Source organism: Neolamprologus brichardi, chromosome 12 (genome assembly GCF_056152115.1).
Source record: "Neolamprologus brichardi isolate AB-2024 chromosome 12, ASM5615211v1, whole genome shotgun sequence".
Classification (NCBI taxonomy): domain Eukaryota; kingdom Metazoa; phylum Chordata; class Actinopteri; order Cichliformes; family Cichlidae; genus Neolamprologus; species Neolamprologus brichardi.
In genome coordinates, this window is record NC_142115.1 from 37,332,667 (window position 1) to 37,386,037 (window position 53,371).

Below are 53,371 nucleotides of genomic sequence, written 5' to 3' on the forward strand. Positions count from 1 at the left end.
TCACCACAAGTTTTATCAGAATGTTTAAATGACATTAAAGCCTGGAGCACCTTATTTGTTTTATGAGAGGGAGGCTGAGGTCCTGATACTCAGACTCAGTTGTTCCCACAATGCAACAAAATTGGACCTGTGGCCAATCACATCCTTCTGTTAAGCCCAGTGTAAAAATCAAAAAATAATTATCATGACGTAACACTGGACAAAGGGATTATTTTTGTTTTAAAGGTTTGAGGTTTGTATCAAATGAGGCTTTTTTAAAGGTTAAACCCTTCTTATATTTTACTTTTTTAATTAATGTTTTTAATCACAACTTGACTATTGTACTGCCCTTTAGGTTGGTGTAAATCAGGCCTCCCTTTCACATCTTCATTGTTGTCGTTTTAATTATTAATTTTCTGGTTTTACCAGTATTACTGTGAACTGGGTTCAAGCGACACGTTACCCCAACGTTAGAGAAAAGAGCCCCACCTAGTGGTGAAGCCCGAAAACTGAGTGCCTGTGCCACAGTGAGGGTCATGAAAGTAAAGATGTTAATGATGCCGCAATCCTCCGTGCTAGTCCCATGGGGAAAGAAGAAAGATACCCCTCCAAACTTGATTCATTTAAACAATACAGGAGATGCATGGATCTGGCTTTTATGCATAGTCAACACTGAAGTTCATATCACTGCAGAGGGTACATAAAGCTGGATGCACATAGATTTCCTGCAAAAGACAACTACATGTAACTGACATGCAGTTTTTATACTCCACCATTAGGTGGCAGTCTCTGCTATATTTTCGGGGGCACTGTGTAAGTTCCACCAAATTCACAGCAATACTGGTAACAATGATAATTAATGATAACAATAATTATATAAAAAACATCTACCTAAGGAGCTAAACTGGCTTTCAAGCAGTGGAATAAATGAACACATACATTTATGACTAACACAAGACTCGAGTGCTGCACTCTGTGCAGGACGGGTATTTTCTTCTTCCTCGGTCCTTTAATGAAAGGATTCGTTTGATCATATATACGTGTTTCTGTTTGTTCCCAAACTCTCTCACATGATTGGTTCAGTCTTGATTAAGTACCAAGAATCATAACATATATGAGGTGATTGACTGAAGTATTTACTTCAAATAAAAAGTACTCTTTCTTTTCTGAGTAACGATATTTATAAACTGTGTGATCGCGGCAACAGACACGAGAACTGTTGATCGAGTGCTGATATTGTTTCAAAGCCTGTGGTCAAATGATCATAAATAACCACGTGGAGGACACTGGGTGCAGACGTGTATATGACTGATACTTTCAGCCAATTTAACAAAAAGAAAGAAATGAATCAGGATTTGTGGAAGTAATCAATGACAAAAGACACAGTGTTGATGGAGGTGAATGTGTGAAGATCATGTCACTGAATCCTAAGGAGGAGGAGATCCTCAACATGTGAAGCTGTCAGTTGTTCTCATGTTCCTTTGTTTCTCATGAGTGAATATTCTCTGTGTTAATTTCTTCTGAAGAAAAACTTTGTACAAGAAAATCTACAGCTGATCAAAAGAGTTGAAAAAAGCACTGAAAATGTTTCTTAGGCCTCAAATTAGACTGTAACTGTAAACTCATGATATTAACGATGATACTTTGAAAGGTACCGTTTGAAACTGCAGTACAATCAAAGAAAAAGAGAGCAAATGTGTATTTTTTATTCATGCCTCCAGCTTTATTAGAGAGTAGAAAAAGATGTTTGTTTTTTTGGTTTTACAGTAACAGTAATGCGAAATGAAGAAAAGAAGATTTTTTTGTGTCTTTTTCAACAAACCACAAGCCTCATTTTCAGTTTCAGTTGGTTGTATGTGAGCTGTTGAATCTGTCTGTTTGACAGTCTGAATAATCTTTCTGTTTCATATTACAATCATGGCTTTTGTGTGTACATAAAAATTGCTTCTCCCTGGTTTTACAGCAGCCGCACTCATCTGCAACAACCAGGAGCACTCATGTCTGGGAGTTCTTAAAATTATTTGGAAAAATTAAGATTAAATATAACCATGTTTCTGTCTGTTTGTGTGGTGAAAGATGTTAACATTTCTAACAGTGTTTCCAATTTTTTTTTACAGTAGGTCTAAAATGTGGTGTTGGAGCCCGTAACGCGGCGGGTTATGGGCGAAATCCAGTGCAATGACGTTCCCGCGGTAATAGACGTTTCAGCCCTGAACCTAACCTTATCCCTAGCCCTAACCATAACCTTTTTCCTGAGGTTAACCAGGACTTTAATGATGTTAAATAGCGTGTTTCTAAGCGACTTGAAGAAAAAGAGCGAACATGTGTAGATTGAGTCCATATGGTTCTCATATGTCCTCATTTTTCCGAGGTCGTCATTTAGGAACGTGGTGGGTAGCCGAAAACGTAATATGTTGACGATTTGTCACCTAGCGTAAAATGTTACGCTTTGGGAGTGAGAACGTGTTGGGTTAAGAGGTCATCCCAACTTCTCTGCCATAAGATCATGTGGTGGACTAACCAAGTGCAGAATCTATAAAAAAAAGTATAGCGCGCTGGCAGAAACTAAACTATCATAAGCTGTAAGAGGAACAATGAAATGATAAACTGAATAATGGTCTACAGAGACAACACTGATGCTGGTGGTTTCACACATTTAGAATAACTTCATCGTAGTTTTGATCCAGTACAGTTGTTTCTCTGAGATAAACGAGTAGATTCCAGGTTTTGTAACGATACCACAACCCCGTCCAAAAGAAGTGACTCCAACCAGCGCTCCATCGCACAGCAGCGGGCCTCCTGAATCCCCCTGCAGCAACAACAAACACATGACAGTGTTTCAGGTGTTGAGCTGAATGAACATTTACCTCAAACAAGGAAACATACATGGATTCTTCATACGTACCTGACAGGTATCAGCGACGTTTGTACCATCTGAACCAGCACATATCATGTGTTTGGTGATCTCAGGTCTGTGGTTGTAATAATCACGAGAGTTGCACGTCTGTCTGTCCACCACAGTCACATTGACAGACATGAGGACGTCTGATGTTTGGTTGTTTTCAGTTTACTCCCCATCCAGCCACCAGACACCTGCTGCCAGCTGCCGGGTCTCTCACAGTGTTGCCAACCTCGAGCCACTGCACTTCCCTGGTTTTCCTCACCGGTTTTTTAAGCTGAAAAAAAGTTAAAAATGAATGAATCTCTCTACATTAACTACATTAAATAAACAGATATTTATAAAGAGTTGTAGCACCACTCATTTATTTCTAATATTTTTCTTGGAAAAAATGCAATATGTGCAGTGATGAGTTGAAACGTGTCTATAAAGACATGGAAATACATTTTATATTTTAAAGAATGAAAATGTTTTAGTTAAGTTGTCATGTATCGCTGTGCGGCAGGCAGGAGTTGGACCCAAAATGCAGACACTCAGGCACGAGGTTTAAACACAAAGAACTCAGCTTTATTTGCTGGCGGGAGAAAGGCGTACAAAGTAAACTAAACTGGAAACTCAAACTAAACTCACAAGGGAGACACAGGGACATCCACACAGCAAGAGGGACGACGCGACACTGACTCAGAGAAACACGGGGTTTAAATACACTGGGAAGTAACGAGGGGAATGAGACACAGAAGGAGAGCACAGCTGGGGGAAATCAGAACTGACGAGACAAGGAAGCAAAGTAGGATACACTCACATGAGACACAGACCTTCAAAGTAAAACAGGAAGATGCAAACTAGACTAGGGGAGACAGAGCAACTAAGAAACACAGACAATACCAACAACAAAGAGACACAGAGGGGAGCTACTAAATACTCAGAGAACTAAACAGAATACAAGAAAACCAAACAAAGACACTACACTAAAGAATAAGCTGGGACAACAAAGTGAACTAAGAACATAATACAAAAAACTCAGAGGCACAAGAAACTCAAAACACTGGGTCACTGACCCAGGACCGTGACATAAGTAAGCAAAACCTGAGTTGGCTGTAGGAGGTACAGCAGGTTATCTACTAATCGAATGGTTTGGTGTTTGATCCCTGGTCTCTCCAGTCTGCATGTCAAGATACTGAACCCCACGATGCTCTCTGACGTTAGAGTGTGAGTGTGTGAGTGTTAGAAAGCACGTAAGCACAGAAAGATGTGTTTGGGTGAATAACCATGTTGTGTAACGCTCTGAGTGCTCAGGTAGAGTAGAAAGGTGCTAAATAAGAAGCAGTCCAGTTACGATTTACATCATTTGTATCAGACCCTGATATATCACCTTACCTTCAGCAACATGAGGTCATTGTCGTGCTTTGCACAACAGTAGTCAGGATGAGGAAAACTTTTCTCGACGACTCTTTGATGCTTGGAAGTTTCGTTTTTCGTTCTGGAGTGGGCTCCCAGGATCACCCAATAACTCCTGTAACAGAAAAAACAATCTGGTGATGAAGGTTTACATATTTAAAAGGTTAACAGGTCAGCGGCTTCTAAAACAGTCATCATAGTTCTTTATTATTGTGTATTACTACATATGGCTGGGTTATAGCTGTTACTGAGCTTTAGGTGAATCTGTGTTATTTTTTCTTCAAGCTGAATAAAGAAATTAAAATGTACATAAAATGTTTTAGATGAAGAAATGTATCAAATGTTTGATGTGTATGTAGCTGTGACTTCTGTGTTATTTTAAATGAGTGCAACACTTATATTTTGCTTGTTATTCCATCTTAAATGAAATTTCTTGAACACCTCTGTACAGATATTGTGCTTACAAGAGAGTGAAAAATCAGCTTTAAATATTCTATATTCATCCTCTTCATTCAATGTAATTAGCTTTGCATGTATAATTATAGCAGTGTTTACAGAAAGCACGTTTCTGCTGCTCTGGCCCTGATCTAATTATTTCACTAACTACTCAGAGCTCGTGACCTCTGGGTAGTTACTGAAGGAATAATAGTCTGTTGAAAATAAATACTACATTATTTTTCAAATTGAGGAAAATAAGACCTCAGATTCTTACCCAGTGCAGTGGGCAGCTGTCAGCACCCACTGTGGATGGATTAATGTCCCTCCACACCAAGAATTAGTCACAGTTCTAAGATAGGCCATGTAAGGCAGTGAGTGCGGCTTGACTTCTTTCCCATTAATAATCTCAGACCCACGACCTGAAACAGAAACAAAATATCCAGACACATAAATCAGCTGATGATCAAGGGAAGAACAGATGAGTGAAACAAACACCTGAAGGAGATCAGCAGTGTGACTTTGCATTACGCTTATTTACATGAAGATTAAAAATTAAAAATTACAGTGGAAAACATCTCTCACCTGGCTGGATGATGAAGAGGAGCACACATGAGATGAGAAGACTGAAATTCTTCAGGCAGGACATTTCTTCTTCCCTCTCTTTGATCAGATGCTGAACGCACTGAAACCCTGGGGCGCACTGACAGGGCAGCTGTGGATCTAGGTGTTCCACAAAAAGCTTGAAAAAATAAAAGAGCATTTGTGGAAGTAAATAATGACAAAAGACAAAATGTCCTAACATTTACAAACGACAGTTTCTGATACGGTTTCACCAAAGTTTGCAAAACGATATCGTTGACAGTCTTTCCCAATTTGTTCCGACTTGCCGTTTTATTTTCTTTGCCTAACTTGAGACAGTTGCTGTCTTGTTTGCTTCACTGGTTTCTTAAGCTCAGAAACAGCTAAAAGAAAGAAACATGTTGTTAATGTGAGCAGCAGCTGCAGCGATGTACTGAAACGTACAAATCATCAAACAAATATTAATATTTGACACAGATAACCTGAATATATAAATGTTTTGTTATAGCAATGGTTCAGGGCAATAACTATTAAAACATTGGAAAGCCTGTTTCCGCTTAAATGGCGCCACATTTGTAAGGAAAGTTCATTTGTGGGTTGAGCAGCAGAATATTGTTGGGTTGTGCCAATGAAAAACCTGTCAAATCTTCTCTGCCAATGGCAGACAGCTTATTCTGCTACCGACTCTGGTTTTGAGCCTGTGGTATGCATCCTGCTCCAGTTTGTGTCCGCTTTAAGCATGCAATGTTTCACTAATGGGCCAGTAGCGGTTTTTGATACGGGCGACACGGGCGGTTGCCCGGGGCGGCATCACGGGCATCGGCAAAAAAGAAAAGAAAAATAGCTCGTACTCATACCGACGTCAGCCAGCGCATATTGGAATGTCACAGGCACCGATCGGTTTTCTATCGCCCATTTGCTGGGAGTAAGGGCGCCTCCGTTTGCGAGGTGCGCCTGCTGCTTGCTGCTAGTGATGGGTCGTTCGCGAACGAAATGGCTCTTAGAGCCGATTCTTTGAAGTGAACGACGCGAGCCGGCTCCTTATTGGGAGCCGTGAGTTTTTTTTCCCTTTCTCTCACCCTCTCTCTCGCTCTTTTTTCCGCTAAACTCCGCACGCGCGGCCTGTACTTTGTGCTGGGCAGAGGGGGGAGGGGCGTTAGTTACACTTGCAGTAGCACAGGAACAGAGCCAGAGAGAAAGAGAGCGAGGGACAACAACGTCACATGAGAAAGGTATAGTAATCATCCACTATTTTTAGTTGCAGATGATAAAGGATTCAGAAATCATACAGGCCCATATGACAGAGAATGTGCATCTTCTTTTTGTTTTAATATTTTAATATATATTTAATTGTGTTGTGGTTTGCAGTGTTTTGTGTTGTTTCACGTTAAATTTGTTTAAAAGGAAAAAGCTGAAAATTTAAATAGTTAAAAGTTTAAAATGTAAATAGTTGTTCTTTGTATTATATGATTTATTTATTACATTTTATGTGGAGTGAATAAATAAAGTATATTTATGGTGGCCCTTAGAGACAAAGGAGTACAAACTCCAAAACGCGTAAAAACTCCAAAACACGTAAAAACTCCAAAACGCGTAAAAACTCAGACGCACTTACAAACCCCGAAGCATGTACAAACTCCAAAACACGTAAAAACTCAGAAGCACGTACAAACTCCAAAACACGTAAAAACTAAGAAGCACGTACAAACTCAGAATCACGTACAAAAGACAACAGAAGTGCTCCAGGATGCTAGGGCGCAGTGTTGAGCGTTTGTTACCTGGTGGCTACACAAGCCAGGAAGTATCAACAACCGGATTTGGTGTGTGGTAATAAAAGGTAAATGAATTTTTTTTTAATTATTTGAATAAATATGAGTGCTTGTCTATAAATACACAAACAATACGCACATGTTTTCAATTGTGTAATTTAAGTGATCTGGGTAGCTCTGTTTTGGAAGTTCAGTTAACACTAGAAATGTGTTTTGGAGTTTGTATGTGCTTTGTCTCTAGGGGCCATATATAAACATATAAATAAAACCACTTTTTTTACATTAGTAATTCCTTTTCTGCATAATTTTATATTATTGTTAATGATTAAATAATTAAAGCAACAAAACAACCTGAAGAGCCGGTTCGGAGCCGAAAGAGCCGGCTCTTTTTAGTGAGTCGAGCCGAAAGAGCCGGATCTCTAAAAAGAGCCGGAAATCCCATCACTACTTGCTGCACAGGGAGGAGAGGGCGGGGCTACGGGGAGTCTCTGGTGGCTGTAGCAGCGTCTAATAACCAACCAAAATAAAACTAAATAAAAACAAACACGAAAACACCAGACATCATGATACAGACTTATAATTTGCACCGATGTTTTTTCGAAATTCTATACGCGAAAAGTGAGCGCGAGAGCCCTCGGTGCGCATGCTCGCTGTTGAAGTCAAAATAAACAATATTGACTATGTGCACGTTAGCATATGCTACTTCCGGTGCGGAAACTCCTATGGGGAGCTTTGTTTCCGGTGTCCTATTCGCGCCTTGGTTACGGTCCAAAACAAGTTAAGCAAATGAATGAATGAAGCGGCGATTTACATTTCTATAGATGTCTCGGGCATTTACCCAATATATCTGTAAATGATGTTCATCGACTTGTCGATATTTATCCCCGCGCCTCAGAGAAAAAGAGAAAATGGATTCAAATGTTATATTTCTCAGCTGTCCCTCGTTTATCGCGGGTGTTATGTTCTAAAAATAACCAGCGATAGGTGAAATCAAGTAGCCAATTTTATTTTTTGACGGTGCAAAACGTTTCGTGGACATCGTGGACATACAGCACTGCACTTCAGAGTCACACTGCTAGCGTCGATGCAGCGATTCTGTACAGGAGAGACGTCACGGAGGAGATCGTCTGCAGCGATCAGGACGCAGGACGTAAATAAGCATGCAAACTTGCACTAAAAAATCTGCGAAACAGCGAGGTGAAAGGTGAACCGCGTTATAGCGAGGGACCGCTGTCATTTTGAAGGTAAGTCACAACGTACCCTTCGTACATACTAATGTATAGAAACCGTTACCAGCAATCATTCACTTTTTGTGTGGCTTTTTTCACGGTGTGTTAACATGCTGTGTAGGTGTGTACTTGACTAGCTGATCTGACATAACGGAAACATCTGGTTTGACTATTGTTCACCTGTAGTTTGAATGCTGAACATTTGCCTGTTTAAATCATAAGACCAGTCACTATACAGAGATGTGCTTCTGAATGTGGACGATGTGTCTTCTGCTGCAGTTCTGCTTGTGTTGAGTGATGTAAACAACTGATCGATCTAAACTCTTTAAAGGTCAAAATTGATCATTAGATTTTTATGACACAACAGTGGTGAGTGTTGAGAGTATACTATGCATACTCTCTCTCTTCATATGTGTGTGTGTCTGTTTCTCTGGTGAAATCCAGTATGGTTCCGACAACAGTTTTTTGTTAATGTACAATCCTTAATATGGGGTGTGTGTGTGTGTGTGTTTGTGGTGGTGTTTGGGGGGGGGGGGGGGGGGGGGGGGGGGCGCCAGAGGGAGTGTTCACCCAGGGTGGCAAACAGTCTAGGACCGCTACTGAATGTGCCACCTCCAAACTGAAGGCCAGGTTCTAGATAACAGGACATGTAGGACTGGGAAGTGGGCATCCCAGAAACAAAGCATACATTTCATGCACAGCATTTCTAGGCAAAGCCAAGACTGTGGTAGCTTCAGAATCTAATCTCGTGGTGGCTGACAGGACAGTGAAAGTTTCAGGTTTTTATTGTTAATAGTTTTTGAGACATTCAAGTTCAAACATTGCCTCCGACAGTCAGGCACACACTATAAATACGCACAAGGTAACGAGGGAATGACACACCAGAGGCTGAACCCAATTACACACAACGAGACACAAACCTTCAAAGTAAAACAGGAAACTCACAGACGGTTTAACAACACAAACTCAGGGACACGAACAGGAGAGACACAGGTAGGAATAATAAAACACAACAACCAAACCCTAACAACTGATACAAAATAAGAGTGAACACAAAACAAAAGATGACACCAAAATGAAACACAAAACGCTGGCTCTAACGACCGATTTTGATTATTGATATATGAAGATAAAGTTGTTTCCAAACTTTGAACCAAAAATGTTTATGGTTTAAAGTTGGTGATTTGAGCCAGAATGACCCTTGATCAGCACAACACTTTCATTTTTTGAACACTTTCATTTTCTTTCAGTGTTTTTCAAAAGCGAATCATTTAATTTGTAATTCAAGTGTGCACTGGCAGTCATTTAATTAACAATCACATGCAGTTTCCATATTTACACATGGAAGATGAAATCCCACAAAAGCTTTTCCGTATCAACTCTGTAAAACGTCTTCAGTCGAATTCTGCATATTTAAAATATTCATAATACAAAACTGAAATGAAAATAATTTACGTTTTGCACTTGAGAAGAAAAGTGTAAACCTGTTATGTCAGAATCATAGAAAGCAAGTAAACACTGAGGTGCACAGCTGTATCTGCTGAGCTGAAGAAATGCAGTCTGAGCAAAATGGACTCATCCACCCAAAACCTTCACAGCCGATGGCTGAAACTGAGCTTTAATATCTAACACACACATGCACATACATGCTATGTAATGCTGCACTACATGTCTGCACCCAGTGATGGGCGGGTACAGTCTGGATACAGACTTACAGGCTATCATCTCCCAGCCCATGCAGGAGACTCTGACAGCGCTCAGCAGCTCCTTCAGTGGCCACGATGTGGGACGGAGAGATTCGGCGGGTCTTTCCTTCTAACTGCTGTCAGACTCCACAACAAATCCACACAAACGTGCACACACATCCACACATGTGAAACACTACTAAGTTATAATCTAGAAATGAAAAAGAAGACAGGTTGAAAAATCAAAAGAACATTTTGTGTAAGTAAATGTTGATGAAACACACAATGTCCTAACATTGGTACAAAGAAAGGTTTTGAAACAGTATTTTCCCCAAAAGGTTTCCAAACGATTTTCCCTGTCAGGTTGCCACATCTTTGCTGACAGTTTTTAGCCCATCATGACTCAGTTTCATTATCTTGGTTTGCTCTTTGATATCGACCAACATAAATCATTTTTATCAGGATGTTTTAAAAACTCAATGAAGTTCATCCAAAATGCTGCAGTAATGCTGCAGTAAGAGTCCTGACAGGGACTAGAAAGAGAGAGCAGATTTAAACCATATGTCTTAATGACCTTGTAGTACCATATCACCCTATTAGAGCACTTCGCTCTCGCTCTGCAGGCTAACTTGTTGTTCCTAGAGTATTTAAAAGTAGAATGGGAGGCAGAGCCTGTCACGGTTCTGATTCCTTTCGACGCAGTATTTTTAGTTCTTGTGTTTTGTTTTATTTTTGAATGTTGGATCGTTTTGTTTCCCTGGTGCTTTGTTGATTATTATTGTTATTATTATTATCAATAATGTGTTTTCAGTGATTCTGGTTTAGGGTTTTGTGTCTCATGTTTGCATAGTGTGAGTTTCATGTGTTATGTTCTGTCTGCCTCTCTGTGTCGAGTCTGCATCCTTGTGTGATGTTTTCTTGTTTCCTGTTTTATTTTGATAGTCACAGTCTGATGTCAGTGGTTGTGTCCAAATTCATGGCTGCTTCCTCCTGAGGCTGCATTTGTAGACCGATTACGTCACAGCGACGAAGGCTGTCCAAATTCGTAGACTCCTCCGAATGCAGCCAACAAATGCGTCCTCCTTTTCCCCAGATTTGAAGGATGGGTCGGGTGTGTCCTTCGTGGCCTACCATATCCCAGAATTCATAGCGCGGCCCAGCCAAACTCCAGTTTCCAACAATGGCGGCCGCTACTAAGTTTTAAAATTACTCTTATTAATCTTTCTGGATCACAAAATAAACTTTTAACATATTTTCAGGCGAGAAAGTAGCTGTGTAAACATCAAATATCTGCTCAGTTTATCAAGATATCGCATATTTGCAAAAGTGCTTTGACGTTTTCGGAGACGTCTGTTACCCACCAGCTCGATAGCTCGCCGGGAGCTCGAGGGTCACTGATGCGGCCGAGAACAACACAACTCCCGGCACATCATGTTCAGATCACCGCGGAGTTTCACTACTCAGGTTAAACGTGATATATAAGTCACTTAGACAACCTAAAAATGTTATTGTTGGGCTTTTTTCAGTGTTTTATTTGTTTGTTCGTGAGTAAATCGGTTTGGCTGAGATTAAAGTTATTAGATTAGATAAAATAAAACTTTATTAATCCCCCGGGTGGGTTCCTCCTTGGTTTTCACACAGCTGAATAAACGTCAAACAGAAAACTGATTAAACAGAAGTATGAGACGGTCGAGAGTTTCCTCCAGTGTCCTGTTATATTTTAGACAGCAAGGAACAGACGGCCGAGTTTATTAAACTCCACCGAGACAGCGGTGACGCTAATCAGAAGGCTAGACCGTCCAATTTCACAGCCGTTTACTTCCAGCCTACCCGACCTTCTGAGGACCCGGCCCACGTAGACCGCGAAGGTCCTCAGGAGGATGCAGCCCATGAATTTGGACACGACCAGTGTGTTCAGTTTTACTTCTCCTGTCTCGTTAGTCTAACTTCTTCCAGCTGTGTCTCCCTCCTGTTTCCCATTCCCTGATTACTCCCCTGTGAATATGAGCCCTGAGTTTTGCTGTGCTCTCTGTCGTGTCGTACCCTCAACTTGCTGTATGTGGTTGTTGATCAATGGTCATAAGAATTTGAATATTAATGATCAAGGAACTGACCTCCCAGCCCACTGTGGTTTCTTATTTTATCTTATCTCCTGTATTTTGAAGGATAGATTTGGAAACAGAGGGATTGAGCTTCCTCAGCCAAAGCCTCCAAACTCTGGAATGAGTTACCTCCACATGTTACGCTCAAACCCTCCAGATTTTCAGAGTGTGCTTTAAGACTCATTTTTATTCTTTGGTTTTCAACTCGGTGAGAGAGCTTAGGAATTTACACTGTCATATTTTGTCGTGTACTTGTACTAAGAATATATTTATTTATTTGAATATCTGTGTGTGTAACTGCTAAAACTGTAGGATCCAAACCTCCACCAGAAGTCCGTTCACATGCAAGAAGAAGGGGAGCAAGTGGGTCAGCATTCAGGGCACAGAAACTCAGTCGTCCTTAAACACGCCATTTATTCCAATGAATTAATTAACGAAATAAAAACAGCAATAATTACCCGAAAGCAGCCAGGAAGAGAAAAGTGTGAGAGGTTTCAGAACAAAGACACAGACGACAGGTGACCTCAGTCAGGACGATGGTGAGGGCGGGAAGAGGCAGACGTAAAATCATAGAAACAACAAGAGGAAGTAACATTAAACCATGAAGTGAAGAAGAGTTTGAGAGAGAGGCAAAGACTATCTCATGCAGACACGAGGACATGGGAGGAAGAGGAGGAAACAGTCAAACTAAGAAGGAGAAGAAGGAACTAAACCAGAAATCAGACGTGCAGACCTTCATCATCATCATCATTCCTCAGTATTTATTTCACTGTCACTTCCTGTATATATTGTACTTATTTATTGTCTGAGTACTACAGTTGTTTTATTGTACTTTATATATTTTACATTTATATTTATTTTGCATTTTGCACCAAGGGAGTGGCACTCCAATTTCGTTGTACTTTGTACAATGACAATAAAGGCTATTCTATTCTATTCTATTCTATTCTATTCTATTCTATTCTATTCTATTCTAAAGCAGCATTGGTACAGCTGCAGAACAGCAATTACAGTAAATATCAGTGATCTGAAGTCAGCTGGCAGGATACCAAGCTTAAATTAAAACACAAGCTGTGTGTGTGTGTGTGCGTGCATGCGCCCAGGCTCGATTCTTGGAAAGGTGTGTAAATAACACTCCAGTTTCCTGAAGTTATGTAATTTCGAGTAAGGACAATGTAACCCGTCCCTCATCCCGAACATCCTCACACCTCAGGATAAAAGGCTCAGTTCACACGATCATTTTCACTCCACTCAGAAGGAAAATATTTCGTGTGAACTGAGAAACACATCAGAGCTGCTGAGAAACAGACGAGAGAAAGGTGAAAGGTAAGAGAGAGATGTTCATGTCAGTGTGAACAGCTGCTGCTGTGATCTCAGGACTGTCTGACCTGTTTCATGTTTGTCTTTCTGGACTCATTCTTAATATCATCACACAATCATTATGTGTTTGATCTTATTTTAACTGCACTGAACGTGATTATTAATAATACATAACAACCATTCACTGATAATCCCACTGAAACAGAAGAGGAAAGACTGAAGCTGTTTTATTTCCAGTCAGCTGAAAGAAATCTGAATCTTTCTGTCTCCTACTGCTGATGTCATTTTAACTGTTATTATTTCTTTTCATAGATTTATGAAGTAATTTCAGCTAATGTCTCTGTGCTTTCGTCATTAGTGGCTCATGTATTTTTAGTGCATTTTTTTATATTAATAGTAACTGCAGAATAAAACAACAACACAGTGTCAAAGCAAAGCTGTTTGTCTCATGTTTAAAGCTGAGGTGTGCGTCTCACAGTCCGTACACACAGTGTGATGAAGCAGTGATCTCATGGACGGGTATTTCACAGGAAATGAAAATTAAGATTAACACATGTGGTCATAAACTATCATCAGATAATAATCTGTACTTTGTTTAAACATGAACTTTTAATAGAAAGTCCACTTGATATTATGTCACTCGTGAATATTTGATGAATTAGAAAATGGTGAGATAATAATTTAAATGTGTTCCCCAAATGAATATTCTGTAATTCAAACCATGCACTCTTAGATACACAAAAACTTTAATGTGTATTTTATGTCACATTAACAAATGTTAAGAGTACAAACACTGAAGTCTGATCAGCTGATGACATGATTCAGTTTCATAGGAACGTAAATGTTTGAACATTCCTGCATTAAAGTAAAAGTTTCAAACAGACTTTTAATTTCGGTTGTTTCATTTGGGAGGTTCAGAGCAGAGACAGGATGAAGCTGTTTAACCGGCTCAGCTGGGATTATTTTTATTTTTAGTCTCTCCTTTGTTTGTAATTACTTTAATTACACGGCTTCAGGTTTTCAGTAAACTGGATATAATTAACTGACTTCCTTGATTTCCTGAATTCCTTGATAAGAGTCCACAAAGTTCTCAAAGCTGAACATCAGGTATGATTGATCAGCGATCGTGTGAACACTGTACTGCTGTGAAACCAACAGTCCAGCAAACTGAGAAACTGCGGCCTGAGCCACACCTCAGGGTTTCTCCATGATGTAAAACAAACAAAGCAAATCCTGTTTCCACACATACAAATTCATCTCAGTTAAAAGTCTGAAAGTTTAAGCAGGAAATGTCCAACAGAAATGATCAACACAGCTTTTCTCCATCAGTTCAGTCAGTTTTGTTAATGTAGCAATAATTCATCACCGCAGTCATCTGAGGGCGCTTCACACTGTAAATATTTTATCATAATATGGACAGAAAATCAAAGCAAGAGCTTGTTTGAAAGAAACACATGATGTCTGAGCCTACAGCTATTGGAGGGTCCGGGGTCACCTGACCCTTCTAGCCCCTGTCAGTTCATCCACTGCAGTATTTTACAGGGAGCCTTTAATAATATACGGAAGCAACAGAGATGTTCACTCTGATTCACTCTGAGACAGATGTTGCTAACTTTGGCAATACTCCCTGTTTTTTTAATTGTTTATTGATTGCTGAATAAAGTCAGACTTAGTTATAAAATGTATAAATAGGCGATCTAGTTAATCTGTTCAGATGAAAGTTTTCTTTCTAAAGAGTGTCAACGTTTGGTTCATCTGTTTGGTGAAAACGACCCAAATAAAGAAGAAGAGAGGAAGTAACAACAGACAAGGACTTTATTGAGATGATGCTATATAAGAACTAGGGGTGGAGGCACAAATAGCGTGTTTTTTCCGAATACTTATTTCGAACAAATACTTTAAAAAATATTTGTATTCGGGAACAAAAAAACTTTATATCAAAAAGCTGAGTTTCCTTATGAGACCCAGTGCATGAGTGAGTGACTCCGGCTGCTCCACACAGCAACAGAGAGGCTTGGCTGAGCGAAAAAAGAAGATCGGGAGGTTATTCAATTATGCTGCATTACTGACGTCTGCAGTTATGTAACTCTGTTAGCTCAGTAATTTAGACAACAGACTGTTGACAGAGTAAAGTTAACGTTCGGTTTAAAAGGTTAAAACAATGCTTGTGTAGTTGTGTCGAATTGTATGCACTTGTGGGAGTTATATGGTACGTTTAAGTTACTCTGTCTTTGCAGACAGGAAGATGTAGACTATAGGCCACTTAACCTTAGCATAGCTTCCCTTCACTCATTAACTTCACTGTAAAAACAAATCCTAATATAAAAGCATTTTACAGTTTTGTACTGTTCTTCTAGAATATCATTAAATTCACATAAATAGACTGATTTTACATTTCAAATGTAAATTAACGTAAAATCACTGTAAATGTAATAAAACATAATTTTCTTGTTTTTTAAATGTATCTGTCTGTACATGAGCATATTTAGATTGTTAAAATACTTTCACAAATATTTGTCTGTTATTTGAAAGATTGAACTGTTAAATTCAAATGTAATGCTGTGGAAAAGTATATAAAATGATTCGTAGAAACTTTTGTTACATCGAATAATAATTATCATTATTTATTTTATTTATTATTATTACAAACAAACATGAAACACGTAAAAATTCCACTATCTTGTTGTTTCTTAGGTTCCTAATTTAATGGCAGCAGGTCCACAGCTGAATGACGTAATGGAGACCGCAGCGCCTGGTAAGTAACGAGTATTTACTGTGTGCACAAACTTATTCAGGGATGTTGTGTGAAGAAGAAATTAAAAACAAAACGCAATAAGAGGCAAATCTCACGAATGCTTATTTTATTTACAATTAAAAATAAAAACCACATCGAGTGTTTAAAGTGAGAGAATTTACTTTTTTAACATAAATATTACCTGGAAAAATATCCAACTACGGTCTTTAAACCTTCCCTTTCACTCTTGCTCACAAATCTCTCGACACGCTCCACCCACTCCACCCTTCCTCCTTCACCTGCCCTTTTTGATCATTCTCAGAATGAAACTTCAAAAAATGCATTTTGGTTAAAGTTCAACAAGTCCCAGCATGAGACTTACACCCCAGAGTTTCAATAACTCTGATATTTACTTTCTGTGCTGGCAGTTTGTCCCATTAGTTGTTTGGAGGTTATTGAAACCCTGCTGTGCTTAACTCTTGTTACGACTCAATGAACAGACACAGCAGAGATCACTGTGGATTAGGAGAGTTTCAGGTAAACGATCTGTGCCACAGAGCGAAGAAGGGAGAATTGGTGCAGGGCAGAAACTCAGTTTCTTTCATCTGTAAATGTACATCATTATATTATTTTGTGATATTTATCTTGTGGTATTTTATTTTGTGTCCTGATTTTTTTTGTCAGTGTCTGAACTTAGGGTGGTTCTCCTGTGGAATAACTGGAGTGAGAGGACAGTGGCGGAGAGCTTCATACTGGGAGTACCTGGGTTAAAAGCTGAAAGAGCAGACTGCTATTTTCGAATCAGAGAACAGCTGGGAGAGAATGAAATTCTTCTCATCAACAGCCCAGACGTGATGTCTTCCAACATCTCTGAACAAAAACTAAGAGAACATGTAGAAACCTGTGTGAGGCTCTCTGATCCTGGACCTCATGTGTTCCTGCTGGTTCTGCAGCCTGAAGACTTCACTGAGAACCACAGAAAGAGACTCTGCAGAGTCCTCCAGCTGTTCAGTGACCAGTCTTTTGAGCATTCACTAATTCTGATGTTAACACCCAAAGGAGAAGAGAATTCAGATTACATGGAAAGTTATGAGAAGCATCCACCCTTAAAGGACATGATCGGAAAATGTGCAGGCAGGTTTCTGTGGCAGAAGAACCTCGAGCGCTCACAGCTGTTAACACGCATGTTTCAGATAGTCAAAGAGAACAACAGAGAGTATGTGAGCTGCGATCTATATGTGGATGCTTCACCGAATGTTCACTGGAGTCTAAAAAACACTGAAACACGAACTGTTGAGTCGGCTCCTGGTAAGTGGGACGTGTGAAATAAATATAAACATTACTGCTGTCAGCGTTAATCTCACTAAAATGACGTTAACGTCATAACTGCATTAATGCAGCAAATCTCCGTTAGCGAGTTAACGCCCGGTGCGAGGGCTGCACAGTGTTAATGCGCTAGCACGGTTAGCTTGTTAACGCGTTAGCCGCGCAAATGTGATTATGCCATTAACGTCATTTTAACAAGATTAACGCTGACAGCACTAATAAATAAACATCATTATGTTTGATTATTGGATGACATTAGTTTATTGGTTGATTGATTTGTGTCTGTGTGTCATCTTAGGACGGAGCTCTAACACTGACGGTAAAAGGAAACTTTTGCCCAGAGGTACGTGACTACTTCGAGAAACTTCAAATCATTTTGTTGCTAGATCATAACAAAAATTACAGTGGTGCTGTCAGAAATATAAAAAACACAAAAATTATAAATAAAATAAATGAGATTTTTATTAGAAAGATATAAAAAATAAATGCAGGAATCTTTAGCAGTCTGCAGGGGAGCAGAGGGAAGGGCAGGTGGCTGGCTTTCACAGCTCTTGGGAGAAAGCTTTTCTCAGCTGGGTGGTGTTTATGTATCTGTACCGTTTCCTAGACAACAGCAGGATGAACAGTTCGTGTCTCGGGTGAGTGAGGTCAGCAGCGATACGACTGGCCTTCCTTTGCAGTCTGCCAGAGTTAGTAATTATACTGAATTGAGGTCTGTTAGCTGTCGTCCTCCAATCCGCTGGGCACTTTTCACCAGCCGGTCCAAGTCTTTTGTCCTGGACTGTGCAGTGGCCGTACCACACCATCATGCTGTGGCAGAGATGCTCTCCATCACATGTTCTGGAGCAACTGGAGGGAGAGTCCAGTCTCTTCAGTTTCATGAGGAAGAAGGTTCTTTGTTGGGCCTTCGTCATCAGAACGAAGGTGTTCAGTGACCAAGTCAGATCCAAGGTGATGTGGAGGCCCGGGAATTTGATGCTATCCACAGACTCCACCCACCTCATACAGATCAAGTTGATGGGTGTTGGACCTCTGAAGCAGAGCAATGTTTTGCAGTATTTTGGTCATTTTTAAACATATATTTGCTGCTATTGTGTTTTTATTAGTGTAGTCACAGCTTAGGAAAATCCCTTTTGACTCTGATGACAGAAAACTATGAATGTGAGAAGTTAATGGAAAAAAGCAGAAGTGAAAAACATTTGGTTTGGTTTCTCTGCTATTAAATCTGTTATACAAAAGTACATCATAGGTTTATCAAGTTTCTGGGATGAGACTCACTGGATTTGAATTTGAAATCTTTCTAAAGCCAACGGACAATTCTCCAAAAAATGTTTTCCCAATATCAATAAAACAATATTCATATTTTCTTACAGCCTCTGCTCTCAAGATTGTGCTGTTGGGAGAAAAAGAGGATTTGAAGAGGACACTGAGCAGCTTCATCACAGGAAATGTTCAGAGACCTCCACGAGCTGATCACTGTGTGGCCATCTCTGGAGAATGGGAGGGAAACAGTTTAACAGTCATTCAAACTCCAAACATCTTCAGTCTGTCTGAGGAGACGGTGAGAGAGGAGATGAAGAGCTGTGTGAGTCTTTGTCCTCCTGGACCAAATGTTCTGCTGCTGATAGTGGAGCCTTCATTCACCGAGGAGAAGAAACGAAGGCTGAACTTTATCCTGGGTTTGTTTGGTGAAGATGCCTTTAAACACTCAATGCTCATCACTGCACAGGAGGGGGTGGAGGCAAATTTCACTGTAAATCAGCTGCTTAAGAAGTGTGAAGGAAAACACTATGGCATGTATAAAAATGACCTCAAACTGTTGATGAATAAGATTGAGACTATTGTGCATGAAAATAGAAGGAATTTCCTCAGATTAACTGAAAAGACCACAGAACCAAAGTCTGAACCGATCAAACCATCTCTAAACCTGGTTCTGTTTGGGAGGAGAGGAGCAGGGAAGACGTCAGCAGCCAAGGCCATTTTAGGTCAGAAAGAGCTTCATTCAGCCTCCAACTCATCAGAGTGTGTTAAACATCAGGGAGAGGTGTGTGGACGTTGGGTTTCCCTGGTGGAGCTGCCTGCCTTGTATGGAAAACCTCAGGAGGCAGTGATGGAGGAATCACTCAGGTGTATCTCCCTCTGTGATCCTGAGGGTGTCCATGCCTTCATCCTGGTCCTACCTGTGGCTCCCCTCACTGATGAAGACAAGGGAGAGTTAGAGACCATCCAGGATGCATTCAGCTCTCGAGTCAATAACTTCACCATGATTCTGTTCACTGTGGACTCAGATCCTACAGATCCAGCTGTTGTCTTTGTAAGACAAGACACAGACATCCAGATGCTCTGTGAGAGATTTCAAGGAAGAGTTGTCATTCTCACTAAGGACAAACAAGAGATCTCAGAGGTGTTAAATGTTGTGGATAAGATGAGCGCTTTGGGATCTAAATGCTTTAAAAAGGAATTTTTACAGGTACAGAGTATAAGAAACAAACTCAAGCGAATGAGAATAAGCATAGTACCAACAGAAAAATGGCAGAGGAGAGAGAAAATCAGGATGGTGCTCATTGGAAAGACTGGCTGTGGAAAGAGTGCAACTGGAAACACCATTTTAGGCAAAGAACATTTTGAATCGATGGCCAGCGGTGAGTCAGTGACCACGTCTTGCCAGAAAGCAGAAGGAAAGGTTGATGGACAGCCTGTTGTTGTGATCGACACCCCCGGATTGTTTGACACGACTCTGACCTGTGTTGATGTTGAAAATGAGCTTCTGAAGTGTATCGACATGTGTTCTCCTGGACCTCAAGTGTTCTTATTGGTGCTTCAAATCGGCCGTTTTACACAGGAGGAAAAAGAGACTGTGGAGCTGATCAAGAAGACCTTTGGTCAGGATTCCTTTGATTTTATCTTTGTTGTGTTTACCAGAGGTGATGACCTGAACAATCAATCAGCTCAAAGCTTCATTGAAAAAAGCTCTAGTGGATTTCTAAAAAAACTAGTTGATGAATGTGGAGGGAGATACCATGTCCTCAACAACAAAGATCAGAAAAACCGCCTTCAAGTCACTGAGCTGATGACCAAAATTCAAACAATGGTCCATAAAAATGGTGACAACTTCTACAAGGCATGGGCACCAATGAAGAATCAATTGAAGATCATTTCGAATGAGATGGAAGAATTACAAAGAGCAAAGGAGGCTCTTATAAGAAAACATGAGAGGGAAATTTTAGAGCTGAGAAAGTTAATGGAAGCACAAAAAAGTCAAATTAAAGATTTAAAAGACAACAAAAATGATTCTCAAGAAATAGAGAAGAAAATGAAGATGCTCAGAGAGGACATAGAGAGGCTGAAGAACAAAAGGATAAAAAAGAAGTGTCGCATCTTATAATAGTGTCCGTCCTGGTTTAAGGATCTTCCAAACTCAAGACACTGTGGCACAGCTGAAGTGTTACTGCTGGCAAGGTGGACCGAGAACGGCGCTGAAAGGTCCTCATCAAGAGGACGATTGTGCCTGGCTCTGGGAACATAAATTGAATAATGATTTGTCCTAAACAAAAATTTAAAAAAGCTTCAGGGGCCCAGGTGAGATCCAATCAAACGACTTTATATGTATCTGTAAATGTGGAACTAAACTGTGGGGGAGAAAGAAAAACAGGAAAGGGCTCCTGGACTTGGATTTAAACAGTCTTTAGTTTGGGAGATTTGGGAATTCATGATATTTTGAAAGTTTGGTTAAATATATTAGATTTAAAAAAAAAAAAATACATGTCTGTTGTTTGGTTTCATTAAGTGCTTGTTTATATTTTCATTTTGCTTGCATCCTTTGTGCTGGTTTGAGGGATTTGCGGAAAGAAACAAGGACTGAGGCAAACTGACAAACTCTGAAATGTCAGCAGAGATTTGCCTCACTGGCCAAAATTAAAACAGCAGAAATACAACAACACACCACATATGACACTGAACATAATTAATATTATTAGAGTTTAGAATATGACTTTATATAAAATAAATATATATATAAATAAAAAGAAATGGCTAATCATAGTTCTTCAGGGAAATCTTTATAATCTTTTGTCTGCTTTGTTCTGTGCACCAAGACGCTCCTACTTTATTGTTTCTTACTGTAATTCTCATGTGCACCTGCACCACACTGTAATTATGTTCCTCTGATGTTTTAATGGTTTAATAATAACCTCACAAAGTGAAGTTTGGACAGTGGTTTTATTTAGTTATTGGGGAGATTTCTTGAAAAGTAACTATTACATTACTTTAAAAAAAATGTTTAACCCTCTGGGGTCCAGGGTATAATTGTCCATTTTTGACTACTTTGATGTTTCCTCCACATTTTACCTTTAAAAACTGTTTATTTGCCTTGTTTGGTCTCATTCTTTTCAGCACAACCTCATGTGTCTGAATTTACCGTTATCTTTTCATCATATTTTTTTTTACTGTAACAACCACAAACATGTTTATTGAATCATATTTCATAACTTTAAATGCAAACATAAACTGACAATTTTAAAATTATATGCACAAGTTTTGCAAACAACAAAGTTATTTGCAGCCATTTACCTTTTACCCTTTTTTAAATAACCATTTCAAACTATTTACAGAACAATCAGCTGTTCTTCAATAAGATGTCACACAAATTATTTGTGCCACTCCAAAAACATAATTTCTGTCCACTATAAAGGAAACATCACAGCCTGATACCTGCAGGTCTGACAGCAGCAGGTGTATCACTGCTGTTTCTACCTGGAGACAGCAGTCGCCTCATTGTTCTGACACACAGCACAAAACTATCCACAACACACTAACTACACAAGACATCACATTAACTACACACTCCAAACACGCTAAACGTCACAAATCTTACATCTCAAAACTCACTCTCTCTCTTTTTCTGCTGTCTCTCTCTCTCTCTCTCTCGCCGTCACTCCTAGAACGTCCTCCATTTTTTTGTTTGTTTTTTGCTCATAAGCAGAGAGGTCTCGCTGCGCTGTCCTTAGACAGTAAACGTGACGAAACTATTGAGGAAAAACGCCGCGTATATCTTGTTTATCATGACTCTGGTTTTACTGGCCGATCAACACAGTTTATAAACTGGTATATGTCACCTTGTTGCTTTGTCTTTAAGTGGTCATGTGATTTACCACGACTACTTTATTCTTCCTCAGTCAAACAGCAGCACTCATGCCATTGTTTTGCCCCCTGAGCTCTAGGTGTTGTGCTAGACCAGCGGTTCCCAAACTTTTTTTGCTGGGCCCCCCTTTGTTTTACAAGAAAAATGTAAGCGCACGCACTAACACATCCTCCAACCACACACACATATTTTGCTCCATTGCGGTTTATTTCACACCTCAAACATTTAGTAAACAATTAAGCAAATACAAGTTATCTGCAATAAATTAAAGGTAGTAAGAAAATAAACTACTAACTCTTTTACGCTGCGTCCACACCTACACGGGTAATTTTGAACACGCAGCTGTTTCGTTCACACGTAAACGGCGTTTCGAATCACCGAGAACGGAGATTTTTTTAAAACTCCTTTGTTTTCAGTTTACGTGTGGACGAGGAATACAGAGTTCATCACCCAACGTCAAAGGTATGTGCCTTTATTCACGTCACGCTGTGCACCACGTTATTGTTTACATGAGATGAATTGCAGAATGGCAGATAGAGACAAAATACTGTTAATCTGACTGTCTGCAGGTTTTACACGTAGTTACTGTCCCTCCGTTTACAAAGGCAGAGGCGTCACGGTGTGATTATTTTACGTGTAGTTGTTTTATTTTCTGTGTAATAATATTCAACATTGCTATCAATACATCCCCAGAAAACCCTCTTTTGGCACATGGATCTCGCCATGAGTCAACTCCACACAACTAGAGATGCACAAGAAAGTTGCACATTCTCTCAAAAAATTCCCAGGGCTTCTCCCTTGGAGTAACTCTACTCCCAGCCTGTAACCCTGTCATAAGAAAACATTAACCAGTGGTTAAATGTTAAGCTTGTTTAACTCCCAGCTCCACCTGGAGCCTGCATCCTAGAAGACAAAACCTGTAAGTTGCATCAAACTTCACAAGTATTCAGCATATAAGACAAGTATCATGTGCAGGTTTTCTCAAATCATTAAACCCACTACTGTTGGAGATTTTCCACTCTTGGTGGCGCTGTCACTTGGTGTTCGCTCGCTCTGTGGTAGAGTATCTCTTCCTGTTCCTGCTCAAACACAGTGGTGTTTCTCAGTAGCTTATCTGCTTAGCAATTTAATTACAAACTTTTAAATAAATTCTTTTTTCATAGTATAATCTTCACGTGCTTCATCCGAAGCACACTCTCTGTGTACTCACTACCTAATTTATAGCCAAAGTATTCACTCACTGTCTCTGTACTGTTTCGCTAGCATAGCTTAGCTTAGCTTGTAGCCGACTCGTTAGCACCATGGCTACTTCACCTGTCCCTCCTGCACTTTCCTGCTCATTGTGTCAGATGTTTAGTTATTCCTCGGCCTCCTTTAGCAGTAATGATATCTGTAACAAATGTAGCCTATTTGCAGCTCTGGAGGCCAGGATTACTGAATTGGAGACTCGGCTTCGCACCCTTCATTCACCCGTAGCTAGCCAGGCCCCTGTAGCTGGTGCAGCCGAAGATAGCGTAGGCCCCGCTAGCTGTTCCCCGGCAGACCCCAAGCAGCTGGGGAAAGAGGGCGGCTGGGTGACGGTGAGGAGGAAGCGTAGCGTAGAGGAAGCGACATTGACCAATCAGATGAAAGGAAGAAAAATAGGGTCAAAATTCGTACTTGTAACTTGCAGGGGTTTTTTGGCTAAGTCCACACACAAATCTTTTTTACACACGCACAAATCTTTTTTACACATACAAATCTTTTTTACGCACACACAAATTTTTTTTACACATACAAATCCTGATTTACAAGTACAAAACCGATTTACAAGTACAAAATATTTATGACCACATTTTGAGCCCATAAGAGTGCAGTGCGTAGGGCGGTGGGCACGGACAGGCCTTTCTAAGTTGCTCATGTTCAAGGCAAAATGTTTCTAATGCGTTTTTCAGTTTTCTTGAATTATTGTGGCAGCCGACGACAGCACACGTTGAACCCGAGCTCATCTTCGAACAGGTAAAGCCACTTATTACCGCACAAAGTAACTAATTTTGTTGTTAGCAACGACTGAACGCTGGGTCTCGCTTTGAGTAACCGGAAGTATAAAACCGGACAACGGAAGTAGTGGTCTGTCATGGCAGCCTACGTACGCTCTTACAGAGCGGAGATGACAATAAAGTTTACTTTGACTTCAGCAGCGAGCATGCGCACCGAGGGCTCTCGCGCTCACTTTTTGCGTACAGAATTTAGAAAAAAACATCGGTGCAAATTATAAGTCTGTATCATGATGTCTGGTGTTTTCGTGTTTGTTGGTTTGTTTTTATTTAGTTTCATTTTGGTTGGTTATTAGATGCTGCTCCAGCCAGCCAGAAAATCCCCCGCCGCCCCGCCCTCTCCTCCCTGTGCCGCAAGCAGCAGGCGCACCTCGCAAACGGAGGCGCCCTTACTCCCAGCAAATGGGCGATAGAAAACCGATCGGTGCCTACGACATTCCCAATGTGCGCTGGCTTATGTCGGGGCAGCATGAGTACGAGCAATTTTTTGAAAACGTCTCACAAGCAGTTTTTTTTTTAAAGGAATCAGGTTTGTTCCAGTTTGCAGAAAAGACTCCACAAATGTTAAAACTACTTGTAATGTGGATTATGTGGGCACTCATATCACTGCCTCGACTTCATCTTCATCCTTTTCAAATGCAGATTCATCACATGTTCCTGATCTAACGGGTTCTTTAAGCTCACGGTTCTCCTCACTTCACTGCATTTCTTTTGTAAACTTTCACTTGTGTCTTTTTTCTTTTGCTCATCATCAACACCTGGAAGTGTTACAGATGATTTAAATCTGAGAGCCGCTGCATCCTGCTACATCTTTTCCTCCATCCTCTTTTCCTGCAGCGTGCTGTGCTGCTCCTCTGCACGTCTTCCTCCCTCTTCCTCTTGTTGGTGGCTGTTGTGCTTGAGGAGATGGAAAGAACTCAGACAGACACGGACACATCAGGTGTGTCACCTAAAAAAAACGCTTTCTATTCAGTAAATGCTAAAGTACGAACACGTGACAGTTTTCCTGAACATCTGTTCTCCCATCAGAGAGAAATCATCCTGATGGAGAGTTTTTACACGGACAGAGTAAGCACACGTCTGAGCGCGCAGTGACGTAGTTCTCTTTTTTCTCCTGCGGATGGGCGTGTCCTCTGACGTCACACGAACCTGAACCGTAGAAACTTAAATCCTGCAGCTCTGAACCTGCGCGACAGCGTCTTCATCCAGGTAAGATTTATCACAGACAGCAGAGAGAAGCAGGCTCAGACCCGCCGTCAGACTTTAACTGTGAGAAACTTTCTGTGACCTCGAGGTGAATTTTCGGTTCAGGTAATAAACGCGGAACATTTGGACCGGAAGTAAACGATATAGTTCATGTCGTGTTTTTGTCTGTAAATCTGTGTGAAAGTAAGATTGAACCGGTGACTTGATTAAAAAAACAGGATAAAATACAGAAAAACTGCTCATCTCATGATTACATCACATCTCTGTGACAGTAACACCCGAGGTTCGCAGGGAAGACGCGGAAATGCAGCGCCATAACACAAGAAAACCTGCTTTCACTTCTCCGCTCGCTCTTTGTCATTTAAACCTGGTTAAAGTTAAAGCTGAGGAGTGCAGTGCTTTTGTGAAAGGTTTGATCAGGAATCAGGAAAAGTAAAGTCTGTCACTGTGTCCTGATACAGGCCTGTTCTGTGTTCTTTGGATCAGAGGCTGTAGAACCAGCTCGGACCGTGTTTGGTGGTCCTGATATGATTCATGGACTTAATCTGCTCTCTCTGTATAATCTGCTGTATAATCTCTCTGAAATGATGCGACTCAAGGATTAAACTGAGATAATTATCTCTGTTAGGCCTCCGACACCATTTTAGATATTAGAGTAGGAGGAGCCAAGGTTTTTTTCTTGAACTTTATTAACATGTATACTTAAACATTATTGTCCATTTTTACCTGCGATAATTAATTCATTATTTAACTTTAAATAATAACTAACTTCCTAACTTCTGTTTTACTTTTGTCTGTTAATATGTTTTTCAAGTGTGACTACTGAATAAAATAAACAGACTGATGAAGCTCTGACTGTAAACAGCTGCTTTTGGCTCAGTGGGGTCACCACAGGGTCGCTCCACGTGTTTGACTTGGCAGATCGTGGGGTTGTCTGATGGCTCCCCACAGGACTCGCATCAGGCAGGGCTCACACACAGCTTATAAATAAAGTTTCAGAGAAAAAAGAACAAAATAAATGTTCATATAAAAGAAGTGAGAAGCAGTCCTGTATAATTATAACCTGTATGTACACTTGGCCACCTTTACATGATATAAAAGTACAAGTAAAAACAATCTGCTTTAAAACACATCATGAAGTGATATAATTACACAACAATAAGCTCACACTACTCTCACAGAACAACAGTTACAAATTTGCATAAACATCTGTTTCATGGCACAGTGAAAAAAACACTTTAAGGTGCAGATGTAGATTGTTGGACTCTGTCTCACTGGGACAGTTGTGAGCGTAGAATACCTGTTATTGTTATTGTAGGGTGAGATGATACTTCAGAGCTGACAGATGAGCTTTTTTAGTTCCTCAGAAACATTAGAGGAGGATTTCCCAAAGTCACAGATCACTGAGGACGACACTCAGCATCGCAGTTTCCTCCTCAGTGATGCTGACAGACACAAGCTGCAGATGCATTAAACTGCAGTTTACTGAAGAATCAAGAGCTTATTCTGATAACTTAATGTTTTCATTACTTAACTGCATGGAGTCATTTTACTTATAGTGTAAAAGTCTGTCAGTGTGGTTCAGGGTCTGTCCTTAACAATGATGCTGTGTTTGTGTGAAGGCTGCTTGTGTGCAGCAGCATCTATATTTGAAGCATCATCTGCTGTGATTTCTACATCCTGGTGTTCAGATTCACTTTTACAGCTCAGATGTAAATAGACTTTATACCTTGTGAATAAATTACTTCAAGTTTTCACTCCATATGATACAGAGGTGGAAGTCACCTGCAGCTCGACTGCTTTCTGAAGATACAACATGAGGTGTTGTGTTTGTGAGTTCGACGCATTAACAAATTAACGTTTTGAACTTTTCTCTCTTCAGGTTCTTAAACCCAACAGTTTGTCTCCAGATGAGTTAATAAATATCTGCTCATCTCGTCTGTTTCCAGCAGAGCGGCAAAATGGCAACTGCAGAAACAGGTGAGTGAGTGATGCAGACCCATCCAGAGTTAGCCTGGATGATGTAATGTTTCTCACTGTGCGTATATTCACCGCATCAGTGTCTGATGTTGTGTTTGTTACCTCTAATCACATGTGTAGGTTTTGTTTCTCAGTAGGAAAGTGTTCTGTTACTCTATAATAAATACATCTTGGCTTTCTCCAGCTCTCAGCTTCAGTGGCGTGCTTTCATGGCCATCACAGTTATGGATCCTTCTTTTCATCAGTTTGTAAAGCCTCTAAGCTTGGTGGGAGCAAATATTAGAGAGTAACCTGACCTCTCAGAGTTCTCGTATATGCAAATCTGGAGGTTTTATTTATGACCTCAGCAGTGATGGTCAGAGGTACTCGACATTGCTGTTGGATGTGATTGATTGATTGATTGATTGACTGTACACACTGCAAAACAACTCAGAGATCAGAAACTTAGTGTCAAAAGGGGCCCAATATGTGACTGTGGAGACAGCAGAGCAATTTTCACAAACTTTATTTACAAGTTTAAGCAAAGGAATAAACTTGGTGAGGGATTCAGGGCTTGATGTTTGAACACGACTCGTAGTGTGGAGATCTAAAGCTGTAACTGTGGACAGAGGAGTGTGTGATTAGCGTGGGTATGAAACTTCTCCAGGCTTCAATGTATTTGAAAGAGGAATATGACTCATGTTGCAGGCAGAGTTGGCGACACTTTGAGGAGCAGCTGAAGGTCCGGGTCAGCTGAAGAGAGTGATGCTGGGCTGACCCGAGTTAAAAGGGATCCAGTGCAAAACAGTGGAAAGAGGGCAGGCAGGTGTGATACTGAAATCCTTCCCAGGAGTCAGAGCGTGAAACAGGTGCTGTGACCAGAGAGCTGTAACACAAGAAAAACAAGGTGGGTACATAGACTAGAAGTAATACACACAAACATCCTGAGACTCAGACTGAAAACCCCACAAAGGAGGGGGGATGGGGTTGGGGTGGGTTTCTGCTCTATGGCAGGGATGTCAAACTCCAGTCCTCGAGGGCCGGTGTCCTGAAACTTTTAAATGTCTCTCTGCTGCAACACACCTGAAGAACATTAGTAGGTCATTAGCAAGACTCTATAGAACTTATATGTGTTGGGTATATGATGACATGTGCAAATCCTTTAAATGAGTTTTTCGAGACACTGACAAATGAAGTATTTATTTCTGAAAAACAGTCATATCTTTGACCTGCAGATAGTCTGTAATATTAGATAGAGATCAGGTTTCTTTGTAACTAATGATAGCAACATGGCCAAATGACACTGAGAATAACCCACTAAGTAAATGCTGAAATAAGGGTGGATGATCGTCACTAGACACTCAAATGGAAAAGTTTTGGATTTCAGTTTGAACCCCCCCAACTTTATTCTTGACTCAAATAAGGAGAGTTCATTTGGAAGAACTGAATATGATTCATTGAGAGTACTTTCATTCACCTTAAAGTGAACAACAGTCTGAAAGGGACTGCCATGTTTTACAGGCAGTCGTGCTTCTGAAGACTAGTTTTTGTTCGCTTTGTTGTGAATATTTACATAAAACCATCCAAGTGTCTGTATCCAGCACCGTCTGTGCAAAACTCCTTCGATGTCAGAGGTTCAAACATGAAAAACGGTTTTCTCTGTCATTGTTGTTTTTTCTTTTTAACTCCACAGTGAGTTCTGCAGCTCAATGACAGCATGGCAGCAGCATTTGGTGAGTCTTACTTTGTCACACTTACATGCAGTAACTGTGAGTTACCTCCCTCTACGAGCAGTTTTTGACAATAATTTAATTGTTTCTTGGTTTCTCCGGTTTGGAGAAATGTGAAAAAAATGAAGTAAAAGTGATTATTAGAGGATAAACGACGTGACTACAGGTGAATATTTTACAGCAGATCTCATCTGAGTGTCTTTGCTGAACCAGGCTGCTGTGTTGCATGTAACATGCTTTAACAATGTGTTTAACCAATAACATTTGTCAGAATGGATTTTCTGAAAATTAACAGTCATGTTTAATAATCTTTCCCAGAACTAATGTGATCTGTTCATGCAGTCAGCTGTTGACATTAAAAGTGCTTTGTTCCATCTGATTTAGTCATTGCAGGATAACACGTCTCAATTCATAAACTACTACTAATAATAATAAAAGGAGAGTTATGTATTTCTTTATCTTTGCAGGACCACAAGACACTTTTCCCAGACGTCGCAGGAACAGCATCAAACTTCTGCCCCCCAGCAGTGAGTTTTTAAAGAAAAGATGTTTAATACAAACTTTAACTGGGCAATTTAAGGTGGAAGACATTAGAAAGGAGCAGGTGAAGACAAAATATAGCAGGAAGTGTGAAGCCTGTTTGGAATAATGAAAACCCCTATTGCACGGATTCTGCTTTCTCTCTTTACATTTAAAGCTCATATAATGTATAGAAAAGTGAAGAAAACTATTTTATGTAAACTTTTGGGGGTCATTTCTGGGAGAGGTTACAGCAAATGTCTCCTTAACTTCATGTTAACAGATCAAACATTCAGGATACCAGTGTTTGTTTATGTAGCTCTATGCCACAGACATGAAGTTGGTGCAATTCATTGAAACTGTGATGTATCCTGTGGTAATGATGATCAAAAGAGATTATAGAAATAAAATTGTGCCAAACAAGAAAAAAAAATTGGTCTTCAGATTCTGATACTGTAGATTTAAAACTGAGCTTTTAATAGAGGTCAATTTTTAAACTTTATGTAGTATTCTCATATATGAATATATATCTATGGTTCAGTAATGGTCCATAAATACTAGAAAAAAATAACACATATTTAAACAAGAGAACAAATTTTCAATAATTAAAACTCAACGGTTACAGGGGAAAACTTATTAAAAATAAATTACAACCTGTGATATAATGTTGTTGCTGCTTGTATTAACTTTGAAAGATTCTTTGTTCAGTGTTTGTGTTTGCTGTCGTTTCAGTGTCTGAGCTCAGAGCTGTCCTGCTGGGGAACAGCTGGTCTGAGAGGAGCTCAGTGGGGAACTTTATACTGAGAGAGAACAAGTTCAACCCTGAGGAAGAACTGGACCGATGTGTGAGAGTCAGTGGACACATTCAAGGGAAAGAAATATTTCTCATCAACACTCCAGATCTGCTTCATCCAAACATCTCAGAGGACAAATTAAAGGAACATGTGAAAAACTGTGTGAGGCTCTCTGATCCTGGACCTCATGTGTTCCTGCTGGTTCTACAGCCTGAAGACTTCACTGAGCATCAAAAAACGAGACTCTGCAGAGTCCTGAACTTCTTCAGTGATCATTCCTTTGATCATTCACTGGTTCTGATATCACCACCCAGAGAGAGGCGTCCAGGTTTAGGGTATATGCTCATGTATTATGCACATGTACAGGAAATGATGCAAAGATGTAATAACAAGTCACTGCAGCTTGACAACCTCAACATTCGGGAGTTACTAGAAAACATGGAACGCATTGTAGAAATGAACAATGGAACTCATGTGATCTGTCAGCACACCAGCACTGAACAAAGAAAAGAAGCTCCTGTTACTTTGAGTTATCCTCAGCCTGTTGGTAAGTAAAAAAAACCCAAACTCTATCTGTAGATATTTTAACATAAAGTTAGGACACCTTATGAAAAGTGCTCAGAAGGAACTATCCACCAAAAACATGAAGCAGCATTTACTGAAGATGAAAAAAGGGAAGAAAGACCAAAAGGCTTTTAGGATCAGTCAGACTGTCTGAGAGTAATTTCCTGTTTGTATCTTTGCTCCTTTACAGGACGTAGACTCTGCATTTTGCTGTTTGGAGGAAACTCAGAAGAGAAGACAGCACTCTGTAACTTTATTGTGAAGAAAAATTACGATTTTTCAGGATTTTCTCCAGGCAGAGAGGTTTTCCATGGAGAGTGGAGAGGAAAACCTTTAACAGTAGTGAAAACTCCCGACTTCTTAAGTCTGTCTCTGAAAACGGTGAGAGAAGAGATGAAGAGCTGTGTGAGTCTCTGTCCTCCTGGACCAAATGTTCTGCTGCTGATGGTGAAACCTTCTGATTTCACTGAAGAGAAGAGAAAAATTCTTAAATTCATCTTTAGTTTTCTTTGTGAGGATGCCTTTAAACACTCCATGGTGATCATCACAGATAAAGAGGAGACAAATTATTCTGTTACATCACTCCTCAGAGACTGTGAAGGTAGAGACTACAACATGATTGAAAATAATCGGGAACAGTTAATGGAAAAAATTGAGAACATGCAGACTGTCCTCAAAGGAAAATTCCTCACAGTCACTGAAGAGACCATAAAATCAGTGTCTGAGCACAAGAAACCATCTTTCAACCTGGGTCTGTTAAAAGAAGAAGCTAAACCCAATCTGAAGTCCAGTCTGAACCTGGTTCTGTGTGGGAGGAGAGGAGCAGGGAAGACGTCAGCAGCCAAGGCCATTTTAGGTCAGACTGAGCTTCATTCAGCCTCCAACTCATCAGAGTGTGTTAAACATCAGGGAGAGGTGTGTGGACGTTGGGTTTCCCTGGTGGAGCTGCCTGCCTTGTATGGAAAACCTCAGGAGGCAGTGATGGAGGAATCACTCAGGTGTATCTCCCTCTGTGATCCTGAGGGTGTCCATGCCTTCATCCTGGTCCTACCTGTGGCTCCCCTCACTGATGAAGACAAGGGAGAGTTGGAGACCATCCAGAACACATTCAGCTCTCGAGTCAATGACTTCACCATGATTCTGTTCACCCTGGACTCAGATCCTAAAGCTCCAGCTGTTCTTAACTTTGTAAGACAAGACAAATACATCCAGAAGCTCTGTCAGACTTACAGAGGACAATATGTTGTTCTCAACATTAAGAACAAACAGCAGATCCCAGAACTGTTGAATCATGTGGAAAAGATGAGACCAGACAAAACCAAACAATTCTGTTACACAACATCAACATTTGTATTCGGAAAAATGGATCAAATTTCACAACAGCAGACAAAAATAATTTCTCTACAGGAGGAGCTTAATGAGATGAGGTCAAAGGTCACAGACACTGGTAAGTAAACTGTAACTGATATTTACTGTTCTCTCAATGTGATACTCTGCTATGTATTTCATTATCAAGAAAATAGCTCCTAAGTCTAATTTAGCCCCGTACATACTTCTTTTACAGGTGATGATGAGAACATGAACACGGAGCCTCTCAGGATTGTCCTGATAGGAAAGACCGGCTGTGGAAAGAGCTCATCAGGAAACACAATTCTAGGAAGGAGAGAGTTTAAAGCTGAATCAGCTCAACAGGCAGTAACTACATACTGTCAGAAAGTACAGGGTGAAGTGGACGGTCGTCCTGTTGCTGTGGTCGACACTCCTGGTCTGTTTGACACAACTCTGTCAAATGAAGAAGTTCATGAGGAGTTGATGAAATGTGTCAGTCTCCTGGCTCCAGGACCACATGTCTTCCTGCTGGTGATACAGGTCGGCAGGTTCACAGCAGAGGAGAAGGAGACGGTGAAACTGATCAAAGAATTCTTTGGGAAGAATTCAGAAAACTTCACCATCATTCTTTTAACCAGAGGAGACGATCTGGAAGCTGATGATCAGACCATTGATGAGTACATTGATACAAAATGTGATAATTCCTTCAAGAAGCTGATCTCTGACTGTGAAGGAAGATACCATGTGTTCAACAACCGTGACAAACAAAACCGTACACAAGTCAGCGAGCTGATAACAAAGATTGACACCATGGTGAAGAATAACGGAGGAAGCTTCTACACCAATGAGATGCTGCAAGAGGCTGAAGCAGCGATACAGAAAGAAGTGCAGAGGATCCTGAATGAGATGAACGATAAGATGAAGAGAGAAAGAGAAAAACTTGAAAGGAAACATGGGGAAGACATGAAAGAAATGCAAAGAAGACTTGAAAAACAGAGAGCTGAAACTGAAGAAGAGAGAAAACGGAGAGAAAAAGAACTCAAAGAAAAGGAAGAAAAGTTAAATAAAGTGCTGGAAGACCAAAAAAAAGAAATGGAAAAAAGAGAAATCATGATCAGAGAGAGGAGACAACTGGAGGACAGTCAACAACAGGAATGGGAACAAAAACTTGAAGCTCTGGAGGAAAAAATAAAATCTGAGTCTGAATCCAAAGAAATCACTGACAGAAAGTTGAAACAAACTAGAAAAGTGATGAGAAAGAAACAGCATGCTTGGGAAATGGAGAGACAAGAGTGGTGGAACAAACAGTACAAAGAAGACAGGCAGAGAAGAGAGAAGGAACAAGCAATGCTCCTACAGGTCCAAGAAGAATATGAGGAGAAGAACGAAATATACATAAAGAAAACAAGAGAAGAAGAAAAAATCAGAAGAGAGCAGGAACAAAGAGAGAGAGAAGATCTAGAAGAAAAGTATAAGAAACAAATCAAAGGTATGAAAGAGAAATATGAAGGAGAAGCCAGAAAACAAGCTGAAGACCTCAATGAGTTCAAAGAGAAATACACGAAGGACTTTGAAGCTTTGATAGAAAAGTATGATGAGCAAATCAGGGAAATGAGGCAAGAATACAGCAAAGTCCTGAAGGAGAACGAAAAGCAAAAAAGTGACTACACACTGTTACATGACCTGTCCAGCCACAAAGAGCAACGTCTTAAGGACCAGCTGAAGAAACTGCAGGAACGGCATGAAAAAGAAACGAGCAAATTAAAAAAGAAATACAAAAACAAGTGCAGTGCGTCATGATCACCGTAGGTCTGTTTACCAAGCTGTTACAACCCTGTCACACATCATTTACAATAATTATTACGCTTCATACACTGTTAACCTTTGCTGTATTTTTCACAGTAAAATACCACAAAATGCCCAGTAACTTACCTGAAAACATTTCTACAGTTAATTACTGTAATTTGCTTTGCATTATGGGTATATTAAGGTTATTTACATTTACTTATTGTATTTTTTTAAAATTGCGGTAGTAGTTATACCTACCGTTAACACATTAGCAGTAGTGCTACTGTATTATGTGATTTGAATGGTTCATCATACTGTTTGTGTATTTTTACTCTTTCAGTGGTTGGTTGCAATAGTGCATTAGATTTTAACTCTTTCACTGCCAACCATTTCCAGATTTTCCTCCAACCTATGCCATTTGTCAGTATGATACCAGTGAAAGTATTATGGTTTTGACTTTTTAGGGGACTTGCCTGTGTGTAAGGTTCAAGAATTCTGATCATCTAATCTGCTGCATGCAGTTGTATGCACATGCACAGCTGCTGCAAATGTGTGCTTGCCACTGCGTTGCCATTCAAGTCACAGCTGCTCCTGGGGAGAGGGAAAAGAATGCAGAAAGGCCTCCTTGTAGGGAAATTTTATAAAGCAAGGTTCTCCAAATCTCTCCCAAAATTCTGTGTTTTCTTAATTGACTTCCATTCATATGTAAAGACTATAAGGTTAACTACAAATAAAAAAAGCAGAATTCACATTGCTGCATCTCCATCACTTATCTCTGATTAACCCTGAACAAGATTCACACTTCCTTTTGTTAATTTTTTTACTTGCCACTATTCTGTTGTTGGATTTCACTTAGGTTGTTGCTGCTGTCTGTTTTTGTGTAATTTTGTACTTGTGACAAGTAGTGAATAAAGTTATTTAAAAAAGACGCAGAAAGGCGAACTTCAGTCAGTGGAGAATATTGTAATAATTTGGCGGAGGCTTCTCAGTCGAGCAGTAACTGAATTGCTCATTTACTGAACGTGCAACATGTACAGAACTCTTCTGGGAACTAGTCAACCCAACTTAGTGAGACACACACTGAATGCATGCTGGCCCCTCCCACCCACCTACCTCTACCAACCACCACTCCATATCCTGACTGACATGACCTGTGATCCAGTGATTGACAGGAGAGGAAAGACAGGCCAACTTTGTTAACTCTTCGTTATGATATGCTCCAGAGGACAAAAGATTTTGCACCTCGTTATTGTTGGACCTCTGTGTGGAAACTGCAAACGGGACGTCATAAGGTAATGCAAAGGACTCTCCTACCTAACATACTCGTTTATTAATTTTTAAGAGCATATATATATTTTTTTGTGTATGGGGGGGAGGGGGGGGCTTAAAATCGGTGTTAGCTTGGTCGAAATAGCACATTAGCTGAATTATTCTGGAAAAAATAGGTTGTGTGTGTTTTTTTTTTCTTTTCTTATTTAAATATATATTTAGATATATATTTTCCACGGGGAGGGGCGAGGAACACAGGCGCAACGACAGTCTTTGTCTTTTTCCCGCCGAGTGTGGTGCATTGTCCTCCTGCGCTTCTGTTCTATGACTATTGAGAAGCTGGCCACGCTAACAGTGGGACATTTAGCTTCAGCTCTTTGAAAGACAAGACAAAGCAGCAGGTAAAAATACACATTTAATGAGAATAAAGAAAGACAACTTTTTTTTTGGAAATTTAGAGACTGCTAAAACAATCTTATCCAGTTTTGAGCTTGCTCATGTAGGTTAGCCTGCTTTATTTAATTTTGTGTGAGCTGCAGTACACAACATTAAAAAGTTAATATAACATTAGGTTGGTGGCGCGAGGAACTCCAACCTAAGTTTAATATTTATTATTTTTTTAAGTGGGAAGGGGAGCATGTTTTTTTTCCTTTAATACAACGTCTTCCAGGGTCGTTTTCATAGGAAAACCATGTAACGTCTGTGTTAGGTTGGTCAAAAGAGCAATTAGTTGAATTATTCTGGAAAAGATGGGTTGTGTTTTTTTTCTCTTATTTACTTATGTAAATATATTTTTCAAGGGTTAAATAAATGCAACATTAAATTAACAATTGTCTCTCTGTCTTTTCCCGCCCAGTGTGGTGCATTGCTGTCCTCCTGCCCTTGCTGGCCGCGCTGACAGTGTGATGTAGCCTCAGTTCTTTGAGAGACAAGACAAAACAGCAGGTAAAAAGACATATTTAGTGAGAATAAAGGTAGACAACATTTTTTTGGAAATTTAAAGACTGCTAAAACAATCTAACCCAGTTTTGAAGTTTCTGATGCAGGTTAGCCTGCTCTAATCTCAACTGTGGTTTATTGTTTCATAGGTTCCATTTAAAAAGCAAGACAATGTAGTGGTCTGTAATTAGTCGCAGTTAGTTGCAGTGCCATTGTTAAGGGGTTTAACGTCAGCTTGACAGACCCTCCAAAATTTTTCCTCCAGTGTTTCAGGGTCTGCATGGTTTAAGTTAATAACATTGATCTATAGATAGTTTTTCTTTTAACTTTTTCCCATTTTTTGATACAACCCAAGCAATGTAGATCCCTTCTTTAATAATAGAACAAACAGATAATAGATTGAGATGTTTTTCAGTCACTGTTGTGTTGTTGCCATGCTCTTTGCAAATTAAAAGTTAAGTCAAATTCAGACACATGCAGCCATGTACAGGTGTAAATTTTGTGGTGTTTGTAGTTCAGAATTAAGACAATTTTGTTATCATACGAAGAAACATCAGCACACAGCTAATTATCGATTCACATGTGGAATAGAGCAATGTCCTTCTTCCTATCGAACATTTTCTGCATTCAGATCCCATATGCACAGGAACCACCACTATCGCAGGGCTCAGACTAAACACACCCATTTTAAAGGAAATCTTGCTTGTGGAGTTGAGGCATGTTTCTATGTGGCAGAGAATTTTTCAGCATTATGCACTCACTTGAGATTTCATATTAAAGATGGCAAGAAAGTTGTCTGTCCTTATGATGACTGCCACAAACATTTCAGAGTGCGCTCATCTTTTGCCACACATTTATCCAGGAAACATAAGCCGGTGATAACAACTCAGGTGTCAACTCTCCCCGAAAATATAGACTGTACTCAGCCTTCTGAGGAGAATCTGACTCCAACTCCATGTGATCATCTAGAGGAGTGTGATAATCAACAAGAGACATTTTTACATAATTTGGCTCTTTTCTACCTGAAAATGCAAGCCAAGATGCTGTTGCCAGCGAGCACAATACAGTGTATTCTTGATGGCTTTCAGCATGTCCATAGCACTTCTATGTCAGATGTTTTTGACAAGTTGAAGGGCAAGCTTTCTGAGCTAGACATACCACAAACTGAGATAGAAATGATTATTCAAAATCTCTCTAAAGAGGATGTCTTCACAATATACAACAAAGGAATACTCAGATCTGACAAAACAAGGAGAACATTTTACAAGCAGTATTTTGACTATGTTGAACCCACCCAGATTTATCTGGGAAGTGATGCTGCTGGAAAGGAATGCTTTTGCCAGTACATTTCCATCAAAGAGACATTAAAATCCCTCCTTAGACAGTCAAGTGTTAAAGAGCAATATTACCAATCCAAAAATCATACCTCTTCCAACATGGTTGTAGAGGATGTGGCAGATGGAAGAAATGTAAAAGAAAATGCTCTGTTAAAAGGCAATCCTTCTTCATTGTCCATCATCCTTTACCAGGATGGATTTGAGGTTGTGAATCCTCTTGGGTCAGGGAAGAAAAAACATAAAGTTTTGGGGGTTTACATGAGTCTAGGTGAGGTCCAGCCACACAATCGCTCTTCAGTTGATCCCATGCAGTTGGTGATGCTGTGCAGAGAAAGGGACTTCAAGACATTTGGTCAGGAGAAGGTTTTCTCAAGTATTATCACAGACCTTAAAGATCTAGAAGATACAGGGATTGAGACAGATGATGGAAATACCCTCAAAGCGGCCTTGATTTCCATTTGTGGAGATAATCTTGGTTCACACTGCTTAGGTGGTTTCACTGAAAACTTCAGTTGTAGTACGCATTTTTGTAGATACTGCTTGATTGAAAGGACAGACTTTGAAAAGACACCACTAAAGCTTGGTCCAAAAAGAACCATCACTGGTCACAAGGAGAGTGTACAACAGCTATCCACCACTGACCAAGACATGTTGAAAAGTTTGACTCACCTTTCAATTCTCTGAAATATTTTCATGTCTGCACTGGGCTTCCCCCATGTTTGGCTCATGATTTATTTGAAGGTGTAGTCTCTAATGACTTGGCATTGTACATCAGTCATTTAGTGAAACAGGAAAAGCATTTCACTTATGCACAACTAAACAGGTCGATCACACAGTTTAAATAACTCAGGGAATGATAGTCTCAGTAAACCATGTGAGGTTAAGGAGTGTGGCAAAAAACTTTCTGGTTCTGCAGCACAGAACTGGTGTCTGTTGCGACTGTTGCCATTGTTGGTTGGTGACAGGATAAAAAATCCTGAGGACAGTCAGGTCTGGCAACTGTATCTACAGCTCAAGGAAATGGTTGAGCTCATATGTGCTTCCAAGATCCATCATGACCAGATTGCATACCTTAAGATAATAACTGAGGAGTATGTTCATATAAGACACACAATTTTCCCTAATCACCCACTCAAGCCCAAGCATCACTATTTACTGCACTATAGTGACCTCTTTTTGCACTTTGGGCCTCTTATTCGTTTGTGGACTCTCCGGTTTGAGAGTAAGCATTCGTATTTCAAGGAATGCGCCCGGAAACTGCACAACTTTGTTCACCTTTGTAAAACACTGGCAGAAAGGCACCAGCTGCTTCAGGCGTACCTCAGCAGTGGACCATTGTTTGCTCCAGCAGTTCAAGCAGTTGGTGAAACTAGTGAATATGATGAGCAGTTGTACAATGGTCTAATTCAGGAGTCTGTCAGGACAGCTGGCTTGATGAAAGAAACTACGTCAGAGGTATCAGCAGTAGTTTACAAAGGAACAAAATATTGCAAAGGGCTTGTTGTTGCGATGGGTCATGATGAATGTGGCCACATCTTTGGAAAAATCTCAGTGATCCTCATCAGTCACAAACAAGTACACTTTGTTTTGGACATCCTTCAATCTGTGATACTGATCAACCTTGGACTTCACTGTCTACACAATTCTGAAAAAAGATTCATATGTGTTCAAGCAAACAGTTTGTTTGATTACTACCCTCTGCCAGTGTATATCGCTTCAGGTTTAACCGTTGTATCTTTGCATCATTCAATATCATCCTCTTAATTCATTGCAGATATGGACAGTGGCAGCCTACATCATGAAATTAACCTGGCATTACCTGACCTGCATGAAGAGACAAAGAGGGCAGTTATTGAGCACCTGACAGACATTATTGGTGTCAGAAACAGAGAAGATCTCCTGTTTGTTGAGCCTGATGATATCAAGCCTTTCTTGACACCAATTCAAAGTCAAAGACTTGTTCAAGTATTCAGAAAAGGTGAGTGCATTAATGTCATAAATGGTTGCAGACCTATCTTGAAAATAGTTGTAAATTAGTTATTTTGAGAGTTATTTTGAAATTGTACTTCATTTTTCAATTCATAGTTCATAAAAAATCTAGCTTTCAAAACTAAAACTAGCTTTCATTGCCATTGGTATTATTTCTCCAACACTCTTGCTTTTGTGTCTCATATAAGAGTATTACTCAATAAATACTCCAAAAAACCCATCTGTACATAGTTAATGTGGAATTGTTCTGCTGTGTTTATGTGTGTGTGTGAATATCGACGACCAAGTGGAGTCTGGCTCTTCAAACAACCCAAAGGAACCTGAAACCACCTGCTCAACAACTGTGCAAGTGCCACTACAGGGTAATTCACTCTGTTCTGCACAAGCATCAGGTCAACTCCCTTCCACACAACCAAATGTAAGCAACACTTCCTGGATCAGCAATTTTTCAGTTCCCTGGGAGAAGATGCCAACAAGACTTTCACAGGCCTTGGCATCTGGTGGAATGGCTCACCCAGAAGACAGGAGAATAATGATTAGGACTGTTGTAGAAGGAATGCGAGTACACTGCCCCAACCCTAACAAAGCTGCTTGTGGGGAGGTAGCTAGAGCTATTGTATCTAAGTATCCCGCTACCTTTGCAGATAAGACCGCAGAAGGTGAGCAATTAGGCTGTGGTTATTATTCCCTACTCAAACAGCTTAAAACAAGAGTTGAACATGTAAATAGAGACAATGTCAGCAGCAGAATCCGGCAGCCAAGGAAAGGGTCTACCAGGGAAAACAATGAGGGTGATGTTGCCATCAAAAGGGGGAGATCTGAACTTGATAGCTATGGTTGCATCAACTGGCAACCCACAACCCTACCAGAAGGAGAAACGACTGAAACTTTGGAGACAAAAAGACAGACTATGTCAACTGTCTTCAGATCAGCAGGTCCTCAAGCAATTGAAACAACAGATGTAAATACTTATGTGTCTTTGACTTATATTTACCAGAGGCACATGCTTAATTCTTGGCCTGCCCCCACCTTATGTGAGGTTCAAGAGCATTGGCCATTTCTTTTTACTAAAAGAGGCCTCTGCACTCACTTCCACACACTCACAGATATTGAGGTAGAGACACGTCTCAGTGAAGCCCTTCTTACGAAAGGAAGGAGAATTTTGAACTTCTTTCAAAGCCAGAGACTTCAGTGGAACAAGGAGATTGAACATCTGCTACGTGAGTGCGACAGTGCAAAGCTGAACCACAACCAGATCGCCACAGCAGCCATCCTTCTTCTGATGAAGTACTTCCAAGAAAAAGAGGACTCAATCTTCATCTTGGCTGACGTAATTATATTTAAAATTTTACACATGCACTCTCAATACTGTCAACATAAACAAAGGAAAAATATTTCAATGATTTTGGGTATCATCATTCAAATCAGTTCCTTTTGTGTTTTAAAGGCTTTTTCCACCAAGATGTCTGTTGAGAGAGAGATGACCTTACCCATCACACCAAGGGTAATAGCACTTAGTAAGTAAATAGTTTCAATCCTCTTGTAATATTTTTGTAAAAAATCTATGTAATTATTGTGGTATTTGTACCCACAACAACTTACTTAACAGAGGTTTGTCTGTTTTATATTGTATAAAAATAGAATACACACAGTTTGCTGCTGTTTCTCTTATTATTTATTATACACAATGACCAACAGGAAAAAACAGCCTAACATTTCAGCACAGGCCAAAATGCCAAAACATTAGGCAGTTTTTTCCTGTAATTGATCATAATTTTCATTACATAATAAATAATAAGAGAAATAGCAGCAAACCGTGTGGATTCTATTTTTGTACAGTGTGAGGCCTGCTATCCAGCATTCTTGTGGAAACCTTATTTGTAAGGGTGAGCACATTGTCTTATTGGACTCTTGTCTGTTTTTAGTGAATAATTTCATGTCTGCAAGCCGCTGGATGATCAGTTTGGAGGGCAAGGTATTTTATGAGCCTGAGCAGATGCATGACTTTGCCAGCACCCTTGCTGTCTTCTTTGCGTCATACTACGTTTTCAACCTTGAGTATCAGGAGTCAGCGTCCATCACACTGGAGATGATACAGAGGTAAATACTTTACACCATTTAAGAATGAAATATATGTGATAGCTTGACTACAGTTGCAGAAACATATAGGTGATTGCTGTAATGTATGTTTTAATTTTGAAATTAAAGCAGCCTTTTTTCCGTTAAAAGGTTCTTTGTGAGGATCAATCCAGACATGGGAACAAAATGCCCTGCAAAACTTGGTACAAGCCGCAAGACAGGTCGTGTCGTAAAGAGGAAGGTTACAAGCATCAGCCCTCGGATCAGCACCTTCCTCCAGCGGCTCTCTGAGTTTGAATGGAGGACTTCCAACTAGGTAAGAATACAGCGATGATAATATTTTTTACATAGCCGATAATTATATACATACTGTACACACATCCATACAACAGTATGAATGATCTCAGACAGATGTGAACAAGTGAATAACCTGAGCAAACATGAATATTGATGATGTGTCTTTGACAGGTGGTGATAAAGACTACGCTGAACCCGACCATCCTGGTAACGGAAATCTAAATCCCATGTCACATTCTATTTCCTGGGACCCACTGATAATTATTACATTTTGTAAATGATTTTTGCTTTACAATTGTAATAGTTTATTTAATGTTCATGCTGGTGGGTTTGTCCTGTTTTTAGTGGAATGAAAAACTGTTTTCCTTAAAAAAATCCGACACAGAAAGGTGAAGGACTGTGTAGTTTTCATGTACGCTTCTATTTATTTTGGTTATTAACATTGTTTTTATTCAGTTGAAAAATGTTTTTCTTGTTAAAAAAAATTTATCAACAATAAATGTTGGTTTAATTCACTATTCTGAGACTACTTTATTGAATTATATTGTTTTTTGTAAATGTTCTTATATTGAATATGAATGTTAATATTATTTTATATGCTGTAAAACACAATTACAGTCTACACAAATTATACTGTACACAATTACAGTGTTATACCATAAACCACATTTGCAGTACAGTGATACTATAAAACTTAATCACGGTAAGTCTTTCTAACTGTAAACCACGTTTACAGTAAAGCTGCATTACCACAAACAACATTTACAGTAAAGCTGTTATACTGTAACATATGTTTACAGTAAAGTGGTTGAACTGTAAAACATCAGAACAGTAAAGATACTGTAGATCAGTAATTACAGTAACTTACTGGCAATAGAGAGTTTACTGGTCAAAATTTTTTATTAAACAAATAAAACACATTTGTAAACCCCCCCCCCCAAAAAAAATAAATAAAAATAAATAAAAAATACACGTTCAAAGCAACAGCGGCCCAATATCAGACAGGACATCGTTCTGTAGCGCGGGCAATCTTAATGAAGCAGTTGGTTTTATTTTGTGGATTCAAGCTGCTCTTCATATTTTTGGCCACCAGATGTCACCAGAGAGGACTGTGTTGAAAAGCTTCGAGTAATGAACCGTTTTTCAATACAAGCTTCAGAAAGCTTCATTTGGCCATCTCTACCGTATGCTCTTCAACTTCCTCTGGACACATTACATCAGAAAAAGTGTAATGATGAATGATTATGAACACGGTGGTCTCAATGTTTTTGTCATGATCCTGTGTCTGTGACCCAGCGCTTTGAGTTTATTGTTATTGTTATTATTTTCTAGTTCATTCTGATTTTGTGTTAATTCTTTAGGTTGGGTTCTCGTGTCTTATTATCCCTACCTGTGTCTCCCTCTGTGCTCTGTTCGTGTTCCCGAGTTTGTGTTGTAAAACAGTCTGTGAGTTTCCTGTTTTATTTTGTAGGGTTGTGTCCCGTTATGCCTTCTGGCACCATTGATCATGTGACTCTAGCCAGCTGAACCAAGCATCGAGACACTTCTGGAGCATTGTGTTGTTTTTTTGGATACACGAGCCCGAACTGCAGCTTCAAACAGAGCGTGGAACTGAACAGGTTGCGTTTTTTTTTTTTTAATAGATTTATTTTACGTCTTCTATAAAATTACAGGAAAGACACACTGACACTGCTCAGGTGAAAACAGCTTTAACCTGGTTAGGGTAAAGTCGTGCGGAAATAAATAAACTATCCGCAAACTAAAGAAACATGTGAAAAGATAGTTTTACATTTTCAGACAATTAAAATGGACAAAAATCTCAATCTGATTCAAGTCGATACTAAAGTGCTTTCACTTTCGCTTTTATAGTCAGCAATAAGAACCATCCAGAACACATTCAGCTCTCGAGTCAATGACTTCACCATGATTCTGTTCACTGTGGACTCAGATCCTACACATCCAACTGTTCTTAACATTGTGAAGGAAACCAAGAACATCCAGCAGCTCTGTAAGAGCTGTGGAGGAAGATCTATTGTTCTCAACATCAAAGATGGGCAATTTTCCAAGATGTTCAGTATTCTAGAAGAAATGAGTTCTAAAGAAGACAGACTATGCTATACACAACTAAAACATTTGCACATGCACAAATAAAAAAAATAATGCAACAACAGAAACAAATCACTGAGTTGCATGAGTTGAAGTGCATGAAAACCAAAATCGCATCCAGCTGTAAGTAATATAAATGTTTATTTTTATATACCAATGCCATTGTTCTGCTCATTCTTATTCTGTTCTAAACATGACATATTTCCATCTATACAGTTCAAACTGTCAACTAAACTCCGTACCTCCTCCTTTTACAGGTGATGATGGGGAACAGAGCCCAGACAGTCTCAGGATTGTGCTGATTGGGAAGACTGGCAATGGAAAGAGCTCTTCAGGAAACACAATACTAGGAAGAAAAGAATTTAAAGCTGAATCAAGTCAAACATCAGTCACTAAATGGTGTCAGAAAGAACATGGTGAAGTGGACGGTCGTCCTGTTGCTGTGGTCGACACTCCTGGTCTGTTTGACTCAACTTTGACCCATGAAGAAGTTTATGAGGAGATGATAAAATGTGTCAGTCTCCTGGCTCCAGGACCACATGTATTCCTGTTAGTGTTACAAGTTGGCAGATTCACACCAGAAGAGAAGGAGACAATGAAATATATCAAGAAAGTCTTTGGGAAGAATTCAGAAAAGTTCAGCATGGTTCTTTTCACTAGAGGAGATGATCTGGAATATGAGAAGCTAACAATAGAAGATTACATTGAAACAAAATGTGATGACTCCTTTAAGAAGCTGATCTCTGATTCTGGAGGAAGATACCATGTATTCAATAACCGTGAGGAAAACCGCACACAAGTGACTGAGCTGATAACAAGGATTGACAACATGGTGAAGGAAAATGGAGGAAACTACTTCACCAATGAGATGCTGCAAGAGGCTGAAGCGGCGATACAGAAAGAAATGCAGAGGATCCCGAAGGAGAAAGAAGAAGAGATGAAGAGACAGAAGGAAGAACTTGAAACAATATATAAGGACAAAATCCAGTCGATGAAAAAAGAAATGGAAAAACCGGAAGCAGAAATTGATCAGGAAAGAAAACTGAATGACAAACAACTAAAAGAACATCAGGACAACATTCGCATTCAGTCTGAAGAGAGGAAGAAAGAACAAAAACTCAGAGAAGAAGACGACAGGATGAAGAGAGAACAGGAAGAACTTCAAAGACGAGAATGGGAACAAAAAATGCAAGAACTGAAGGAAAAACTAAAATCAGAGTCAGAATCAAAGGAAATGATTGACAAAGAGTGTGAACATTACAGAGAGAAAATAAGAGAGCAGCAAGAGACTTGGGAGAAGAAAAGAAAAGAACTGGAGGAAAAACGAAAACAAGAAGATGAACAGAAAAAACGGAAACTCAGGGAGCTCCAAGAAAAATACGATCAAGAAAAAGAAAAATTTGAACGTGAGAGAGAGGAAACAGAGGAAAGAATAAAAAGAGAACAGGAAGAGAAGCGGAAAGAGTTAGAGGAGAACTATCAGAAAGAAATTGAGAACATGCAGGAAGACATGGTGAAGTTTAAAGAAGAGGCCAGAAGAACAGCTGAAGAGTTCAATGAATTCAGAGAAAAAAATGAAGCTGTGATAGAAAAACTCATGGAGGAGGTGACGGATCTAAAGGACCAACATCAGAAAGACATGGAGGGAAAAATGGAGGAATATGAAAGATTAAAGGATCTGTCAGACCACAAAGAAATTAGTCTGAAGCAGGAAATAGATGTTCTGCAGGGTAAACATAAATCAGAAATGGCTGATTTAGTCCTGATGCTCCTGAGTCAAAAGCAGGAAAACAAGAAAAAAATAAAAAGCATGCAGGAATCACACAGAAAAGAGGAAGAGAAGCTTAAAAGGGATCTTTCAAATGAGAACAAGAAAGAAGTAAAGGAAGAAATTGGCAAACTAAAGAAAAAACAAAAAGAAAAAATGAAAGGATTGAGGAAACAGCTTTTGACCCAAAACAAAGACGACTGGGAGACAGAAAGGGAAGAGCTGTCCATCCAACATGAAAAAGAAATTTGTGATTTAAAGCAAACTCTTTTAACAAACCAGCAACAAAATAAAAAGGAAAAATTGGGTAAACTAAAAGAAGAACACGAGCAAAAGCTGGAAAAATTCAAACAAAAGCTTCTGAAAGAAAATGAAAAAAATGAGAAAGAACAAGTGGATGAGCTGCAGAAGGAACAGGAAAAAGAAATGAATGAACTAAAACAGAAACTTGGGACCCAAGATGAAGACAGTACCAGGAAGGAACTGGAAGTAATGCAGAAAAAACACGAAACAGAAATTAATGAGCTGAAAGAAAAACTTCTGACTATAGAGGACAAACAGTCCTGCTTTGTCTCATGAGCAAAACTGCAGACATCAAGAGAGACATTTCATTCATATCCTTTATTGATGTGACCGTGCCAAGTATCACTATAACACATTATTGGGGACATTTTGGGAGTCTGTGGGGACTGAAGCACTTCTGGAACCAGCTTCAAGTGGACGTTAAAGGGACTTTGGTGAAAGCAAATGAACTTAAGGACTTAAAGGCTCTTCCATTCTGTCTGTCTGTCCCTCTCGCTCTTTCTCACTCACATTCACTTACACACAGTATAAATGCAAAAATAAGATCATATAGCATTAATCAATATCTAGGATCATTCCAGCTTTTGACCAGCATCATGGAAAACAGAGTTCAGGGGAATGGACATATTTATCTACACTTATGATATAAACTCGCAGTATTTTCTTCAACATTACCTACCACAAGACCAAAGCTGATTCAGCTCACAGAAGTAACATAAAGACAATCAATATCTATAAGCATGGAACAAAAGAGAGAGACTCATTATCAGGTCCTCAGCCTGACTGGATGGGGTCACCATTCCAAACAAATACACTCATTATAGAAGTCCTCATTTAACAGCTGTTTCTGATGGAACGACTTCTACAGGTTTGACCCTCCTCATCCACTGGAGCACAAACTGGGTGCAACACAGAGCGAACACCGTCCCCACTGATACAGGAAGCAGAAGAACATCACATCAGGAGTAACTGGGTTGGCTGTTGGCTTCGTGAGAGCTTCAAAGAACTTACATTTGGTCATGTGAGAGTTCCTGATGACCAGGTCTTACTCATGGGGCCAAGGGGTTCAGTGTGTTGTGGTCTGGGCAGCAGTGAGAGGTGGAGTCTGATTCCCGGCTGCTTCAAATGGATTTAGGGACATAGAACCTCACCTTTCTGATGGACCTTATTCTCTGACATTACCCTTGGTGAGGTGGGTGGATATACTTTTATACTTTTGTACTTTTGAGTTGTGGAATAGTTTCTGATTGTCATTTTACAGATGTACTGAACATCAGTTAATAGTCTTCTCCCCTGGTTAACGTGTTTTTCATTTTCACCAAACTGTAAATTGTTATGTTGCATCATTTTTATTAATGCTTGTTTTATACGAATTCTTTTGATATTTTAGAATTAAAGATGATTTGAAGTTATGATTCACATGGAGATTTAACATTAATTACATTTTATTATCCTGTTTGTACGGTTTTCACCTGCTCTGTTGAATGATGCAGGAAAATGTAGTTTTGGCTTTTTTCTGCATTGATAAATACTGACTGTGTGTTTCATTTGTGTTTACACAATAAAAACAAAGAAAATGCAAACTGAGGATATGTTTTTCAGAATGAAAGTAATGAAATGAAAATAAAGGACAGAAAATATTCACAAACTGTAGCAGAGAAAAATAGTTTGTGGATGATCGTGATCAGCTGAAGAAACACTTTGGGAAGCGTCGTGGGCAGATGTTGTTGCTGGTGTTCTAAAATCTTTCAGGTTTTTACTGCTAGCACACACTAATACCTCAGCATATAGTAAACAACACAACTACACCCAAACAGGTCTAAATCAAACAGCTAACTGAGGCTTAACAGTGTTGGAATATAACTGGAATAAACCCCAATGTTCATTATTAGAGTCAGGTCTATGAAACATGAATCACATACAAATGGAGTGGTTTTGTTTTATTACAGAAACCGTAGACTAATGAGCAGTGTTGGTCAAGTTACTTGAAAAAAGTAATCAGTAACTAATTACTGATTACTTCCGCCAAAAAGTAATCCAGTTACTTTACTGATTACTTATTTTCAAAAGTAATTAATTACTTAGTTACTTAGTTACTTTTTAAAAACACGATTTACAACCTGAATAGGTGATAAAGTGATAGATCTTTCAGCCCAATTCTACTTTTTCTGCATAATCATCATACAAAATGTAATCAAATGGAAAAGTCTCTTTTTAAAACTTGTTTTATTAGTTTTAATCTTTTAACTTTATGCATCAAGCAAAACTTTAATTATCTGCAACATTCTCTGACTGGAAGAAATTAGTTTAACATTTAAACCTATTTTCTGCACATTCCAGCACATAAAATAAAATATTTTGTGTGTTTACACTCAGTCTTTCAAATAGATGCAAGTAAAACACAGCAGAAAATAAATAAAGTCAAAGACTAGCGGTCCTGTTGCTCTATTTTCACCTGTAAAGCAGGAGTGGGGTAGGCGGAGGTTTACCCTGGTGCAGGTGTGCAGCGGTCAGTGGAAGAATCCGCGAGTTTCTCTGTGAGTTTCCCATTACGTCGTAGCTACTCGGTGCTTGTTTGGAAGTTTAGGGGTTTTTCGCTGTAAAAAGAAGTTTTCTTCCCACGCACAACGGACACTAATGTTTTTGTCACTTTTTATGGAATCAAACTCAAAATAAGGTCAGTACGTCCACGCTTTAAACGCTGCACGCTCATACTCTCTCTGCACTCGATATATGATCCATTGTTGATCTGCACACAGCTGTTGTCACGAACGTCGCACTCGCTTACGTCACTGTCATGAGACATTCTCGCAAAAAAATCACGGTTTTAGTAACGCAGTAACGCAGCGTTCCTACGGGAAAGTAACGGTAATCTAATTACCATTTTTGCAATAGTAATCCCTTACTTTACTCGTTACTTGAAAAAAGTAATTGGATTACAGTAACGCGTTACAAGTAACGCATTACTGCCCATCTCTGCTAATGAGGAAGTTATGTTACAGTGTAACCAGCATATGCTGTTAAAATGATCACGATATGTAGGAGTGACTCAGACATGAAGCTCACATACTGTATGTTCTCTAAGCTGTTTACTGACTCTCTCACCATCAGAGCCATGAATCCTTTTTAGACGTACTTGTTGGGATCTACTTGCAAACAGTTACGCTGTGTGTGATCATGAGCTCAGCTCCAACACAGGCAGTGGAAATGATTAAAACAGCTGCATTTAGTAGTCAGATTGTTGACATATTAATCTAAATATTATCGATTGTAGGATTACTGCTGATATATCACACCTACAGAAAATAGTAAACAGCCAGATTAAAAATGGTGTGTCAGTCTTTTGGCTCGCAGGCTGCAGAAACTTGTTTCTACTGGAAACTTGGTGGTTTTGGTCTGTTTTTCAGACGTGTATGATTTGACTCACTGTAAGAAAACCTTTGGTAAACGTTTCTGTTTACATGAAGATGCCATTCCAGACCTCAGCAGGTGAGGCACATAATAATTCATTTATCAGTGTAATACAGGTAAATAAACTGGTATTTATGAAGTGTGTTTGTACGAACTCAGCACTAAGAAGACGTTTAAACTGCAAATCTGTTGGTTTCTCTGTGAGTGACATTTAAACTTGGAGCCTTGTGGCCACTGTTCATAGACTGTATATAAAGGATGGACACAGCCACCGTGAACAATGGGTTTCTGAACTCAGAGGCGTTTTAGAACGCATGGCTGCTGCCATGTTGGAGTTTTGGATGAGTCAGTGAAGTGCCAAGCTATCAGCAACAGCTGGCAAGCTTAGACCTCATTAGAGCAAAAGGTAAAAATAAAATCACAAAATATCACTCGCCAAAATTAAAGCGCAGACTTCGTGATCACACGGCACGTCCTATCATCAGTCAGATAATTCCATTAAAAAGCTGAAGGGATTATACAAGGCTGCAATCCTGTTTATATGAGTGAAACATCTGAACATGGGAGTTTGTTGGAATCCTCTCACGTTTTCTTTCAGGCACTAACGTTTTCGTCGCTGCATTCAGGCCTGTGGGACGTCTCTGCTGCTCGTCTCTGGCACAGGGCTCTGACTTTGACCTCTGACCCATTCTGCACATTTTTAATGTTGTAATGAATGAAATCCTGAAACCAAACTAAAGAGAATAAAACTTGAAAGGTGACAAGTTAACATTTTATTATTCTCAATGTGTTCATATGAATATATAATATCTGACTGTTTCACTAACAGAAAGCTTCAGTATATACCTCGGTACATTTCTGTGTAGAGTCCCATAAAGAACAAGAAGAAGAAGAGAGAGAGCAGCTGTGAGGAGAAGAAGCTCGAGCTGAACGATGTTCATGATGAACGAACTGTAAACTGGTTTAACCGATGGACTCACTTCCTGTTTTCTCTTCTTTCACTTTTATCAGACGTGTTGTGTTTTATCTTTAATAAGATGACCTTTGAACACAGAATAGAGATTGACAGACCACGTGACTTTCACGCATTGCATGCCGGTAACTTGTGGCAAAAAATCCAAGTACGGCATCAAATGCAAGCATTTGCAGCACCGCAAAACGTTCATTCTCCGGTTCCAATACCTTCTTGCTTTTTCTTTGCCCCCCAAAAAAGTTATATACAAAACGAAGGAGAACAATGCCGGTCCGTACAAAGACAGACTTGATGAAAAGGCAAAGAAAAGATACGAGAAAAAAATCAAAGGAGTGAAAGGGTCAGACCCTTACGAGCACACAGAGTGGACAAAATACGTTAGCGTGCTGCCCAACTTTCACCACGCTCATATTTATAATTATACGGTTCTTGGAGTGAGTGCATACACTCATGAAGTTTAGTAACTTCAGGTCGGATGGGTACAGGAGCTTGAAATGCACCGTGTAGAACGAAAGACCATCGTACGTATCATAAGTTTACCAGTCTCACAAATCGTCTTCATAAATACACATTCGTTAACCGTTTATTAATAGGACCTTTAAGCTAAACGGTAATTAATTAGTAGTGGAAATAATTTCTGGTTCGCATTACAGAAATGTAGCAGTGACAATAATACTGTATGCTGTAAGCAAACTGGGCAATTAGAGATACAAAAAAACCTGTTTCATCCTGTGAATAAAAGTATATGTTTTTGTCAATGTACCATGGTAATAACAGGAGCGAAACGCAATATTGTGTCAGGACAATTCACTATTTATGCACAATAAACAAAGGAGCATAGCGCGACCATTTCTGTTCAGCGCCAGACTTGCTTGTAACCTATATGACCAATTATGTTAAGAAAAATGACGTATTAACTACAACAGAAGACTGACCTTGGTGGAAATGCTTGGAGTAGACTAACCTGTGAGCTGGATGTTCTGGGACGTTATATTTGGTCTTCGAATGGCTGTAATCCAGGCCATCTGTCGCCTCTTTTTACTTCAGAAACATGGCTCGAATAATTTCTCCTCAACGACGTAATCCGATAAAAAAACGATCTCTTTACCCGTCGGCTTCCCGTGGCTGTCATGCGACCGGCTATTGCAGTTAATAATACAACAGCTTCTTGACAGTTTTTTGTGTTTCTTTTTATCGCTGTGTAACTGATTTCAATTGAAAGCCTGCGTGCGCTAGTACCTCTTGCCACGAGTTCCCAGAATTCTTTGCGGTTTTACCCTTGAATGACGTCACATTTTCAATCTCTATACTGACAGCAGGAAGAATTATCAACATGATGATATTTAGTAATTTTTCAGCAACTCTGGATTACTGGGTTTGTTGTATAAAAGACCAGAAACACGTCGTAACTTTAGACATCCAATGCACACATAATTACAAACTATTTCAACACACGTTAAACTATTTTACAAATGCATAACCCAACACTAATCCAATTCAGGGTTGCTGGACGCTATCCCACGTGTTACAGAGTGAGAGGAGGGTACACCTGGACAGGTCGCTTCCTGTCACAGGGCCAACACAGACAACTACTCACACCTATGGTCACTTTAGTAAAACTTATGAAGAAAGAAGCAGTGATTAATCTTCATGCACAATAAAGTCCAACACACATGGTTAGTGCAATAATTTACATGCAAGGATGTAAATTGTTTCCAGGACGGATGCTTGTCTGTTTTGAAGAGACTGATCACTGTCCATTCGTCAGGTTTCATGCTTGTTGTGTATTTCTTTCATGGACAGCCAGGCTGACCACATAAAGGAAAAAGTCCTGCAGTCTTTGGCAGGTATGAAGCAGTGAGATGTGTGGGTCACACTGTGAAAAGTGGAGAACAAGGCAAAATGTAGGTCTTTGAAATTGATGCCATTGGTGAATCTACAAGGAGGCTGAGGGGTACAGAAGCTGCTGCCAGTGTTTTTATATTTACACTTTTCAGCCAAGCAAACAGCTGTTGATATGCTGTATGTACAACCTTCTTCTTCTTCTTTCCCTTTAAAGCTCGCCACAGCAGATCATCTTCCTCTATCCCTCCTCTGCACATCTGCAGCTTTGTCTCCAAACTGCTGAACCTGAGCTGTCCCTGTGATGCAGTCCTCTCTAATCCTGTCCATCCTGATCATTCCCAGTAGAAATCTTCCCGTCCTCTGCCACCTCCAGCTCAGCCTCCTGTCTTTTTGCATCACAGCGGCTCTCACAGGAGACCTTTCTCAAAATCATCTTGTAAATTTTCCCAATTAAATTTATCAAGAGGTGTAAGACCTTTAGGGTGCTCTGCTTCACACATCTTCACTTGTATATTCATGCCCTTCTTCTCCA

At 39.7% G+C, this 53,371-nt stretch overlaps 3 protein-coding genes, 1 long non-coding RNA gene and 1 pseudogene across 7 annotated transcripts; 4 read left to right on the plus strand and 1 right to left on the minus strand.

Moving 5' to 3' along the window:
- Positions 1-2,635: 2,635 nt before the first annotated feature.
- On the minus strand, positions 2,636-5,363 carry LOC148100355 (granzyme K-like; annotated as a pseudogene). Its single transcript, XR_015719873.1, has 5 exons — positions 5,297-5,363; positions 4,989-5,133; positions 4,256-4,391; positions 2,885-3,155; positions 2,636-2,788 (listed from the first exon to the last, which is right to left on the minus strand). The product of XR_015719873.1 is annotated as a granzyme K-like (transcript).
- A 10,741-nt stretch (positions 5,364-16,104) lies between these two features.
- LOC102788902 (uncharacterized) lies at positions 16,105-35,274 on the plus strand. Its single transcript, XM_087849643.1, has 7 exons — positions 16,105-16,153; positions 16,817-17,440; positions 17,757-17,801; positions 18,832-20,829; positions 30,781-31,389; positions 31,597-32,853; positions 32,971-35,274. The coding sequence occupies exons 1-7, from the start codon at positions 16,105-16,107 to the stop codon at positions 34,533-34,535; spliced, it is 6,147 nt and encodes a 2,048-aa protein (XP_087705769.1). The 3' UTR covers positions 34,536-35,274.
- On the plus strand, positions 25,766-28,760 carry LOC148100356 (uncharacterized). The gene is made up of 3 exons (XR_015719875.1): positions 25,766-25,843; positions 27,723-27,820; positions 28,508-28,760. It is a non-coding gene; the product is annotated as an uncharacterized LOC148100356 (long non-coding RNA).
- A 467-nt stretch (positions 35,275-35,741) lies between the features above and the next one.
- On the plus strand, positions 35,742-42,767 carry LOC148100357 (uncharacterized). 3 transcript variants are annotated; one of them, XM_087849531.1, is made up of 8 exons: positions 35,742-35,815; positions 36,649-36,737; positions 39,843-40,046; positions 40,345-41,387; positions 41,505-41,574; positions 41,983-42,157; positions 42,287-42,452; positions 42,605-42,767. In XM_087849531.1, exons 3-7 carry the CDS (start codon positions 39,845-39,847, stop codon positions 42,450-42,452), a joined length of 1,656 nt encoding a protein of 551 aa, XP_087705657.1. In that variant the 5' UTR covers positions 35,742-35,815; positions 36,649-36,737; positions 39,843-39,844; the 3' UTR covers positions 42,605-42,767. The 3 variants fall into 3 exon arrangements, with proteins under 3 accessions (XP_087705657.1, XP_087705658.1, XP_087705660.1); XM_087849532.1 differs by lacking the exon at positions 39,843-40,046 and having other exon boundaries at positions 41,237-41,387; XM_087849534.1 differs by lacking the exons at positions 39,843-40,046; positions 40,345-41,387.
- Positions 42,768-44,691: 1,924 nt separating this feature from the next.
- LOC148100358 (uncharacterized) lies at positions 44,692-48,478 on the plus strand. Its single transcript, XM_087849528.1, has one exon. The coding sequence runs from the start codon at positions 44,733-44,735 to the stop codon at positions 46,884-46,886; it is 2,154 nt and encodes a 717-aa protein (XP_087705654.1). The 5' UTR covers positions 44,692-44,732; the 3' UTR covers positions 46,887-48,478.
- The last annotated feature ends 4,893 nt before the right edge of the window (positions 48,479-53,371 follow it).

Bases quoted from the DNA above. Each gene is read 5' to 3' on its own strand.
- LOC102788902 (XM_087849643.1), top strand. From the start codon at position 16,105: ATGGCAGCAGGTCCACAGCTGAATGACGTAATGGAGACCGCAGCGCCT. The intron at 17,802-18,831 runs GTACGTGACTAC...ATTTTCTTACAG, and splicing joins AAGGAAACTTTTGCCCAGAG to CCTCTGCTCTCAAGATTGTG. The intron at 32,854-32,970 runs GTAAGTAAACTG...CTTCTTTTACAG, and splicing joins GTCAAAGGTCACAGACACTG to GTGATGATGAGAACATGAAC.
- LOC148100358 (XM_087849528.1), top strand. From the start codon at position 44,733: ATGACATATTTCCATCTATACAGTTCAAACTGTCAACTAAACTCCGTA.
- LOC148100357 (XM_087849531.1), top strand. From the start codon at position 39,845: ATGGACAGTGGCAGCCTACATCATGAAATTAACCTGGCATTACCTGAC. The intron at 41,388-41,504 runs GTAATTATATTT...TGTGTTTTAAAG, and splicing joins CAATCTTCATCTTGGCTGAC to GCTTTTTCCACCAAGATGTC. The intron at 42,158-42,286 runs GTAAATACTTTA...TTCCGTTAAAAG, and splicing joins ACACTGGAGATGATACAGAG to GTTCTTTGTGAGGATCAATC.